The 72089-nt window shown below is 41.0% G+C and overlaps 1 pseudogene; it reads left to right on the forward strand.

Annotated features, from left to right (window-relative positions):
- Positions 1–25672: 25672 nt before the first annotated feature.
- On the forward strand, positions 25673–60195 carry LOC108178111 (ubiquitin-conjugating enzyme E2 variant 2 pseudogene; annotated as a pseudogene).
- Positions 60196–72089: the final 11894 nt, after the last annotated feature.

The following is a 72089-nucleotide window of genomic DNA, read 5'->3' on the forward strand; positions in this document are numbered from 1 at the left end:
GTTTTGGATCAGCTCAGCTCTAACCATTGCAGCCATCTGAGAAGTGAACCAGCAGATGGAAGACATCTCTCTCTCTGCCTCGACCTCTCTCTAACTCTGCCTTTCAAATAAATAAATAAATATTTTTAAAAAATCTCTTTTGGAGCAAAATTCTCCAAGTTTAGCTTGTGAAATATCTTAAAGAATATTTCCTTGCTTGCTGGTTACCTTCTGTTCCTAATAGTAGGAATCAGCACAAAACTCCTTAGAAAAGAACTTGCCAATTAACAATTCCTTGGACCACACTAACATATTTGAAACTTGGAGCAGCTTGGCCTAGTCCTCTAAGAGTTGGAAAAACAATGTTCTAAGAGATAAGAGAACTTTAAAGAGCCAGATAATAAATAGTTGAGGATTTTCTGGTTCATTTCTGCTATTGTTACTCAAAAACAGCCTTACAAACCAGAGCAAATTAACAGGTCTATGTCCCAATCTAACTTGATTCACAAAAGCAGGCAGTTGGCATAGTTTGCAGACTAATCCCTGACCTAGCATAGTAATATACCTTAATTTTTACATTTCTCAAGTCCCAGAGAGTATAATTATAAAATCAAATGCAGAGAAAAAGCAAATGTCAACAACATAACTATTTATGTTAGGTAAAGGAATTTTAAACCCTATATTTGGAGATTCTAAGTCCTCTTTTTTAAAAAAAGTATTTTTACTTGTAGAGCAGAGAAATAGAGACAGAGATCTCCCAACTGCTGGTTCGCTCCCCAATGTCAGCAAGGTCAAATGTTGGGCCAGGCTGAAGCCAGGAGCTGGGGACTCAATCTGGGTGTCCCATGTTGGTGGCAGGGACTCAATTACTTGAGCCATCATGTGTTGCTTCCCAGGGTGCTCATTAGCAGGAAGCTGGGATACGGCTGTCCCAAGCAGTGTTAACCACTGAGCCAAACACCCACCCTAGATTCTATATTTTCTATCATTCTTAAATATGTTTTGATACACAATTTTATAGAAACTTATCAACAGGGAGTTTCCATTTTTTACCACATGCATTTATTAAAATACTTCAAAATTAACCTCATTTACTGTTGAGGAGTTGGACAATCTTGGTCAAGACAAAAGTAGCATAAATAATTCAACATTCAACACACTTCTCAACTACCCCTATATGCATGTTTTAAAAGCAGAAGATAAAAACAGACACAAGATACATCACCACACAGCTATGTTTTAGTGGTTGCGCATAGAAAATATATAACTAAACAAGTAAATGATATGATAAATTTACTTACTAGTAAATACCAGTGATGATCAAAAAGTTGGTGTGACAGAAAAGATATAAGCTGGGGGAAAAGGTGATTGCTAAAGAGTGACCTCCTTGAGAGAGTGTGATCTGATATTTACAAGAAAAAAGTGAGCGGGTCCAGCCCTTTGAAAAACTAGAAATGACAATTCAAGGATCACAAGACAAAATAAAAGAGCTTGGAGAATAGAAAGAAAGAGACCAGCACTGTGCTGAGGTGAAGGATTAAGCAGCTGCTTACAACACTGACATCCCTTATCAGAGCACCAGTTTCGGTTCTAGCTGATCTGCTTCCATTCCAACTTCCTGCTAATGTGTTGGGAAGGCAGCAGATGCTGGCCCAAGTGTTTAGACCCCTGCCACCCACAAGGGAGATCCAGGCAGAGTTCCTGGTTCCTGGCTTCAGCCTGGCCCAGTCCTGATTGTTGAGGCCATTTGGGGAGTGAACCAGCATCCATTTCCCAGTCACTCTGTCTTCAAATAAATAAATAATCCTTTAAAAAAAGAAAATATAAAGAGAAATAAGGAAGCTAGTATGAATGGAGTATAGAAGATGACAAATACATGGAGAGTCAGAATTTCAGAATTATAAAGACCAGATTTTGTCCTCATCAGTAGAAGAGTGTTTGCACTAATTCCCAGTTATTTGTTGACAACTTTTGAACACATCATCTGGAAATGACCCCATGAGTCAACTACAGAAGGAAAATGAGAAATTCCTAATTACTCTGTTACAGGCCTCCTGATCCTCATATCTAAATTTCTGATGTCTAAATTCCTACTGCACAGAAGGAGGGGGAAATATTTAGACAGGCATGTGTACATCAGCATTGCCTTATATGGACTTGCTCTTTGGGGAAACAAAGCAGAAGCTATTTAATAATATTCCTCTTTGAATTTATGTGGCACTTTTCATCTAAGAATATCAGAACACTCTGTGGCAATTAAATCATTAATCCTCATGACAACTCCATCAACAAAGTATCTGCTTTATTATCAGTGAGAACACTTGGCATTTCCACACTCATCTTGAGAATGCTAGTCAATCCTGTGCAGTTAATTAATGCACACAGCACATTCAGGAGGCAGGTCAGCATTCCGGTCCCCAGTAACAGACAAAGAAACTGAGGTCCCCAAACAAAGAGGCAATTCCAGCTAATTTACCCAAATGAGAGCAGTACCAGAAAGTGCCTGCTGCCTTCATCTTGATTAAGAGTAACTTTACATGTATTGAGTTTTCAAACACTAAAAACCTGTAATTATATAACTGATTATAGTATCAAATAGGTTGACATCAACCTGAGGGCACAACACTTCCACACAGATTTCTTATTTGACTTCCATTATGACCTTATGAAATTGATGCCACCATTTCACAAGAGAGAAATGGGGTATCAAAGAGTATATAAGATTTGCCCATCATTATAATGCATTCCATCATACAGACTTTTTATAGTATAAGTTTCCTCCCATTGATAATGAAACCTGCCATAAACAAAAGGGAGGAAAGCTGCAGTACCTTTTAATACCCAGGCTGTATTTTGCTATATTCAGTAAGGAAACAAAAACCTTCCAGGTATTTCAGATAGAGGGAATTTAATTCAGGGAATTGAAAGTTTGTAAAAGGAGAACAAGAAGGGGGGTGAATTTGCAAAATGAGAGAGTGCTTAGACCCAGAGGCTGCTAGTGCTTCATTGAATCAAGCCCATGCACCTGAACTGCTACTACCCAGCATGGTCAATTTCAGATCACAGAAGAAGCATCTTCTCAGCTGAGTATGGAACCACCAAAACAGTGCTGTTCTGCCTGAAGCCGAGAATGTGCACATCCCAGCAATCACCACTGCAAGTGACCCCAAAGACCCTTTTTCCCAACAGTTGATCCCTTACCAGGGCCTCCTCACGTAGATACCAACAGGGAGCCAGCTGGCAAGATGCCAGGAAAGTTAGCTTGCAACCTCTCAGGCCTCACAGGGCATGGTATGAGAGGGTAGTCTTGAGTCTGGAAGGAGTCAGGGAAATAAATGGCATGTTCTGTATGAGGAAGACAAAGGCAGATCAAACAGTGAGCTCCAGAGCTGTCCTTGTCCCCAGTTCAGCGCTCCATACTCCAATGACATACAAAGGAGGGATTATGAAGGCTACTCCCACAACCACCCTGAAAATATTGAAACTAAAACAAGATTCCCTTCCCCCTGAAAAACAGTATATACTAAACTCAAAGACTGGTGCTCTTGGGACTGGTGCTGTCGCATAGTTAATAAAGTTGCCACCTGCAATGCCAGCATCCCAAATGGGGCACTAGTTCACATTCTGGCTGCTCCACTTCCTATCCAGCTCCCTACTAATGTGCCTGAGAAATTCGCAGATGATAGCCCAAGTGTTCAGGCCCCTGCACCCATGTAGGAGACCTGGAAGAAGCTCCTAAGTTCCTGGCTTTTGCCTGGCACAGCACCAGCCATTGAGGCCATTTGGGGAGTGAACAAGTTGGTGGGAGATGTATCATCTATTTATCCATCTATCCATCTATCTCTGTGACTTTCAAATAAATAAAATCTTTAAAAAACAAAAAAGGACTTTCAAGAAAGAAAGAAAGAGAAAAGAAAGAAAGAGAGAGAGAGGAAGGAAGGAAGGAAGGAAGGAAGGAAGGAAGAAGAGAGAAGAGAGAAGAGAGAAGAGAGAAGAGAGAAGAGAGAAGAGAGAAGAGAGAAGAGAGAAGAGAAGAGAAGAGAAGAGAAGAGAAGAGAAGATTGGTTGGAGCTTTTTGTACCAAAAGTCCATTAGGGAGAATAAGAAGAACATTCTGGCAAAATGACAGCTGCTGTCTATGCAAAAAGATGCTATGTGAGTCCCTGCAAAGAATACAGATTTCTGCTATACTGGGTCAAGTAGCGAAGGTATGAAGGGAGAAATAACAAACCAGATGTATGTAATGTTGGCCAAAGAGTTATGAGAAGGAATGTGGAAGGGTGAATATGAACCTCAAAAAACTGTAGAGTTCGAGAGAAATCAGGATGTATTTTCAGAGTGGAACAAAGGAAGCAGAGTGCAGTAAGAACCTGCTACAAGGACAAAGAAGGGAAGGCAAACAGAACATAACCACTTATCTGAAAGCTTCAAGCACAAGGTTGGCCAATGTCCGACAAGATCCGAAGGACAAAGCCCAAGGGAATGACAACTGAGTGTGGTGTGCTGCCTCAGTTTTCCAAGACATAAAGAGCCATGGGGGATAAGAGACCCCGAAGCCAGCACAATGGTTACTCGTGACCACTGTTAAACCATCACTCTCCACCCTCCATTCCCACCCCTGACATGATACATGAGAGAAATGCCTGCCCATGTTGAGTTCTCTTCACTTATTATAGAGTAGGTAGCCACTAGAGCACCCACTTTTCTAAGCATCTTCATGCAGTAGAGGTTTCCCAGAACTCTAAACTGCTTAATTTTCTAAAATCATGAGGGACAGCTGCATGGTGTTGTCTCAGTTCTTACATTTTACAGCTTTAAATATCCCTCTTGACCCAACACCTCCAATTCTCTCCTCTCTCAACCTTCCATTCATTTCCTACAGTCCAGTCACACACAATGGTTATGTTGTACGGAAAGCAAACTCTTTCACTGAATTCCAGCCACAAACCTTCCCTTAGTTTCTACAGAAAGTAATTCAGAAATGCTTTATAAGATAAGCAGAAATCCAACTAAAATTTGTGGGGACATTTTTTCCTTCCACCAGGAGGGATTTACCACTCCTCACTTGGAGAGCTTAATGAATACAAGCCAACAGGTCGTAAAATGACGGAGTAACTACAAATACTGTGCTAATTTTCCTCCAAGCTATGATTTCTGACTGCATATCCAGATTTTCCTATATAGAACTTGTGACATTTTCTTCATGCTAGTATCAGCACTGTGGTATGTCCCTTCCCAACCAAATTTTTCATTTTTTCTTAGCAAAGCATCCATGTTCATTTAGATCCTAACACAGACTTAAACTCTAGCATCTCTACATACATTCCCAATTATATGCACTTCAACTACCATCTCTGACCTAACACGTCCTGGTTTAATCCCCCTGTGGCAGATCTCACCCATTTCCCAAACCCTCATTCTCCTCCTAGAAAAAAGCCTTTTCATTCTCCAGAATCCAGCTCAGCTGAAGACTGAATTGTGTTCTCACCATTCACCAAGAAAATTCTCATCTGCCGAATCCCTAATGTGACTGTATTTGTAGATAGGGATTCTAGGAGATCATTAAGGCTAATTGAGAGTATAAGGTTGGACTTCTAGCCCCCGAGGACTTGTGGCCTTCTAACAAGAGGAAGAGAAAGACAGTAATCTCTCACTCTGAACACTAAGGAAAGGCCACACCAAGACACATGGAGAACTGATGTCTATCAAGTCTGCAAGGCAAGGAGAGAATCCTTACCAAAACCTCAGTTAGTGGGCACCCTGATCTTAGACTTCTCAGCCTCCAGAACTATGAGAAACCAATTTGTTGTTTAAACCAGCCAGTCTATAATATCTTCATTATCGAAGACCAAACAGACTAATACAGGTTCCCTACAGTCCCCTGCCTCTATAAATTCTTTCATTGTTTTCCACAAGGAAACATCAGTCATTCCTTACTCTGAGCCCTCTCTGCACCTTGCACATACAAATAGAAAAGAGAACTCTCATAGAATTTGTGCTTCTTTCTCCAAAAAGCATTTTCCTTTCTTTTGGTAGCTCTCAAATTATTATTTGAGCATCCATTTAAGTCCTGTGTAGCCTGTATTATTGAGGAAACATGGCTCAATCAACCTAACCCCACCTGCAGTCAATGGTTCAGAGATGGGCCCACCCCCAAGTAAGCCAAAAATGCAAAAGGAGAGGTGTATGTCTAGCTTTGGAGAAGGAAGCTTCCCTGCTCTCAAGAGAGCTCTTAAATAGAGAAGAATGCAGCTTCTTGAAAATATGAAAAGTGAACATTAGAATGATATAGACATCATGGAAGACAATTGTTAGATAGAAATAGGATATGGAATGACATCTTTAATCCACTAAATCAAATCAAACAATACCCCCAATCAAGCTAGATGGACAGGTTATACATGACCTTTAAAAAATTATTATTGGGGCCAGCATTGTGGCATTAACGGGTTAAGTTGAAGCCTCCGATGCCAGCATCCCATATGGTGTCACTTCAAGACCTAGTGTCCCATTTCTGATCCAGCTCCCTGGACCTGGGAAAGCAGAAGATGGCCCAAGCGCTTTGGTCTCTGCACCCAGTGGAGTACTTGAATGAAGCCCCTGACTCCTGGCTAGCCCAATCTTGGCCACAGCCATTTGGAGAGTGATTCTGTAGATGGAAGACCAATATGTATCTCCCTCTCTCTCAAACTCTGCCTTTCAAATAAATATAAATAAATATTTTAAAAAGTTTATTGTTGAAGTCAGTTGGAATATTTTTGCTGCAATGGAAAACCACTCTAAGTCACCACATCTTGTAATGATTAAGATTAAATATTTGTCCTTTTCCCTCAGAATACCCTGACCTGCACAGTCTTCTGCAAGATTCTACCATGCAAGGGAAGACCTAACATCATCTTCATACTGCTAGCCTCTTGCTGTATTCCATATTTAGTTGTCAGAAAGTGGACATTGGACATGACTGAATTGAGATAGAAGGCCATCCCACTTACCTTAAGTTTGGAAGCAATGCAATGAATGCTCAGCTTCCTCACCTCCCAGCATGATCCTGGCCTAACCTTCATTCTACCCCTGTGAACAGCATTGCATCCCCAGTTCCAAAAACTACAGACACCACCCTAGACATCACACTTCAAAGTCATGATGCCACTAAAGACCTATCTATTCTAAATCTTCAAACCAAGGTCCCTCTACATACATCTCTCTCTCCATTGCAACACTTCATTCTGATGACCCACATGACCATTTTGAATGAATGAAATTGTCTTCAAAACTGGTCATCTCACTCAAATCTGATCTCCCATCTCTTTTTTTCTCCAATCTGCAGTCAGAGTGATGACACTAAGCTACATATCTACCCATGTTGCTCCCATTATCGGAAGTTTTTATTGACTACCCACTTTTAGGCTAAATCCAAATTCTTCACTATTATAAGAAACCCTTGGAGATCTGAACCTTGGCTCATTTTCCACCCTCATTTCTCTCTACCATCTTCCTCACCATACATTTCAACACCTTTAGAACAAGTCTTTCTGATAAGATGTTCCATCAGGAACACCCTTCCTCCAATTTTTGTCTACATAAATGCTTATTCCCATTTAGAACTCAATTCAGTCATTGCTTTTTCCCAGAGTCCTTCTCTTTTACAAAAATTCTCTTCTTTAATTTTTTTAAAAGATAGATTTATTTGAAAGAATGAGAGAGAACAAGAGAGCTCTTCAATCTGCTTGTTCATTCTCCTGATGGTCACAACAGCCAGAGCTGGGCCAGGCTGAAGCCAGGAGTAAGAAACTCCATCAGGTCTCCACATGGATGGCAGGAACTCAAGTACTTGAGCCAATCATCTGCCACTTCCCCGGCTCATGAGCAGAGAGCTGGATCTAAATGTAGTAACTGAGATTCAAATGGGCACTTCAGTGTGGGATACAGGCATCCCAAGCAGAAAAGTAACTCACTGTGCCACTATGCTTACTCCCATGCCCCAGAATCCTTCTAAATCCTCGCCATGCCATCAGGCAGTTACTAGTCCCTGTTCTATTACTCCAGAACAACCTAATTTTACATCTCTTGTAGCATTCTTCATACTGTATTTTCTGCAACTACTTATACCTTTCTGCCAGGCTGTCACCCAACTTCTAGTAGCCAATTACAGGCAGGGACTTTGTCACATTCACAACTGCCTGCCCAGGATGCGCCTATTTCACAGCAGGTGCTCAGAAGACTCTTTGGAAAATGAACAGATGCATTAGCAAATGAAGAAAATACTGAACAAAAACATCCCAGCCTCCAGCTTCTCTTTCTCACTTTTAAGACCTATCAAATTATTTAAAACAGGTTAATTCTTTCAGGGTTTCACAAAATAAATTCATCAGAAATCATTATCCAACAACTCTTCTGCAGCCCAACTTTACACGTCACCCTGTACCTAAATCTTTCCTGTACGCCTGAGTATCTGCCCTAACCTACTAGAAGATATATTTTCAGTTACATTGTTTGGCTGGTGATTGCATAGAAAATACAGACCATGGGTATAATTAACAGTAAGTCTCAATACAGCTCCCTTTGTCTCAGGTCTCTGGGAAAGGAGATGATTCTTAGTTAACGAGGGGAATGAGGCATGCTAAGTTCTTATCACTCCCACAGAACATACTGCACACTACTAGAGTGCTAGGTGGTCTTGTTTCCCAGTCCAGAGGTCTCCAAAGAGCCTAAGGAGAAGTGGCTGCTTACCAGCAGACCTTCTTAGGGGTCACAGCCAAGACTCAGACTGTCCTGGAGGGATGGTCAAAGCCCCACTGGTACCAGGGTGACAAAGGGTAACCATTCCTTATGTGCAGAACAGCCTGGTGTCAGGCGTCAGGTGGCCCAGGAACAAGCAAGTACACCCTACACATTTCCTCTAAAATGTTTATCTAAGAGCCATTGCACTCTTACAACTTAAATTTAGCATATTCCTATAGTTTGCAGAGAAAATACTGACCCTCTAATTAAAATTAACTTTCAAGTGAACAATAAGTATTTTTAGTATTTTAGTGGAAAAATGAATATTTTCAGTATAAACATGACCCCTGCAGTATCTTGGACAACTCTGTAATAAAAATCATTTCACTGTTTATCTGAAATTCAAACATCACAGGGAATCATTTGTTTTCATTTCCTAAGTCTACCAACTCCATAGGATGTCAAAATCCAAACTGCTGCCTTTAATCAACCCACCTTTCACTTTTCAAGGTCTATGGGCTTCCACAAACTTAGTAGTTAAAGAAAGGTTTTGCTGTAAAGCAACAATCCCCAAAGTGGATTATCCTAGAGACGCTTACCAATACCACAACTCAAGGAGAGTAGGTAGCATGGATTTATTTTCTTTTTGTTGATTTGTTTGCCTCAACTCAAGAGCTGAATCATGGTGGGTTTTTATTCCTTTTCTTTGGTTCTGATGTGTAAGTTTCATACTTGAGCTACCAGCCATCTCCAAAGGCCAAATATTAAAGATATCAGAGGTCTATAAGACATTCACTCTTCTCTCTCTCAAAGCCATCAAAAGGTGGCCCTGTCCTGGGTGAGAGTTCATCCTCTCAATCCTCCTGATCCCCTCCAGATTCAGACAGGTGAGTAACTGCACCAGCAAGGGGGGAAAAAAGAACTAGGTTATGTAAGCACAAAGAGACACTAAGGAAATCCTCCTGGGGCTCCTCATAAGAAATCGAGTCCAACCTTCTGCATTAGTTAGCTTGACTCATTTGCTGTTCATGGCGTGGAGACTGAAATACAGCAGCCTGTGATGGTTAAATAGCTATGTTTTCTTTGGCTCATTGCTTTGCGGTGAAATCTCCCCTGCAGTAACTAATGCCATCCCCAACACCCTAAATTGCAAAAAGTGTGTCCTGTCCTCTCTGCTGGCTCATTCACACGCTATTGGGTAAGTGCCTCTATCGGGGGTCTTCAGGTAAGTACACCACCATTTGCTTTTCATTTTTAGTGTACCATCTAAAAAACCAAAGTCTGAATGCAAAACTCCTCTAAGTCAGAAAGCCAGATTCCTTCAGTCTCTTTTCTAAAGCAGAGACATCCTCTTCCCCTTTCCCACGTGTCGTCAGCAGCTTTAAAAGCAACCCCCTTGTGTCTGTCAGAGTGACTCAGAGCACCAGCCGGGATCATTGTGATTTAGTGCTCCTGTGGCACATGTGTCCTCCCTGCTTTCATTTCTATGCTTCAACATACTAAGTGGGCCACACAGAGACACCTTTTGATCACAGAGTGCTCCATGTGATGGCTCTGGAACACAGGAAGGAGACTGTGTGGGGGTGACTTTTACGTAATTGCTGTTTATTTCTGCGGCAAGTGGCTAGTTGGGAAAACATGAATTTGAGGGACATTTGTGGCTTGGCATTTCAATCCTTGACTTCAGTCCTTGGAACTGCCATTTGCGTGGTGACATTTGAAATTTGACCAGCCCAGCCTGCCTGGTTGCCAGACAGCAGCCACTTTGGCAAGAAGGAGCTCCAGAGGGAAGGGAAGAGGCTGTCTTCAAAAAGCAATGGATAAATGTCGGCCTGCCCCGGGTGCAGCCCAGACAAGCAGCTGCATTCAAAAGGTTTCTCCTCTCTTGCTGAGCCAGAGAAGGTGAGCAGCTCCAGCACCGGCCAGAGGAAAATGTACTAGAACATGTGTGGGCAAACCGCTCACTTTTAATGGAGCGGATATGAACAGTAACTCCACCACCATTCTACCCACTCTTTGGCGTGTCTAGGCACAGAGCACCTGAACTTAAAGCCTGCAGGTTGAGCCCAGACCACTTTTACTAGAGGACCGTATGCTGATAGAAGCTGGTTCAGTGGAGACCATTTTTTTTCTTCATTGACCACACCTCCAAGTCACTCACCATTGATGTTAGGAAAGGAGTTAATTGGAACTTTCTTCTTTCGTTTCTTCTTCACCTCATATCTCTGCTGTCTTTCCTATTCACATATTTCTCTTTCTTGACCGCAAAAATAGATTCAATGAGAGGAAAGAGGGCCTTAAAAAGAAGAGTAAGTGGTGAGACAGGACAGAAAAGGCCTACAGAAAGCCCCCAGAGGACCTGTACTGCAGTTTTGTTTTCTGTGTGTGGTTGTTTTTTTTTTGTTTGTTTGTTTGTTTGTTTGTTTTTGGGGGGAGGAGGTGGCGGGGGGCAGTTAACAGCACAGTTTCCCTAAGAAGAAATCGAAACATTCCTAATGAAGAACAGACCAGGGGCCGGCACTGTGGCGCTGTGGGCTAACACCCTGACCTGAAGCACCAGCATCCCATATGGGCACTGGTTCTAGTCCCGGCTGCTCCTCTTCCGATCCAGCTCTCTGCTTTGGCCTGGGAAAGCAGTAGAAGATGGCCCAAGTATTTGGGCCCCTGCACCCATGTGGGAGACCCAGAAGTTCCTGGCTCCTGGCTTCGGATCGGTGCAGCTCCAGCCATTGCGGTCAATTGGGGAGTGAACCATCGGATGGAAGACCTCTTTCTCTCTCTCTCTCTGCCTCTCCTCTCTCTGTGTAACTCTGATTTTCAAATAAATAAATAAATCTTAAAAAAAAAACAGACCCTTTTCTATCACAGTGCCCTTTTCTGTCATAATATCATTAGAATAACAGAAGGAGGAAGCCCCAAAGCAAGGCTTACATTGTTCTAAGTACTTCACAGGTTAACCTGTTTAATCGTCACATACCTTATGAGGTATATAATAGCATCTCTTTTAGTAAATCAGGAGACGAGCCCAGAAAGGGTAAGTAAATCACCCAACATCACACAGCAATCATGTTGCAAAACAAAACAAAACCCTGGGGAACCATTCAAACCCTGCAGCCTAGCATTGTTATTTGTTGGCTGCCTCCCATGAATGACAAGTATTCATGTGTGCCCACTCTGTCCTCCTACTCTTTGTTGGCAGTTCACTTTTTCATTTCCTCTTAGGGCTGAACTGTAGAGAAACATAGTTACCATTTCATAGATTTCACTGAATGTTCCCACGGTCCAGAAACAGGGACCTTAATGACGCAAGACAAGAACTGTCCAACTTCAACCTATAGATCAAGATCATTCCCCAGTGTACCTTTTACAGTGGGTAACAGTTCAACCACAGAAGCAGTTTAAGAAAAAAGGAGAAAGACTGAGTCCGACTGGCTGGTAGAAGCATGGTGAGCTGAGTGAGGGATTTGACTCACACAACGGTGGGGCTGGTTAAGTGTCATCCTTGAGAGTACTGCTGGAGGCTGACAACAGGATCCATCAGAACTCAGACATGCCCGAATTTCCTGAAGCAGCAAAGGTTGGAACCCCGCAAGGGTGGTGTGAAGCTCTTGAAAGCTCTTACTGACTCCTTGACCTTTGAGTGCCCTGCAGTAGCTGGTAGGAGTGGCAAGAGCTTGTGGGCAAGCTAAATGCTAATGCTTGGCCCAGGGGTTGGAGCAGCAAAAGGAGGACACAAGGGGAGGTAAACACAATCCAGCCACTACCTCATCCAACAAGCTGAGCTGGCCCAACAAGACATCACTGTAAGCAGCAAGGTAACTTCTGTTTCATTTCCACCCTCCAGATCTCTTTCAAGGACATTACTTACAGCCTGCCTGCCAGGATGCTCATGGCAAAGGGAGTTCTGGACAACATGGCTCAACTCAACCAAACTGAGGCACTACAAAGCCTCCATTCCACCTCACTGCAACTACTCCATGCCACGGTTTTTGTGTAACAAACTCATTATCCAACCAACTTTACAACTATGTATGAGAGGCAGAGAGTCCAGAGCCTGAGATCTTACTTCCCAGATTCTTCTTCAAACCTAGCCCCATGAGTTATTTGCCCTGTGTCTTCTGTAGACTTTAATTTCTTTATTTGTAAAATAGGGACAACAATATGCTATCTTCATTGATACAGTGAAGAGTTCAGAGAGAAAACTCTTAGAAATTACTAGATTCTGAGTCTAGTGACTGAAAAATGTTCAGGAATATAATATATGTAATATGAAGCAATATGCTATATATAATTATGTAGTAATAAAGTTAAGAGTAGCTTTTATTAATCCTTTATAATTTTATCATAAATTACACAATGACCACATTAATTGAAGATTTTCTCAGCCAAATAGAGTTCTTATTATGCATCATGAAAACCATCAGCCTATGAGGTCTCCCAATTCATTATATCCATATATCCAGAGTTTCCATGTAAGATATACTCATATTAAAATAAAAACTAAACCTTACCGAATGGTGATGAGGGAATCCCCTGAGTACCTGAGTGGGTTTAGTTGAGGACCCTTGATCTAAATACGGTTATTTTAAGCGAGGAGAAATCATTAACAGGAAGACAATGGTAAAGAAATGCAGATACCTCAGATCCACCTGACAAATTAAGCTCATGACTTGTAAGATTTCTTTGATCTCTGGGATTTATGGGATCCCTGTAACTAAGAATTGATATGAACCATCAACAAAGTTTAATCCAGCCCTGCATCAGTTTCCTCTAGATCATTCTTACAAGGCGGGGACTGAGTAATGAGAAACTTATATAATATAATAAGAAAACTGAGTAATGAGAAACTTACCACTGAAAGGTAAACCACTCCATATGAAGACAACTCCAATTCTTAAAGTATGATGTGCTCCACCTGTGGCGCCGGCACCCCGTGTTCTACTCCTGGTCGGGGCGCCAGATTCTGTCCTGGTTGCCCCTCTTCCAGTCCAGCTCTCTGCTGTGGCCAGGGAGTGCAGTGGAGGATGGCCCAAGTGCTTGGGCCCTGCACCCACATGGGAGACCAGGAGGAAGCACCTGCCTCCTGGCTTCAGATCAGTGCGGTGCACCGGCTGCAGTGCGCAGGCTGCAGCGACCATTAGGTGGTGAACCAATGGAAAAGGAAGACCTTTCTCTCTGTCTCTCTCTCTCACTGTCTACTCTGCCAGTCAAAAGGAGAAAAAAAAAAAAACTAAAAAAAAAAAAGTATGATATCAATAGTTAGATTTTACCTCCTTGCAACTCAGAGTTGTTGGTCACTGTATTACTCCATTTGGCTATACAGAAAAAGTATATAGCACTTGGAGATTAACTCTTTGAGAATCGGGCTAATTCTTTGGAACTCTTCAGCCCAAAAGTATAAATGCTCCCAAAAGTGTGAATTCTGCACTTACTCTCAGTGGCTTCTCAGCCCTCCTTCAATACCTAGTGACCCACGTGACTGCTCTTCCTTTATCCAAAGGCAGCTGTCAAGTTCCTCCTGAGCTTCCCTTTGTGCACAATTCCATCAACTGCTTTTGACATGATTTCAAGATCTCTCACTATCACGGACCTGCTTGTATGAATCAACAAATCTCCCCAATGCTCTGTTTTAATGTGCTGCACTCTGAAATGAACACAATGCTATCAAGTAGCAACCTGGAAGTCCAGAAGACAACAAAATCATCACAATCTGCACCACTCTTGTTCTGATTCAACTTAGTCCAATACTGCATGCACTTTTTTGGAAACCACACTGGGCTAGTCATTTTTGTTAAATGGAGTCTTTCTTTTTTTAGTTTTACAGAATAAAAGGCCCTTCAAGTAGAAACACTAAGTCTATTAGAGAAGATCCCCTGGAGTGGACACTTGGCCAAGCTCTTAAGATGCCAGTTAAGACACCTATGTCCAACATTACAGTGCCTGAGTTCAAGACCTGGCTGTGCATTAAAGCAGTAGTGGTAGCTCAAGTAACTGAGTCCCGTCACCCACATGGGAGATCTGGATTGAGTTGCTAGCTTTCAGCTTTGGCCAGTTCTGTGCATTTGGAGAGTGAACAAGAAGCCCCTCCCCTCCACAAAATTTTTAACAGAGTATTAAAAATGTAATACATATAAGTGAAATTGACACTGAGATTTTATTATTGTGTATAGGTCTTGTCTATACTCCTGAGGAATAGTGGTCTTTCTACCTAACTACTTGTTACCCTTTATTTAGTGGAAGGTTAAGCTTGTGATTAAAAATAAATTCAAAGTATGTCACTGTAAAAATTAAAAGAAAAATAAAGGAGGAGGGAGGGTGGAAAGTGTCATTATGCTCTTGAAACTGTATATATGAAATTTATTCCATTTATATAGGTTCTTAAATTTTTTAAAAAATTAAAAATAAAAATAAAGGACTCCCCAGAAGTCATAACCTCACCAACAAATTCCAGGGTTTTATCATTCTTTAACAAAGACAGGGAAGAAGATGATGGCCAATACATACACACTGGGTAAGATGTTACATGTTTTGTAAAGCTTTGGCCATGGATAATGAGACAGGTATAAAATGGAAAGATTTGTGATATATACTAAAATGCAAAACTAAGAGGAGAAAAGCTTTTCCTAAATTACCTTTGAAGAGCATTTTCAGGTTAATAAGGAGCTTTCATAAACATTAATTCAAACTATCTTGCTTGGAAGACTTGTACTTCCAAAGCTTTATTACACTGTCCTAATTAATGTTCAGCAAAGAAGCGAAGCACTGGCTTATCAGTCTCTCAGAAATGACGGGTTCCCAGTCATAACCAAGCTCATCACTTAGCATTTATGCATGTGTAGGAAGCATATGGATTTGTAGACTTCAGTTCAGCTGGTGTTCTTCAGATGAACTCCACTAATTTAAAGGACTTGAGACCAGATGTCTCGTAAAGTGGCGATTTATCTAGATTAGTCATCGCACATTGATAGCCACAATCCTTTTTGCAAAACACACAGCACATTCAGATCCTAAAAAGGCTCTGCATTATGAATTCCTTTCACTTGGTTGAGTGTTTCATTTGCCTGCTAATACAAAATGCATTGAGGCAGCAGGCAGCAATAGGAGCTGTTGGGAGTTCTAGTCCAATGCACCACAATCCCATTGCAGTAAGACTAATGGCGAAGAGGGCACCCCAGAATAACCCACTTACCTGTCTGGCATAACAGTAGGCATTTTGCATGTGTGAAGCACGTGTACAGGGTTTAAAATGGTTTAGGATCAATTTGCAAATCTGACCACCAGAGACAAGGACTATTTCCACTGTGGTTGTGTAACTACTTAGCAAAAATGCTTCAGAGCGCTCAGTGGGGAAAGGAAATGTGATAATTGTGAGAAGATTGGACATTATATTAGAGTGAGCTCTTTGGCACCAAAGAATAATGTCTGTGAAATGCTAGTTTCAGGTCACATAACACTGAATTTCTATCATGCTGCTTTGTAGACACAAAGTCAGAGGGCAACAGGCAACATTGCTTAAATCTGAACAACCAAGGGGGCAACCACCCAAGGGTTCTGCCCCAAGGAACAGGGACAGATACTTAGGCAGGAGCAGGCTCCAGATCACCCTAGGAACTGCAAAAGTTTAACATCTGGCTGCCAGACTTGAAGCACAGCATTTCAGCTCATCAAGGCATGAAAAAGGCCAAATTTTTTATAAAAAAGGCTTGTGTCAAATTCCTAAGTGATTAGTTTGTGTGAGAACACAAAAGTATTTTTCAAGGAAAAAATTGGTGTCATTTGAGAAAAGTGAAAAGCAACGAGAGGGTTTCTTGGTGAATATGATGTCTTGGAGCAGCAAGGACTTTAATAGGATTTCTCTCCCTGAAGCTTCCCGGAATCCATAGCCTCCCTGTTCTAGCACAGATGAGAAAATACACCAGGTTATCTCCAGGTTCCCTTCAACTAACAACTATAAGTCACACAATTAGTAACCAGTAGAAGTTCTAAATAGTCCTCATTGACTATAAAACTTGGGTTATTTACTCTTCACCATCCTAACTCTCAGCATAATTGTTTTTTAAACACTGCTATTAATGAACATCTTTTCAGTGAAGCATTAGACACATATGTGTTACAGCAACAATAGTATCTCAAATTCTACTGACTTGACACAGTGCTTCTAGGAAGCTCTTCTCTAAGTAGTGACTGCACTCCAAGTAGTGAATGCACTTTCCATTGTACAACTGCACCATCTAGAATCCTTGGTGCCCAACATCTTTGTGCCACAAAATCGAAAAATTGACATGAGGGCAGAGAAAGGCAGAGTGTGTAGCCTTGAGCTTTCTTAATGGAAGGCAGTTCTGCTTCTCAGTAAAATGCTCCCGGATACAAAAGAGGCGTGGAAGCTACGCCAATCATATTAAGAAATGCCCAGTGTTCAGCCCAGTAACACCAGAAGTCATATAGGATACAAAATAAGCAATGCATGATTACAGCTTTGAAAGAAAATGACATAAAGGTCTGAGAGATTGATCTACAAAATCAGCTACAATTCCCAAGGTAATGTGGGGGAGGAAACATGACAAGTGCTTTTTATGGAACTAGCCAGTCTCAGAATTCCAATTGATATGTCTTAAATTCCTTCTAAATGTTGAGGTCAACTGAATCGCTTCATTTGTTCAAAAATGGCAGCAATATGTAAAGAGATAAAAACTCATTCTTATAAAATGTGAAGACTTTTTCTCTTGAAGTTTTTTCAATCATCCTCTTAACAAAATCACTGAAATTTAATTATCTCATATGGAAAATTGTTAAAAATTTCTTTGGGTGATGTCTACTATACAGTAGGCACTTAAATAGGTAATAGACTGCTTTTCCTAACCTGATTCATTTTTTTACTGCATCCAATAAAACAACACCCTGGTTGTACCTGCCACAGGTTTGTCTTCCGGACTCCCCTCTCTAACTTCAGTCTCATTAACAGAACTTGCCCTGTTACAGGTCACATTTGTTTCTCTAGGGTCTAAGTGGCTAGCCAAATAATTTGATGAAATATTTTGCTATTATTTTAATGGGCGATAATTCACAGGTATATTCTGTGGGGAGCAACTGGGACTAGACTGTTACTCGAATTAAGACTTATTTTATGCATCTGCTCTCCCACGATATAGCGCTGGGGAGGAGTAAACTTCTACGCAGCTGCCTTTCACCAACTTGACAAGCTGCAGGAGCTGCTCCTGATTGGAGGAGAGCAGCGTACTCGGCGTGTGGGTAGCAGAGTTGGGATTGGTGGAAGAGGACTATAAAGGAGGAGAGAGACAACATGCACCAGGAACATCTATCTGAAGGAACACCTGAGCAGCCCCCGAGAGAGCCGGCCGGCGGTGTGCCGCTCCCCCGCGGAAGTGGGGAAAGTGGCTAGGGGGAACAGCCCTTCCACGGAGGTGGAAGGGTCGGTAGCCAACCGGGGAAGAACCAGCAGCAAACCCAGGGAGGGCGGAGCAGACAAAAGAACAGCGCAGGGTCCTGTGTCGTTCCTCCACGAAGAGGGGGAACGACAATATTCTTTCTCTGGAGTAAAATAGAACAGTAGTCCTCACTGTCTCAAACCAATGTTGTGCATAAATAGTTGTATTTTTAGATAGTGCATTAGCCCCGAGAGTGATTACATCTAGTCTCAGCATGACTGACATCTGGGACAAGATAATTCTTGGTTTCGGGGAGCTGTTCTGTGCACTGTAGAACTCATCCCTCACCCTCCCTGCCAAGGTGCAGCCACTACAGCATTTCTCATCATTGCCAAATGTCCTGTGGAAGTTTGGGGGGACAAAATTGCTCAAAGCCCACAGTTGAGAATCACCAATTTTTAATAGGAAGTCTTACATATTTTTTATGAGAAATACTGATGGTTTCCTTCCAAAGATATATGTACATAATTCCAAAAGTACATATTTTGCCAATGTAAACGGAATCCTTAGTTCATGGAACTCTATATCTTTCAGAGATGATGGTAACCCTATTCCAAAGTCAGAGGGATATCCTCAAAGTCTAATCTATTCACAATAATCCTTGTACCTTCAGCAAATGTGATTCAGAAACAATCAACTGGCTCAACTCTGGCCAGTAAGAAATGAGGAGGAGCCAGTGCTGCGGGTCAATAGGCTAAGCCTCCTCCTGCGGCGCCGGCACCCCGTGTTCTACTCCTGGTCGGGGCGCCAGATTCTGTCCCAGTCACTCCTCTTCCAGTCCAGCTCTCTGCTGTGGCCAGGGAGTGCAGTGGAGGATGGCCCAAGTGCTTGGGCCCTGCACACGCATGGGAGACCAGGAGAAGCACCTGGCTCCTGGCTTCAGATCAGTGCAGTGCTGGCTGTAGCGGCCATTTGGGGAGGGAACCAATGGAAGGAAGACCTTTCTCTCTGTCTCTCTCTCTCATTGTCTAACTCTGCCTGTCAAAAAAAAAAAAAAAAAAAAAAAAAAAAGGCAAGGAGAGAAAAATGCTCCATCCACTGATTCACTCCCCAAATGCCTTCAATATCCAGAGAAGGTCCAGGATTAGGTCAGGAACACAGAATTCTATCTGGGTCTCCCTTGTGGGTGTCAGGGACCCAGATACTTGAGCCATAACCTGCTGCCTCCTAGGACATACATTAGCAGCAAGCTGGAATCAGAGCAGGGCCATGACACAAATTCAAGCTCTAGCACAGGATGAAGCAGTCCAGGTGACATCTTAACCATAGCACCAAACACCCAGCCTGGAAGATTTCTTCTTTTTCCATTGGGTATCATTGTGCTTATGTGTGATGACTAAAATCAAGCGGTGATTTTTAGCATTAAAACCATGAAACTAGCATTAGAACAAAGCAAGCAGGCTCACAGTATAAAATCTAGGGCTTTGATGTAGTGAAGCCATGAATTTAATCTTGAAGCTAGCCCACCTCCAGAAGCTAGCCCACCTGCAGACTTTTTTTTTTTTTTTTTTGACAGGCAGAGTGGACAGTGAGAGAGAGAGACAGAGAGAAAGGTCTTCCTTTGCTGTTGGTTCACCCTCCAATGGCCGCCGCGGCCAGTGCACCGTGCTGATCCGATGGCAGGAGCCAGGTGCTTCTCCTGGTCTCCCGTGGAGTACAGGGGCCCAAGCACTTGGGCCATCCTCCACTGCACTCCCGGGCCACAGCAGAGAGCTGGCCTGGAAGAGGGGCAACCGGGACAGAATCCGGCGCCCCGACCGGGACTAGAACCCTGTGTGCCGGCGCCGCAAGGCGGAGGATTAGCCTAGTGAGCCGCGGCACCGGCCCTCTTACATAGGATTTTAATAACTTGCCCTTTTGTTTAAGCCAGTCAGGTTTCATATGCATCAGGCCATAGCAACCTAAAGCCCTTTACACAGCCCCTCAATAAAGTGGCCATCAGCCCCAGCTAGAGGGCTTCTTTGACCAAGACTGCTTCTATTTAGTTAAGATGAACAGATAATACTGAAAGCTGGGAAACTGTGATACTTCTTCCTTAATGACCCATAAAAAAACATTTTTCAATGACTGTTTCTTTCTTCCCCCATTTCACTAAACATTCACTGCTGTTCCCAAAAGGAAAAATACACAACTCAACTAGGAATAACAAATATGTCTTCTGTATTGTAGTATTCCAGGAGAAAGAACTCTAACTACTAAATCAGAAAATTAAAAGTATTCCCATGTAAAAGGGTGTGTCTATTAATTTTCAGATATTATTGAATATTTATGTTATAAAGGGCACTCTGTATATTGGGGAAGATATTTTTGGTCAGAATTTACCCTGTCCTCAATTTGCTTACGATGCAGTAAAATGAGTATGAGAAGTTATGTGCATAAGTTATGATACGCAAGTTTTGATCACTACAAATCATAAGAGAACAGGATCTATGTTGAATTACTGAATAAACATAGCCAGGGTTCAGATGAAGAATTCAGATAAGGGCAATCTGTTGCTTGCGGTCTATAGCCATCAAGGCAAATTTCACTATGAAGGAATACATTTCAAATGAACCTGAAGGGTAGGAAATATTTATTTAGACTGGGCAGTGACATAGGCTAAAAGGCAGGAAGCAACAGACAGGGATATATGAGGGGCTCCAAGCTCCTCAGTTTCACTGGAATAATCAGCAAATAGGGGATAGTAATGGCCACAAAAAAGATACACACTAGCCATATCCTGAACAGTCTTCAGCATCATGGTAAGGAAAGCAAACAAAAACTGGTAAGGACAAAGACACTAAAAGTTCTAAGTTAAGGAATATATTCATTTCCTTATGTGCAAAAGAAAAATGAGACCAAGAAAGATAATCCAAATACTTTGATTTAAATACACGAAATAATGTTAATGTCTTTAATTATCCTCTCCTTATAATAGCCTAAAATGAGAAATTCGTGAACTATGCTCGTTCACCTTTTCAGCATCACAGAGTTGAAATGTGGCACCAACAAGAACAGGGTGCTATGTTGTGGTGCACTGAGTTATACCATACCCTGCAATACCAGTATCCCACATGAGCACCAATTTTAGTCCCAGCTGCCGCACTTTCAATCCAGATCCCTACTAATGTTTCTGGGAAAGTGCTTGGGCCCCTGCCACCCATGTGCGGTATCAGAATGGAGCCCCAGGCTCCAGGCTTCTGGCTTGGTCCAGCCCTGGCCATCATAGCCATTTGAGGAGTGAACTAGCAAATCGAAGATCAATCATTTGCACACTCTAGCCCTTGCTCTTTCTCAGTCTGATTCTGCCTTTCAAATAAATAAGTTTTTAAAAATAGATTATAAGTAGTCTTGGTAACACTTATACGATCTTTACTTCCTTCCTCTCCCACTGAAAAATCATTTTCTTGAAGACTTGCACCAGTTTGCAGCCCTCAAGTAAACATAGGCAGTGTTAGCTTTTTAAATAAAGATGATTCGGTTTCTAGTCATACTCCCAAGTTGATTCAGTAATTCAACATAGATTCTGTTCTCAAATTATAGCATAAATCATTTACTATATAGTTGGTGGTTTAATGATTTCACAGAAAATGTAAAATCAATTTCGATGCAAATGTAACTTCAATAGAAATCACCACTTGCCCCACTTATCAACTGTGTGACTTTGGAGATATTATCTAACCTTTCCAAGTCTATTTCCTCATGAAAAAAAAAATCAAATATTGCATCTACTTTTGAATGCTGGTGTTGAACAAGACCCTATACCTAAGTCACCAAAACAAATCTTGTGTCATGGAAAATGCACAGCCAAAGCTGGGTGAGGGAAAGGAGGGAATCAGTGCAGCAAAGTCGCAGAAACAGGCATTCAAAGTAAAATAAAGGAAAGGAGGCACTTTTGAAAGGATATGTGAATATCATATAGAAACTAAGAGAAGAAATTTCATCAGGCCTTAAAGAGGGGCGACAAGTCAGAGATGGGCAGTGGGAAGCTTCTATTATGAACCCTGCTCTCTCACCCACATGTCTGTGTGTCTACCTGGTCCTTATTTCTCTGCAGACTAGCAACTCCTGATTTGTGGATCTCACGGCAGAAGTTCTTGACCCAAACCCACATTTCTATCACTTTATCTCCAAGTATCAAACAAGGCTTTGGTCTATGAGGAAGTAGAGTCTGGTTGGTATAGCCTGGATCTGGTATCCATCAATCATCCAACCCACTGGGTCTGACTTCCTGGCCCAGTGACGAATAATTTCTGAAAAAGAGGTTATCTATGAAGAGGAAAGAAATTGTCACATCTAGCATATTAACAAAAGGAAAATCCATACAGCCCTCCCTTATGGGCCATCATATCCCTAGAAGAGTCTATTTCAGAGTTCAGAGGAGATGGAGTTTCCAACAAAGGCCTCTGCCAAGTCCTGTTTCAGTTGCAGTGGCTCAAGAACAACCCCAGCTCCTCTCCGCGCTGTAATATATTCGAGCCTCTCTCTCCCATTACAGCTGTGTGTGTATTTCAGTTTGGCATTTCCCTCGGTACTGAGGCGGAGGTGATCATATTTCAGGAGGTGCTAGTTCCTGCATGTGGAGTTATCTCTGTGTTATAATTGCTTTCCACCATGCAGCTGCTGCACATGAGCTAATCTACATGCTGTATTGCTTCATTTACAGCAAGCTGGCCTCACACTGAGTTGAGAAAGAGGCAGGCTTCGCTGGCCAATCTTGCTTCCTGAGGCATGTCATTTCTTAGGACGATTTGCAACCTGATAATGACCATGTCATGACTATGCAGTGATAGTTTCAAATGCCCCAACACACTTGATGGATCTTAGCATAAACCGGCCATTTATCAACATCTAGAGCCTTTACAATTTCCATATTTGAGCTGTTATGCCATAATGCTGATTAATTGTTCAAGGTCCAATGTAACCTCTACATTCTGTACTACCGTGAGGTTACAGCTACCCTTGTGCCTTCATTAGATTTGCCTGGGAGGAAAACAGGGCTAAAAACTCTTCAATAATAAGCAGTGACCTCTCGATTTCCCAGAGAGCTTTCAGGTTTCTTAAAGAAAACATATAAGCGCTTCTACATATCACCTACAGTCCCCTTGGAAAGCAGAAAGTCCCTTTGAAGATATTAACAGGGTTCAGCTTGTAAACTTTCAAAGAAGGGAGAGAAAAAGAGCAAAAGTTCTCATTATATTCAGAATGTGCCTTGTTCTCAATTTAATGAATCTGAACTGAGGTGTTTTTTTTTCATAATTCTTACTTATTACTAGTACCCTTCATTATCATCATTAATGGAATGTATTCATTGAGTCAACAAATATTTATTAAGCACCTACTGTGATCTAGGCACTATTTGAGGAGCACTGGGGACACAGCAGTAAGAATGCTACTGGAATCCTTCATAGCTATCTCAATCTTCTCAAAACACTTAAATTTCCTCCTCCCCACATCTGAATGGCTATCAGTCTGTGGAGAACACTTAAACCATCTCTCTCTGCCCCTGAATTCTGCCCCTAAATTCATTCCTTTCAATAACAATGTGTTTATCTTCAGGTCTTCTGGGCATCAAGGATTTGCATAAAAAAAAAAAAACCTAACAGCAATAAGTGCACATTATGAGAAGACAGAATTTGGTTTTGCATTAGGAAAAGTCTTTAAAATTAGAGTAACTGAAGGAATCGAAGGGATATTTCTTGGAAGTGGTGAGGGCCTCCTCACTAACACACTCCTAACAGGGTCACAACGAGAAATGTTCAGGGATGCTAGGAATGAATTCTAATATTCAATACAAGGAGATCAGTCACACAATGGCCCCTTCTCATTCTACTATTAGGCTTCTTCCAAAGCAATACCTGTTATTTTTCATTCTGCCAATCAAAGAAAAAGGAGGAAGTACTTAGAACTGTTTCAAGTACTTCTGACTTAAACAACTAAAGTGTGCATATTCTTCCATGAAGACCTTTGCATCCTCCCCTTTCTTTGCTGGTTCTGGTGTTCTGTCTTCTCTCCTTACTGCTTTCTGTTCTCGCAGGCATCATCATCAGTGAGCCCCACGTGCCACACCTCATTCATTGGGTGTCATCCTCTTTGTGTGCAGGTCACTGACTTAGCAATTTTCTAGCAGTCCATAATATACTGCTTGCTCATACTTTCATCAAAATTTACAGCTGAAGGTCATATTTCCTTACTTTATAGGAGAATCTTCTAAATCAAAAAAATTGTTTCTTTTTATTTCCCTTATGATTGTGATTAAGATTTGGATATTGATGGCAATGCCCACTTTGCTTTTTTGTTATTTGGGCCTTGGTGTGGCGGTGAGGGGTGGGAGGGTGAGAGTTTAATATTTTTTAGAGCAGTTTTAGGTTCAAAGCAAAAGCGAGTAGGAATTAGAAAGTTTCCATACACTTCCTACCCTGGACACACAGCCTTCCTCACCATTGATATCCCTCCGCAGATTGGTCTGTGTGGCTCCGCTAAACAGACTCCCTAAGACTACCACCTGTAGTCTAGGGCTTCCATCAGCATCCTTCTTGGTGTTACACCTTCTAGGGGTCCCTTTGTTCTCCCAGGTTGAACAACCTATCCTTGAAGCATCACAGGTAGGGAGAGTGAAGCTCTCTGAAATAAACGAAGTCCCATGGATGTTTAATGCATCAAAGATGAGCAAAGAAATGCCCCAGCAGCAGCACTTTGAGCCCAAATTCTTCTTTCCAAGCAATAAAAATGGCATTGCGCAATCCCTGAGTCAGCCCCCCCCACCCCACCCCCACACACACACAAGAGACCACCACCATTAAGGGCACACAGCTCTCAGGCCCTCTGTGCACACTCCTGCTAAGAACTTCAGCATTTCAATTCTTGGTCTACAGGTCTCTACGATTCAAACATCTTTTCAGGTACCAGCCACCAAGGAAACTTCAAAAAGTACACTTTTCAATACTCTGCACCCAGGGCAGCATTCGCCGGAGTGATTGATGAATGGTCCGAGAACCTCTGACTGACAGCCCTCCCACAGAGTAGCAATGCTGCATTATTCCCACAACATCCTGCCTCCCCAGCCACTTGACAGTTCAACAATACCTAGTGGAACATGGTTTACAGTACAACTTGGAGCTCACAGAACAGGAGCCAGGGCCTGGTAAGAAAAGAAAGTTAAAGGTATCAATCCCAAAACGAATATTACAAAGGGAATGGAATGCAGGGGAACAATGGAAAGGAGCTGCACCCCCAGCAGAAACACAAAGGTGATGAAGCAAAAAGAGGCCAGGAACTCTTCAACACTTGGCTGAGCTGCCATGCCTTTCCGCCAAGTACCAAGGCAAAGCTTCCTGCACCTCCCGGGGTTCCTTTCCGCTTGCACATCTGGGCTTCCCACAGCCTGCAGCACTTGGATACTCTTAATACTAATGCTGGGTGCAGCCTTGTGTGCATCAGATATGGGGCTCCTCTCCAAAGCAGAGCCCGTTGCCAAGCGGTCCTGAGCACCTCGCCCCTTGCAGCCCGCTGATAATCTGCAGCTTGTCTGTAATTGTTGCGCGAACATGCACTTTCTCGCTGATGACTTTGGCACGCTCGCAGGATCTACCCAAAAAGGCACTGAACAATGGGAAGTGATTGTTTTGAAATGTGCCCAACAGGAAGCCCTCCTCCGACATGCTCTCAGGCCCCAGGCTTTGCGGATTGAACGGATTAATGGAGTTCAGCTGTAGTTTACAGTTTATCATCAGCCAAGGGTTGTTCCGGCTGCCTGTCCTCCCGTCTCTAGCTTCTCAAGAAAAATAAAGGCAGAGAAAAGAGGAAAGCAAAGCAGCCGCCCCAGCTCATTCATTGTATAACTGCCTGAACGAGGGAAAGGGGGAAAAAATTGCCCTCGGTGACCATGAAACTGACAAGGCTCCCCAAAATGGCTTCCGGCTTCCAGTTCGGCAAGCAGAGCCGCCTCCCCTTCCTTCTCCCAAGCCTCTCCCCCTTTATAATCATCGTTCAAAGTGGTGAAAGGCCTAATTGCCCCGAGCAGTGTGGTCAATCTTCCTGGAGATTTAGCCGCCTGCTTTCATCTGGCAGCCTGGGAGGGAGCTCAGCATTCCCCTCCAGGCAATCTATATGGTCTAGCAGTTCACTGTGGAAAGTGGTGCCTTATCGATTTCTGCCATAGCTTCCATGGATGACTCAAGGATCAGAGGCTCTGACAATGACTAACAAGTTTAAACCATTAGTCCCATTTGTAACTACTCAGCAAAAGGCTTGTCAGTCACAGTGCACCATAGACTGCAGCTTTTAGCAGATTTCTAATCCCATTCATTTTGCCACAATGACCCCTGTAGTTAATGGGGGTTATCGGAAAACTATTTTTTCCCTGCAAAAGCGGTGCCTTTTCTTCTCCTACTTTTAAGAACATAAAAGCCATTTCAGTTGTGATGTTTCAAAACAGTGATGCAGGCGACGATCGGCGCCCCTCCCAGGAGAAAACCTGTATCCTGAGGTACCCGTGTCTTGTGTCTGGCTCCTGAAGAGTGGAACAAAGTCAGGTGGCAGAGAATGATTCATCATCACAAACAGACCGGCGGTCCAGTCTACAAGGCTCGCCTCTGCATCTTTTCTCTCCTCTCTCTCTCTCTCTCTCTCTCTGACCTGACACCTCTCTCTCTGGATAGCTGATCATTCCATAGCTAAAGCCCATACTCAAAGTAGCGGCCCCAGCATCAGCATCACCCAAAAGCCTGTTACAAATGCTGAAGTTCAAGTGTCACGTGGAACCTACTGAATCCAAATCTGTATTTTAACCAAATCTGGTGATCCTGTGCATATAAAGATCACTGGTCTAAAGGAGACCTAATTTCTCTCACTCTACTGCTTTTACACTAAGTAAAGCAAAATTTAATATTTCTACAATATTAGGATATTTTAAAGGAAAATATGTAATAGTTCCAGTAATTTTCCCATGTAGATCTGACAGTTGAACAGCACAAGATGAATGGCTGTTGAACCAGTGAATTTTTAAAAAATGAAAAAATGAATGAGAATGAAAAAAGAAATCGATGCGTGTTTCTGTGATATAAGGAGCCAGGACTAATAAAAAAGTGGAGAAGCTGGCTCAGATGATTCAGCCAAGATTAAGCCTCTCCTTTCAGTTTTAGTGTCTCAACTAAATGCTCAAGTTGATCCAGTCTGAGAAAGGATTGCAGGCAAAACAATGCAGCAGGCAGCACTCTTTAAAGAGCAGGTCTACATTCTCATTTCTAAAACATTCTCTCCCTGCCCCACTCCTGTTGCTTCTCTTCTCTACCCTCACCATCATCCAGAGTCTCATCTGTCTGTTTCCACTCATCATTAATCTCTACCTCCTAAAACCCTGTGCTTAGCCAGTTAAGCCCGAAGTACCTCAAAACGAGCTCCAACTAAAGTGAGTGACTGCTAAGGACTTAACACGTTGAAGGTTATTTCTTGACATCCCAGAGGTCATAACAACTAGGTATTCTATTTTATCTAGGGGCCAAGTAATATTCCTACAAGACATTTGTGAATGATATTTCCTCACATAGCTGCTTCTTGTCTAAGGGTAGCTCTCCCTCATCCCAGACAATACATTTCTGTAACATGGCCACCCTGTCTTGTTGTCATGTCTTTATTTGTATACACACTGTTTTTTTTTTTTTAAGTATTTGTGGAGAAGACGTGCCTCCCTCTTATCAAAAAAAATTTTTTAAGTATAAAATGTAGGGCAGATTTGATGAGGAAGCTAAAGAATGCCACCATTTGTATCAAAAAGAATCTTCACACCATGAATTTTTTCCCCCTCAGCTTAAAACAAGGACTTGGGAAATTATTTTCTTCCAGTGATTACCTCTGCAAATGATTATTACTAGAGCTTTCGTCTACAGACTGCCATGTTATGACTACTTAATTGCTGCCTGAAACACAGAAAGCTGATTATGTGTTTTCATTTTAAGGTAATCCTTTGACATTTTGAATAGTTACATAAATAGGTTGTTTTGTGTGTTGCTAGCGGGGGCCAGCAGGAAATTATTGCATTTGGGGACAGACGGTGCCAGGGACTACCCACAAAAGGTTGGGTGGCTCGCAGTGCATGGTGGGAGTAGATGTGTGCACACACTAGCACCCTAAAGATGCAAGAATTTCTTTTTAGTGTCTGACTCATCAGCCCGAATTTGTTTAACTTAAGAGAAATTACTTACCGCTTTCTTACATTCAAGTTAGAAATGCCTTCAGAGTTAGGGTCTACCCTCCCTCAACCCACCCACTATGAGTATTAATGTGTAATAGGAGAGCATGTAAAATAAATGGAAATATCATTGGGCTTGTAACAAAAGACCTAAAACATAATGGATTCTTGAGCGGCATCTTGTGGTCAAAGTGGAGTATGACGCTTACAGAACCCAGCTGGGCTTGCCTCATGTGACATTCCCGCTTTCCTGTTGCCTAACCTCTGGCTTTTGATAGCGTCAATAACGAGCCATACAAGATTATCTGTGCAACCTTATCATTAAACCACCTTAAAATATATTTGTGAATGAACACATTCAATTATAATTAATCATAATGCATCCAAGTAAATGTATCCATGCAAGCAAATCTAATCAGCACTTTTTCTTTCACATTTTAATAACAAAGCATCAATGCGGACTTATAAGATAAAAAGCTATCTTAGCAGTGTTTATAAGCCAAACCAGCTCAATAGAATTTGAAAATAAGTGCTTCCCCATGAAATAGGGAGCCATTCAGTATTACTTAAATGAAATTTTTATATTATACAAATCTATAAAAAAAGGAAAAACTCCTTGTGTAGCATCTGCCTCCATGCATGTCCCAAAGAATCATGTGGATTTCCATCAATATATGAAATGATAAGCTAATGGACCTTCATCAACAGACAGCTCAAACCCAGCAGCTATATACCCAACAGGCTATTTTTATAAGACTGAAAAACAGCTAGCTGTCAGTTAAATTTTCAAAAAACAATCAATTAAACATTTACAATCATTCACATTCTACCCTGTTCCCCACTGGAGATGTCATTTACCCACCACGGAACCATGAACAAAAATAAATAAATAAATAAATAAAAATAAGAACCTAATGAAAGATACCATATAGGCAAAGAAATCAAAAATCATATCTCAAAAATGTAATGGAAGGAGTCAGCAATTCTAATGAATTTTATATCAAATATAGTTCAAAATCTTCATGAGTGTTTCCTACATGTCAATATATGCTGGAAAAACACACATTGTTTTTCCACCAACTTACTATACTTAGCTTCCCTAGGTCAACTTTTTTTCTGAATAAGAAGAGGGACTTCCATCTCTAATATGAAGGATCTTCAAAATGCTCATGGAAAAAAATTATTACATAAAATGATATAAGGGTTTCCAATTTTTGCACCCAAACTAATTTGTAATAAGTTGTTATCACATTCTGCACATGATCTTGTTTGAGGCACTAAAAGAGAGTAAGACATCAGTTGGAAAAAGAGCCCCTATGAGAGCAACATGAATTCAGCTAACAAGGAAGGAAAAGAAATTTAAGTGAAGCTTGGGCAGAAGACTTGTGAAATCACTGACACTTTATGAAGAGTTTGCAGGGACAATGCTCCCAAAGAAATCAGCAGTTTACAAATGGAAAATGTCTTAAGAAGGCACAACATGCTATCAAAAATAAGCCTGAAGCAGCAGATATTTCACGATAATTCATGAGGAAAAAATTAACTTTGCCCATGCCCTAAATGAAGAGGAACAACAACAGAAACCAAAGCCAATACATGGATATCCCAATTGGCTTAGCTTATATAATTCTAAGAAAATAAAGTGAAACAAACTTCCTGCTCAGTGGCAAACAACAGGAGAGCTTTCAATGAAAATTTTAAACATATGGGATTAAGATTCTGAAGAATTGCAACAGGAAATGAAACATGGCTTTACCAGTGCAATCCTGAAGACAAAGCACAACCAAAGAAGCGGCTACCAAGAAGGCAGAAATGGTTCAGTCCAAGCCCAAGTGGACTGGTCAAGAGCAAAGGTCATGGCAATAGTTTTGGGGGTGCAAAAGGGGTCTGGCTTGTTGCCTTTCTGCAGAACAAAATAATGATCCTATCTGCTATTAGGAGAGTGTTTTGAGGAACTGAGGCAAAGATTTAGCAGAAAAAAAAATGACTGGAAAAGCTTCCCCAGAGAGTCTTTTTCCAACACAACTATCTCCTGTTCATTGTGTTCATTAAACAAGGACAGTTTTGTGAAATTCAATGAGAAATAATTAGGAATCAACCTTAGAGACCTGGTTGACTTCTTTGTTTTCTAATCTTAAAAAAAATTAAAGGGCATTTGTTTCTATTATTAATGTAAAACAAAAGACTGCAAAGATATCATTAAATTCCCAGGTCCTTCAGTTCTTTAGGACTGGATTAAGCAGCCAGTATCATTGCTTACAAAAAGAAGTCCTCAATTTGGTAGGGCTTATGTTACGAAATAAAATTTACAATTTTTAATGTTTTAATTGCATCTTTCCCTGAACAAGTTCCTTCATACAGCCTATTATTTACATTTTTACAACTAAGGCATAAAAAAAAACTACCAAAAACAAAAGACACCAATTTAAGTCAATTTTCTATAAGAGTGTTCTTTAAAAAGTTCATGGAAAAAAATCAGAATTATAAGATGTTTATTGATACAAAGAAATTTTGACATCCACACATAGTTTTTTCATAACATGCATTTCCATGAACTTCTTTAAGACCTGTCATATGCATGAACTCTAAAAAGTTTCTGCACCAAAATAATCTTTTTATTTCAATTTCTACAAACTTTTTGAAGAACCATCACATGTATCAGACAAGGTTTAAGCAGGAAAGAGGACACCATTCGAGACTTTAAAGAATTTAACACTGTTTACACTGATGCTTGAAGAGCTGATAAACTCAATAACAAATAGCAGACAGTATAAAGCAGCAGTTAGTAACAAAACAACACTGATACAGAAACAACTGGAAGAAGCAAGAAAATGAGAAGTACCCCCAGCTCTACAAAGAGGGGCAAAACAAACATTAACTTTCTCCTAGCCATCCTCTAAACCTCCTTTGGTGACTCCTAATGGCCCTGACTCTCAAGAAAAAAGGGGCTTGATTGTGGTATCTGCCACTTTTCAGGGTAATTACTCTCAGTCAATGTCCGGCTTTCATTTGTGCAGCCACTTAATGCAGAGTTCGGAAGAGATAAACAGCAGCACACTATCAGGTAGTGTATAATACCATAAGTAATCCCAACAGCGTAATAATCAAAAAAGCATGGTAAAACATTGAGGAAATTATGAGCTAGAGACATTTAATACCTGTGCTTTTTACTGTAATTTTACTTAATTATAAGGTTTGATACTTAATTTTTAAGGATGATGTTAATTAGTGTTAACAACCAGCCCACAGGTTTTCTGAACATTTAACAATTAGTTTCACACACTAATATAAGCCAGGTCCAGAAAACCCCATCCAGCTAACAAGGATACCTGAAAATGTCAGCCTAAACATGACCCATTTGCTATGACACAAAGCAGAGAAATCAAGGAACAAAGCTAAGGGCAAACAGATCCAGAGGGCTCTGTTAAAAATCAACACAAAATGAACAGATCAAGGATTATTTAAATCTAACAGGAAGGAATTTATCATCTCTAACTTTTTGTTAAAGCCAGGTTACATGGATGATAACTAGATTAAGGAGCAGGCATATTAATTTGGCATATTAAGTCATTAAGTAATTGCTTAGGATATTAGCAACCTATTTCACTGTTTCTGATTCAAGTCCCAACTCCTCCACTTCCAATCCAACTTCCTGCTAATCATGGCTCAAATACCTTTTTTCCATTACCCTGCTTTAATTCTTTAATTTTAATTTTTAATTTTTTAACAGACTCAATGTGATTTGTAGATAAAATTCAAAAGACATAATTATATTCCCTCCTCCCTTTCTCCCATTTTTAGTTTTTGAAATAGCATATTTAAAATTACATTGCTGAAAAAAGGCTTAATATGTCACCAGATAAGAAGTTGAAAAAGTAAAAACCACAAAGACCTTAGTTTAGTGGGAATATAAATAATGGCTATAAACAATTAGATGGAAATATGACTACACTACATTTTAAAGTAATCACACAAATTAAGACTAGACTAGTACAATATTTTTAACTGCTGGTTTGACAAAGGTATAAAAGTTTTACAAAACTATATTTGTAGCAATCCTGATACATGGACACTCTTTTTCTTTTTTTTCTTTTTTTTTTTTTTAATGTTAGCCCCCACATATAAGGGAGAACATGCAGTATTTGTCTTTCCAGGTCTGGGTTATTGCACTCAACATCATGTCCTCCAGTTGCATACCTTTTACTGCAAATAGTAGCATTCCATTCTTTTTTATAGCAAAATAATATTGCATTGTGTATTTATACATTTTCTTTATCCAGTCATCTGATGATGGACACCTTGGTTGGTTTCAAATTTTTGGCAATTGTGAACAGTGCTGCTATAAACATGGTGGTACAAGTATCTCTTTGATACATTGTACTCAAATCTTTTGGGTATATACCCAGTAATGGGATTGCTGGAGCATGTGGCAAGTCTATTTCTAGTTTTTATTTTTCGGAAAAAGATTATCACGCTGCCTTCCACAATGGCTGCACTAATTTACATTCCCACCAACAGGGTGTAAATGTTCTACTTCGTTCTCACCAGCATCTGTCACTCTCTGTGTTTTGGATTTTAGCCAATCTGACAGAGGGGAAGTGGTATTTCATTCTGATTTTGATTTGCATTTCCTTGATGACTATTGATATTGAGCATTTTTAAAATATTTGTTGGCTATTTGTATGTAAGGTCTTCACTCCGTTGGTTCACTCCCCAAATTGCCACCAAGGTCAGCACTGCACCGATCAGAAGCCAGGAGCCAGGTGCCTCCTCCTGGTCTCCCATGCAGGTTCAGGGGCCTAAGCACTTGGACCATCCTCCACTGCCCTCCCGGGCCACAGCAGAGAGCTGGACTGGAGGAGGAGCAACCGGGACTAGAAGCCGGTGCCTATATGGGATGCCGGCGCCACAGGCAGAGGATTAACCAAGTGAGCCACAGTGCCAACCCCCTATATGTCTTTCTCTTAAGAACTTGTCTATTGAAGTCCTTTGCCCATTTCCCAACTGGATTGGTAATTGTTTTGTTGTTGACTTTTAAGTTGCTAATATATTCAGGATATTATTCCTGCCAGATAGGTGGCTTCCAAATATTTTTCCCATTTATTTGGGTGTCTCTTCACTCCATTGATTGTTCCTTTATTGTACAAAGTTTCTGAGTTTGACATGGTCCCATTTGTTTAGTTTTGCTTTTGTTGCCTGTGCTTTGGGGTCTTGTCCCCTACACCAGTGTCTTGGAGTGATTCTCCTGCTTTTTCTTCCAGCAGCTTCAGTCTCAGGTTGTAAATTTAGGTCTTTGATGAATCTTGAGTTGATTTTTGCATATGATGAGAGGTATGGATCTAATTTCATTCTTCTACATATATAAATGCAGTTTTGCAAGCACAATTTGTTGAGAAGACTAACCTTACTCCACTCTATGGTCTGAGACCACTGTCAGTAATCAGTCGTCTGTACATATGTGGATTAATTTCTGGGCTCTCTATTCCATTTCATTGATCTATGTTTCAGTTTTTATGCCAGTACCATGTTTTCATTACTGTAGCATTACAATATGCTTTGAAGTCAGGATGTGATTTCTCTTCAGCATAATTTTTCTTGCTTAGGATGGCTTTGCCTACTCTGGGTCTTTTGCGATTCCTTATAAATCTTAGGATTGCTTTTTCTAGTTCTGTAAAGAATGTCACTGATAATTTGATAGAGATTGCATTGAATCTATAGATTGCTTTAGGTAGTATACACATTTTAATGATATTTATTCTGATTCATGAGCAAGGAATATCTATGTTTTTGTGTGTCTTTGATGATTTCTTTCATTAAGGTTTCATAACTTTCATTGTAGAGATCTTACACATATTTGATTAAGTTTATTTCTAGTATTTGATCTTTTTTGTAGCTATTGTGAATTGATTTCTCTGAGAATTTATCCTTAGCGTACAAAAAAGCTAGTATTTTTGTATGTTTATTTTGTAATTTACAACTTTATTGAATTGGTTTATCAATTCAAACAGCTTTTTGGTGGAGTTTAGGTTTTTCCATGTACAATATCATGTCATCTGAAAACAAGGATAAACTGTCTTCCTTTTCTCCAATTTAATGTCCTTTATTTCTTTCTCCTCCCTAATCGCACTTGCTAAAACTTCCAGTACTATATTGAATATGAGTGGCAAAGTAGATATCCTTGTCTTGTTCCAGATCTGAGAGGAAATGCTTTCAGCTTTTCCCCATTCAGTATAATATTGGCTACTGGTTTGTCATATATAGGCCTAATAATTTTGAGAGATGTTCCTCTTGTACCTAATTTTTAGAAGGTTTTTATCATGAAGGGGTATTGAATCTTATCAAATGTTTTCTCTACACCTGTTGAGATGATCATATATTTTTTGTTCTTCATTCTATTGATGATTTAAGACAGTTACTGATTTGTGAATGTTGAACCACTCTTGCATCTCTGGGATAAATCCCACTTGACTATGATGTATGATCATTTTGATGTGATTTTGGATTTGATTTGCTAGTATTCTGTTGAGAATTTTTCCATCTGTATTCGTTAAGTATGTAGGTATGTCATTTCTTTTCACATCCTGTCTTTGGTTTTGACATCAAAATAATGCTGGCCTCATAAAAAGGGTTTGGTAGAATCCCATCCTGTTCAATTATTTGGAATAGTCTGAAGAGTACTGGAGCTACTTCATCTTTGAATGTTTTGTAGAATTCAGTAGTAAAGCCATCAGGTCCCAGAGTTTTCTTGATGGAACATTTTAGATTACTGCTTCAATCTCATTGCTTGCTTTGGGTCTATTTAGATTGTCTGTATCTTCTTGATTTAATATTGGTAGGTTACATGAATCCAAGAATCTATAATATTCTTTAAGGTTTTCCAGTTTATTAGCATAAATTCTTCACAGTAGTTTATGATCTTTTCTATTTCAGTGGTGTTGGCTATAATGTCTTTTTCATCTATAATTGTATTTTTTATTAGTGTAGCAAAAGGCTTATCTATTTTGTATACCTTCTCAAAAAAAAAAAAAATTTATCCATCCATCTGAAAGAACTACAGGGAGAGAGAGGTAGAGACAGAGAGAGGTCCTTCATCTGCTGGTTCACCCACCAGATGGCCACAATAGTCAGAGCAAGACCAAGTCGAAGTCAGTACTGCCTCCAGGTCTCCCACAGTGGGCAGGGGCCCAAGAACCTGGGAATCCCCCACTCCCTTTCCCAAAAAACCAGAAGAGAGCCAGATGGGAACTGGAGCAGCTGGGACATGAACTGGTGCCCACATGGGATGTCAACATCTCAGGTGGTAGCTTGACTCACTACACCAAAACACTGGCCCCTTGCTCATCTTTTGAATTTTTTTAGTTTCAATTTCATTCATTTCTGCTCTGATCCTTATTATTTCTTGCCTCATATTGATTTGCAGTTTGATCTGAGACCTAAAGGAAGAGATAGACTCCAATATAGTAATAGTGTGTGACTTCAACTCCCCATGCTCATCAATGGATAGATAATCCAGACCAAAAAAATCAATGAGACATCAGATTTGACACACATCACTGAGCAAATGGACCTAAAAGACATAGAATACACATTCTTCTCGTCAGAACTTGAAACATTTTCTAGCATAGACAACATATTAGACCACAAATCAAATCTCAGCATATCTACAAAGATTGAAATCATACCATATATCTTCTCAGATCATAAAGGAATGAAACTAAAAATCAACAACAAGAACAAATACTTGGAAATTAAACATGCTTCTGAGTGATCAGTGGGTCACTGAATACATTAAAAAGGCAATCAGAAATATTTGTGAAACAAATGAAAATAAACGCAACATATCAAAACCTGTGGGATACAGCAAAAGTAGTATTAACAAGGAAGTTTTTAGCATTAAGTACTTATATTAAAAAAAAGAAATGTCTCAAATTAAAGATCTAATGATGCAACTTGAAGACTTAGAAAATCAAGTACTGATATCTCTGCTACCACATAGGAGACCCAGATGAAGTTCCTGACTCTTAAATTCAGCCTGGTCCCATCCCAGCTTTTGCAAGCATTTCAGGAGTGAACCAACAGATAGATGACCTTTCTCTGTCTCCCTACCTTTGAAACAAAATGAAGACAATTTTTAAAAAGTTAAAAATTAGGTTCAAGGGACTATTTACCAGGAGGAAATGCCTATTGGTTGAATCAATGATGTCATTTGGGATAGGGTGTATTTTTTGGCCTATTTTTATTTTTCTTTATCTACTATTGTCTTAAAAATTATGATCTCCAGAGCATCACAGATCAAGATGTAGAAAGTGTACCAGCTGGCACCGCGGCTCACTAGGCTAATCCTCCACCTTGTGACGCCGGCACACCAGGTTCTAGTCCCAGTCGGGGCGCCGGATTCTGTCCTGGTTGCCCCTCTTCCAGGCCAGCTCTCTGCTGTGGCCCGGGAGTGCAGTGGAGGATGGCCCAAGTACTTGGGCCCTGCACCCCATGGGAGACCAGGATAAGCACCTGGCTCCTGCCATCGGATCAGCGCGGTGCGCCGGCCGCAGCGCGCCGGCCGCAGCGTGCCAGCCACAGCGTGCCAGCCACAGCGGCCATTGGAGGGTGAACCAATGGCAAAAAGGAAGACCTTTCTCTCTGTCTCTCTCTCTCACTGTCCACTCTGCCTGTCAAAAAAAAAAAAAAAAGTGTACCAGTGGTTCTTGGACAAACAAAATTGTGGTTGATTTCTCTCATCATCACATTTTCTCACAAACTGGCATCAAGATGAGCCTAAGCTAGGAGGTTCCATAATAGGAAGGATTCCAAAATGTTCAGAGAAACACCAAGCAGAATTTGGCCTTTTTTCCCTTTTACAGACCTTGGGAAAGTCACTTAGTCTTCCTGGGTCTCAGTTTTCTCATATATCAACCGAGAAATGACAGGGTTTAATTAGGTAATCTCTAAAGTCGTTCCTGACAATTATGTCCTGTGACTTTATTACGGTGCATGTGAATTCAGGTTACATGTTTTATTCCTTTACTCATCTCCCCCCCCCCCCACCTTCACCTATCCACTGATTCTGGCATAGATCCCTTCCTTCGATGAAAAGCACAAGCCAAGAAGACTTAAAACTAGAAGAAGTGAAGAAAGATGAGTGAGAGGTTCCAATGACACTCAGGAATATTTCCTAAAGAGCAGCGTCTTGGAAAAGCCTGATCCAGCTTATTTTCTTGGAACTAATGATCTGCTGAGATGAGTTGCTGATAGGCCACGGAGGCAAGGGCCATTAACACTTGATTGTCACTAATTCTGAGTCAATGTCCCATTTCAAAGTCATTAGGGGTATTAAAAACTGCAATAGTGCATACGCACAAAGGAAAAAAAATGAAAAAGAAATCAAGCATTAGGCTATTCCTAAGATTAACATATTGCTACAAGAATACAAAGGAAATTTCCACGAAATTCCTCAATTCAATAAATGCTTTCAGAGACCTCTTTGTGTAAATTCTATACTAAGTATTGTATGATATAAAGCATAAAAAATAAAAAGCCATCCTCTACCCTCAAAAAGTTTAAATCTACACAATATTGTGTTTATATGGATTTGTACTTCCTTGGCATTGACAATCTTGTAAAAACTTCCAATTTTTTTTAATTATGTAACATAAACCAGCCAGCCTCAAAAGCCTCTCAGAGCATGTTTCATACATCTACTTAAGTCTGTTTATTCTTTATGTCTACACTGAATAAATGTTTATGAATTATCTGCCAGGTGCCAGTCATGGTGCTAAGTTAACCATCTATAGGGCTATAAATAACTGAGACTCCATTGAGTGTTATAAAAGGAAAACCCAGGTGATGATTATGAGAATGCATGGTAAGCCCACCTAATCCACACTTGAAGGGTCTGGAAGTGATGCTATGTGGGTTATCTGCTAGTTTTGCCTGCCTTGCATCCTTTTCCCTTTTTGAGCACTAGCACCCAAATTCCCTCTGAAGAACTCCCTTACTTCAGGGCAATTGAAGAACTCTTCCATTCACTGCTGAAGGCAACCCTCTCTTCAAGGAATAGATCTCAGTGAGGCCAATTATAAGGTCTTTTCAACCAAAAATACCAGTCCTGAGTAGAGTAATACCAGATCATAAATGGCTGGAGTCCTTGCAATATCAGAACCCTGAAGACACAATACATTGTTCCCACCTCTTACTTTCAACCCTCCCTCCTCAAGAGGACAAAGCCCTCATTTTTGCCCTCCTCTGCTGCAATAAGTGCAGCTACTTTTCCAGGGTGAAGAAGGGGTGGCATGCAATGAATAAAAACATAGAAGAGATTATGGAAAAGTGGGGGCCAGAGGGAGCCTCTGTGCAAGTGGAGAAGGAACCTCTCTTTGCCTCCCTGGGGGCTTCCATTTCCTCCAGATAACATTCAGTCTTGCTGTATCAGCAAGTGTATATTTGTTCCCATCAGTACAATTTCACATATGTGGCAATATGCATCAGGCTATTTCTCTCAAGGAGGAAGAGGAGGAGGAACACCCTGTGTGACACAAAGACCCTTGTCCGTTTCTTGCAACTTAACATCGAAGGCCCCATTGGTGTGCGCCTTCCCACAACCTGAGGCCCAAAAGGACTGCTCCCAGAATCCATGGCCTTCTAAGGGACACAGAAACAAAATGCCCAAGGAGCCTTCCCATGACCTAAAGCATGCGAGGACTGTTCTCTGTATCCTTGACCTTCCAAGCAATGCAGGCACAATGTTCCTGTCTTTCTCCTGAAGATATAGCTGAGATGGTACCCATGTGGTCCCCAGCATTCCACAAGCCCTGAGTTTTTAGCTTTTTGCTGCTTTACTTTGCATTACTGTGTTCTTCCAACAAACTCTTCTCAGTCTAATGAGCCAGAGTCTGTGTTTCTGGCTTACAACCTACCACTCTCCCAGAACAAACTTTAGGACTGAGAGAGGTTGCTGTCCTATTAGTGGGGTGAGTGGGAAGAAAAGAAGGAAGATGGTAGTGCAGAGACATTCAAGAAGCTGAGCGAAACTCTGGTTGCACGCAACATAACGAACAAGATGAAATTTCTTGAGAGAAAACAATGAAGAGTAAGCAGGAAATAGAGAACACAAAACTTTATTAATGCATGGAGACCAAAGAGAAAGCATTAAAGTCTTTCCTAAATGAAAATGTTTAGGAATATCACTCTTGTTCAACATGAATTGGGGCTTCAGACTAGTAATCCATCCTAAACATAACAATTGCTTGATTTAACATAGTTGGAATAGAAATAGAGATAGTGGATGGATTCCTGGAAAGTTGGGAAGACAGACTCAACAGGACATAGAGATTAAGTAGATAGTAGGGTTAGACTAGTGATAAGTGAAAGATAACTTTCAGACTTGAGTTTGACTTAGTAGGTAGTGGTTCCATTTACCAAAATAGGAAAAATCAAAAGACATTCTGGTTTGCTGAGGAAGATAACCAGTTGTTTTACATGCTGAGTTTCTTAAGCAATATTCAAACAAAAACATCAAGTACATAGATACATAAATTTTATACTCAAGAGAGATCTGAGTAGAAGATACAGATTTGGGTGTTGAAATAATCAATATAAGGGCTGGTGCTGTGGCGCAGTGGGTTAAAGCCCTGGCCTGAAAGCACCGGTATCCCATATGGGTGCCAGTTCTAGTCCCAGCTGCTCCTCTTCAGATCCAGCTCTCTGCTATGGCCTGGCAAAGCAGTAGAAGATGGGCCAAGTCCTTGGGCCCCTGCACCCACGTAGAGACCAGGAAGAAGTTCCTGGCTCCTGGCTTCAGATCGGTGCAGCTCTGGCCGTTGCGGCCATCTGGGGAGTGAACCAGCAGATAGAAGACCTTTCTCTGTTTCTACTTCTCTCTGTAACTCTGTCTTTCAAATAAATAAAAATAAAATCTTAAAAAAATAAGAAAAAATAAATATAAAATTCAAAGTGAAGCTACAGGCATGAATGACATCACCTGGGGAAGAGTATGATGGAGCAAGCAATGATCATGACCCAGAACAAAATTCCTAAAATACCAATATTTTAGACAAAGGAGCAGAAAGAACCCATGCCAGCCACAGCCGTTGAAAGAGACAGCAATGTTCTGCAGGCTAGTAGAAAAAAAATTACAGACAGAAGATATGGAGGATACTGTCAAAAGATGGAGAAGCATGATTGGACTTACCAAGGAGGCTGTTAGGGGCCTTAGCCATGGCAGTGGGACAGAAATTGAATACTGTAGAGAAGTGAGTAGATCAACAACGCATAGAAGCATAGACAATGCTTTCAGAGAGCAAAGCTTTCAACTTCGGGTATTTGGCATAATAGTTAAGAGCCCTCTTGGTATACTCACATCGCATGTCGGAACTTGACTCCTGGCTCTATTCCTGTTACAGCTTCTTGCTAATGAGCACCCTCAGAGATAGCAGGTGATGGCTTGCAGTTCAGTCTATGTCACTTATATAGGAGACCTGGATTGAGTTCCTGGCTCTTGGCTTCTGCCTGATCCAACCCTGGATGCTACAGGCATTTAGGGAGTGAAATAGCAGACAGATACACACGTTGTCCTCTCCTCCCCGATCTCTCTGGGTTCCAAAATCAATTTACATAAAGATTGATTACAAACTGGATGTAAAAAAAAAAAAGCTGTGCAAGAAGCAAGGAGGGAAGGGAAATAGGGAGAGTGAAATAAGTGTTTTAAGAGATCAGTGTTCCTTGAATATGTTAAAATTCTGGTGGAAAAGAACAGAATACAAAGAAAAGAATAGAGAGGAAGTCAAAGTGACAGAAGGAATAATAATCAATGGACTGAGTTGGCTGAAAAAAAGTTATATAGGGTGAAATGCTGAACCCAGATGAAAGGTGACCCTCAATATTTTTAGCAGGGAAGAAGAAACAAACTTTATGGAGGTTAATTTGTGTCTTACAGATGGACTGAAAGTACTCTCTAATGTCTTACAGTTTCTCTCAAAAGGGTCAAGATGGCCATCTTTTGAGAACCAAGGTAGATCTATTCAATTTTTTGATGCCGTAACAGATTTCCCGAGACTGAGTAATCTATAAGAATAGAAGCAGGCCGGCGCCGTGGCTCACTAGGCTAATCCTCCGCCTTGTGGCGCCGGCACACTGGGTTCTAGTCCCGGTCGGGGCACCAGATTCTGTCTCGGTTGCCCCTCTTCCAGGCCAGCTCTCTGCTGTTGGCCAGGGAGTGCAGTGGAGGATGGCCCAAGTGCTTGGGCCCTGCACCCCATGGGAGACCAGGAGAAGCACCTGGCTCCTGTCTTCGGATCAGCGCAATGCGCCGGCCGCAGCGCGCTGGCCGCAGTGGCCATTGGAGGTTGAACCATCGGCAAAAAGGAAGACCTTTATCTCTGTCTCTCTCTCTCACTGTCCACTCTGCCTGTCAAAAAAAAAAAAAAAAAAAAAAAAAAAAAAGAATAGAAGGGGCCAGCTCTATGGCATAGTGGGTAAAGCTGCTGCCTGCAGTGCCAGCATCCCGTTGGGTGCCAGTTCAAGTCCCACGTGTTCCACTTCCAATCCAGCTCTCTGCTAGGGCCTGGGAAAGCAGTGGAAGATGACCAAAGTCCTTGGGCCCTTGCACCCACATGGGAAGACTGGGAGGAAGCTCCTGGTTCCAGATCAGTGCAGCTTCAGCCATTGCGGCCAATTGGGGAGTGAACTAGTAGATAGAAGACCTCTCTCTCTCCCTCTCCTTCTCTAACTCTGACTTTCAAATAATAAATAAATAAAAACAGAAATTTCTATAGTGCTGGAGGCTAAGTCCAAAGATCAAAATGCCAGCATCTATGAGTGATTTCTTGCTACACCTTCACATAGAAGGCACAAGGGTAAGAGAAAGTGAAGCCAGTCCCACAAACCCATTTATAGCAGCAATAACTAAAATATCCCATAGAAAAGACCCACATCCCGATACTGTTCCATTAGGGATGAAGCTTCCAACATGAATTTTAGGAGACAAATTCGAAGTACAGCACAGAGTTTCCCTTTTTTTTTTTTTTTATTTATTTGACAGGTAGAGTTATAGACAGTGAGAGAGAGAGACAGAGAGAAAGGTCTTCCTTCCATTGGTTCACCCCACAATGGCCGCCACAGCCAGCGTGCTGTGTTGATCCGAAGCCAGGAGCCAGGTGCTTCCTCCTGGTCTCCCATGCAGGTGCAGGGGCCCAAGCACTTGGGCCATCCTCCACTGCCCTCCCTGGCCACAGCAGAGATCTGGACTGGAAGAGGAGCAACCAGGACAGAATCTGGCACCCCAACCGAGACTTGAACCTGGGGTGCTGGCGCCACAGGTGGAGGATTAGCCAAGTGAGCCCCGGTGCTGGGCCCAGCACAGAGTTTCTATAAAGCTATTCTATCCATATTCAAAGATTGTTTTCTTCTCGCTCAATTCTGAACTCTCAGCTTTACCTCACAACTTCCACTTAGGGGGATCAGAGAGCAAAAAAAAATGAAGTATCACCAAATGACCTATCAAGGCCAGCCCCTCAATGTCAGTCTCCTCTTGTCCTTGAGTTGCTCTACCTGTATTCTTTAGGAATTGAGGAAGATTTCTATCAGAACAAGGATACTACTAACGATCTATTTTGCTGATTATTGATTATTATTCATCATAGGCTTCTGATAATAAAGGAGCAAGGAAAACAGCAAGGAGTAGACACCAATTGCACAGCACACTAATAATTAGATTATGCATTTGTTGACCACATATTTGGTGCATGACTACTCTGTGCTTTGTTCTAGGCATAAGAACTAACAAATAGGATAAAGTCCTTGCCCTCACAGAGTTGGTGTTCTATTACTGGCAGCCAGACTATATTCATATAAGTAAATAAGATTGTTTAGCCTAGTGAGAAGAGCCATGCTGAAAATAAGTTTGTAGGATATAGCGCAAGTGAGGACAAAAGAGGGATTATGATAATTAAGTGGTCGGGGAAGGCTTCTCTGACAAGGGGACTCCTGAGTTGACACCTGATACATGAGAAGGAAAGGATCTCTCAAAGCTCCAGACCTCAGGGTCTGCAGGGAGATCTTCCCCAAGAACTGGCGTGAAGTCTTCAAGCATGACAGAGAAATAGAAAACAAACAGTTGTTGGTTGACTCAGAGGGGAGAAAAATGAAGGTGAAGAGAAAGGAAGGATGGATCTTTTCAGCTCGGTCAAGTCAAGGAGTACATATTTCCTGCTTATTCAAGTGAGCAGTCAGTGGAGGATGCAAGTAGGAAAGCAACATGATAGACTCACTTATTATTCATCTATGAGTTACTTCAAAAAGTTCCTGGGAAAGGAGAGGGGGTTTGGCTTAGCTGTTTAGATGCCAGTTAAGGTATCTGTGTGCCACCCTGGAATGCCTGGGTTTGATTCCCAGCGTTAGCTCCTGACCGCACTTCCTGTTAATGTAGACTCTTGGAGGAAATGATGATGGGTCAAGTAACTGGGTCCCTGCCACACACATGGGAGACCTGGACTGAGTTCCTGGCTCCCTGCTTCAGCACCCTCTACCTTTAGGAATTGCAGGCATATCATGTGGAATAAACCAAGGGTTTGGAGTGCTTGCTCTCTATCAAAATTTTTTTAATTAAGAAATTCACAGAAAAATGTAATTCTCGAAGATAAGCTTGTTCTGAAATCCATTTGTATGATAACTTATCCTCTATCCTAAAACTCAAGCAGATACTGTATTTTCAGAGTGAACCAAAATATACTGATTATGCCCCATATGCTAAGAATTTTCATTCTATTTTGTTGAAAAATTAAAAGCAATGAACAATTTGTGTTATATGTTTTTCAACATCCATTCAATTCAGACTATGTATCACAATTGTTATTAGGTCTTGCACCAAAGCTTTCTCCATCTAAATTATTTGATAAGCTCAAGGTATTAGGAATTAACCTATCATGAGAGCTATGAGAGTTATCAAAACTGTTTGCAAATTCAAATTTTAACAGAAAATATTGACAACCTGGTAAGATACTGTAAATTTCATCTTATATTTCTTTTTGAAATTTTATTAAAATTTGAATTCAACACTATTATGCCTACTGAAAACCTTGATAATTAATATTGGACCTGCTCATTTTCATTTATTCTTTAGAAGTTCGATAGTTAAATTATAGCATCTAATGGTCTATCAGCATTTTGAGGTATCACATTGAACAGTTATTTAGGGTTCAAAATATGTAAATAACTAAAAGTATGAATATAGTTACAATATAGTCTTACATTAAAAAGCCATAAAAACCACTGACAGCAAAAAACCCATTTTTTGTCCGTATTGTTATACATTAAATTAATTGAAGAGCAAAAAACAACACCTTTACAGCTTTTCAGGTTCAACATTTTGATTCATTACTAATAGGGAGGCATTAAGTTCAGACTGATCTAATCTGTAGATAAAAGTGAAGAAATGATACTGATTTGGGTTTAAAAGTCAAATTCTCAAAGCAGAGCAATGAACAGTGATATTGGGTCAAAACTTATCAGGGCCCGGCACTGCGGCTCACTAGGCTAATCCTCTGCCTACGGCGCCAGCACCCAGGGTTCTAGTCCCTACTGGGGCACCGGATTCTGTCCTGGTTGCTCCTCTTCCAGTCCAGCTCTCTACTGTAGCCCGGGAAGTGCAGTGGAGGAGGGCCCAGGTCCTTGGGCCCTTTACCCGCATGGGAGACCTGGAGGAAGCACCTGGTTCCTGGTTTCAGATCTGTGCAGCACATAGGCCACAACGTGTCGGCCATAGCGGCCACTTGGGGGGTGAACCAACAGAAAAAGGAAGACCTTTCTCTCTCTCTCTCTCTCTCACTGTCTAACTCTGCTTGTCAAAAAAAAAAAAAAAAAGAATTAAAAAAAAACCTTATCAGACAAAAGTTATTAAGACCATACAAGGATAGAACACAGAAGATGTGTCTCAGTCAGCAGCAACTCTACAAAGCTAAAAAGTGGATATTTTAACCATAAGCTCAGTAGTTCAATATAATCTTCCTTAAAGGTAAGTCGAAGTATTTCAGTATCTCAAACAAGGAAGCCAAACATCTCTTTCCTTGGTGCACCATATTTATGTTCTTTACTTGAGTTATGCGTCAGTTGATGTTTTTGTTATAAAGAACTGGCTAAATTAAACATCTACACAATATAGATTATGCAAAAAGTTATTCCTCAGCAATCTTTGCATTACCTAAATTTAGAAATACCATGACATGGCTGGATATGTAAAGAACACATCTGAAAATTATCATTTTAGAGGTTTTTCACTGAACAAAAGTAAAAGTCACTTAAATAACAGCAGTTACTTAAACTGATAATGAAAGGGAGCTATTGAACATTCCCTTTGAAATAAGGCCCAAAAAAGGGGCATAAGCTTCTTGCTTAGATTCTGGTGTTCTGTAATTGGTTCATTTGAAGATTAGACGCACCCTGCTGACAATTCCTCTCTTTTTAAAATATTTTTTTAATTTTTACCCAGCACATAATAATATACATATTTATGGGGACCATGTGATGTTTTAATACCAGAATACATCATATAACATCCAATCAGGGTAAATATATCTACTTCTTCAAATGTTTAACATTTCTTTCTAATGAAACATTGAAAATCCTATCTTCTAGAGGTTTTTAATTCATTATGTTAGTCATTCTATTGAGCAATAGAGCACAATAAATTTTTATACCTTTTTAACTATACCTTAGTACCCATTATTTAATCTTCCCCCCTCCTTTCTCTCCCCTCTATCCTCCTCAACATCAGGTAAATACCATTATTCTCAACTTCTGTGAGATCAATTTTTTAAGATCCTACATAGGAGTAAGATCACACAATACTTGTCTTTCTGCCTGGTCTTATTTCTCTTAACATAATGACCTCCAGCTCCATCCAGGTTATGACATTCCTAATTTAGATTATGCTGGTAGGAAAAATCTATACAAATGAGAAAACCATTAAGAAAAACCAGATGCCAGACAATCATCTCTCATCGCTACAGATGGACAAGGCGTGCTAAGACTGCTAAGGGTTGAAAATAAGATTGCAAGGTGGGAAACATAGAATCCATATGAATTTCAACTCAAAACTAGTTTCAACCCCATGAACTGACCAACATCACTAGACCTCACAGAGTTTTCCTGTGATTTATTTTAACATACATTGAATTTGTAGCTATTTAGTAAAATGTAAGCAATGCCTCTTAGCCTAATCTATAAATGAATAGCTAGATAACTAAGTAAATAACTGCCTTATCTTAAGTACTAAAAAAGATTCAGCATCCTTCCATATTTTTTTGGCATTTGAATAGCATCAAATATCAGAGGCTGCTACAGTTCTCCCACCTATTTTTCCAGCAGGCTCTCCTGTTATTCATTTAGAGTAGTCTATTATGCAAACCCCTTTTCTCTTATTTGTGTTACAAATATCTTCTCCTTATGTTTTTCATTCTTTAATTAGGGAATATCCAAAGCAAAGAATTCCTTTTTACTGTTATAAACATATTTAGCCACCATTACCTTTAGAGTAAGTGGGTTTTCCTGTTTGCCTACAACCAGGTCATGAAGTTGTCCTCCTAAATTACCTTCTAGAAGCTCCATTGCTTTATAGTTAAATCTCCTATTCACTGGATTTTTGCATTGGCGTGAGGTAGAAGTTGGGTTTCCTATTTTTTCATATGAATCTATTTTGGCCAACACCATTTATTGAAAACAAAATTGTCCTTTCCCCCACAGACCTTTTTTTTAATATTGCTGCACCTTTTTTTATTATTATTTTTATTTGACAGATAGAGTTATAGACAGTGAGAGAGAGACAGAGAGAAAGGTCTTCCTTCCATTGGTTCCCAAATGGCAGCCACAGCCGGCACTGCGCCAATCCGAAGCCAGGAGCCAGGTGCCTCCTCCTGGTCTCCCATGCGGGTGCAGAGGCCCAAACACCTTGGCCATCCTCCACTGCCCTCCTGGGCCACAGCAGAGAGCTGGACTGGAAGAGGAGCAACTGGGACTAAAACCCGACGCCCATATGGGATGCCTGTGCCACTGGCGGAGGATTAACCAAGTGAGGCATGGCGCTGCCCACCCCCCACCCCCACAGACCTTAACTACAAACATGACGATGAATTTTGTTTACATTTTTTCACAAATCTGGTTCTGAACCCAATTATAATCCACTGGGGCTTCAGGAGTCTTCACAAAGTTCATGGAAAATATGTATTATGAAAGAAGTATGGATAATTACAGAATATCTTGTACCAAAATAATCTTTTAATTCCTATTTTCCACACTTATTGAAGTATATTCTATATTCATGTGCCAATATCACACTTCAGTGATGATTATAGTTTAATTGATTACCATCACTTTTTCATAAGTCTTTGGATGATAAAATCACCCCAATCTGTTCAAAATTGTCTCTGATATTCTTGATCTTTTGTATTGCCACAAAAATTTTAAATCAGTCTCTTAATTTCCACATGAGCACATATTTAAAGAAAAACACACAGGGTTTTGATAGATACAGACTCTGATCTGTAGATTAAGTTGGATGTTGGTGTTCATAACACTAAGTTTCCCAATCTGTGAACATAAAATACAACATGTATTTATATTTTTCATATTTTTAGTTTTATAAATAAAGGACTGTATTGAGCTTTCTATTTTCTCTAGTGTCAGTTTTGCAGGTTCCATTTCTTAACAGATTTTTCCATTGTACCATAATTTTCAGGTTTAGTGCATCATATTGCAGGATGACAAACCACTCTTTATTCCTGATATTATCCTTCTGTTCTTGTAGAAAATTTGTGATGGACCTAGAAATATTATTAGTCTCCTAAAAAAATTCTTAGCTTTGCAGTCTACTCTATTATTTTTTAAAGATTTATTTATTTTTGTTTACTATTTAAAAGGAAGAGTTACAGAGAGGCAGAGAGACAAAGAGAGAGGTCTTCCATCCACTGGCCCACTCCCAAATGCCTGCAATGGCCAGAGCTGAGCCAACCCAAAGCCAGGAGCCAGGAGCTTCTTCTAGGTCTCCTATGCAGGTACAGGGGCCCAAGCACTTGGGCCACCTTCTACTGCTTTCTCAGACCATGGCAGAAAGCTAGATGGGAAGTGGAGCAGCTGGGATGCGAATCAGAGCCCACATGGAATGCTGGTACTGCAGATTTAGGCTTTGCCTGCTATGCCACAGTACCAGCTCCCTCTGTATTATTTTTGTTTCCTTTATTTTTTATTGTGGTTAGAGGAGGAATATTGTTATTCTTAATTTATCTATTTGAGAGGCAGAAACAGATTGACATAGCTGGTTAATTCCCCAAACGCCCAAATCAGTCAGAATGGTGCCAGGGTAAATGCCAGGAGCCAGAAACTCAATTCAAGGCTCCCATATGGGTGACAGGGACCCGATTCCTTGAGCCATCACTACTGCCTCCCAGAATCTGCATTAGCAAGACGTTAAAGTCAAAAGCCAGAGCTGGATATTAAATCCAGTTATTTTAATTAAAGATACAGAGTCTTACATAGCATACATAGCATCTTTTTTTTTTTTTTGTGAGTCAGTGCCTACATATTCCATTCTATTTTAACAGTGAAGTATAAGGTGTTTCAGCCCACCAATGTCCTTTTCCAAACAGATCTAAAATCAAATCTTCATGTAGAAAAAGAGGGGAATCACTAGACTGCATCTCAAAATGGCAGCCAAAAGTCCCGAGACAGCTGCATGGAAAGGATCCAGGGCTGTGCACCCGGACTGATGCAGGCTTTGCAAGTGTGCCAGCAAGGCTCACAGGGAAAGAAACCAGACCTCTTCAGAACTCGGTTCCTGTGCACACTGACACAGTGAAAGCGACAAGGGCTGCCCTACTGCATTTGTAAATGTGAATTTAACCGTGAGCATGAAAACAGTCCTGGGATGGCCATGTCACACACCAGCTCAGCAGGCCTGTCCTGGAGGAAAAGCAGTTTTATGACCACCCAACATCAGACGGCAGGCACATAAAGAAGCAGGCAACACAGACACCAAATCCACTGGTGTGTTACTGGAGGCAGTGTCAGTGCCACAGTGGGAAAGGCAGGGATTTTTTTCTACCAACCATGCACAAAGCACAAAGGCATCAGCTGTAGGCTCTCGGGTTCCAGATAAATTACCCATTTCTCAAGACAGATGTGAGTCTTTTGATCAGAGAAATATTTACAGCTGGGTAGCAAGTCATGCTCACGGAGTAAAAAAGTTCTTAAAATAAAAGTGTACGTTCTTTTAGTCTTGCCTTTTGAGAGTCCTCAAATACTCCATTACTGTTTTTTATTCCTCTTTCCCTCTCACATGAGTCCACTATCCCTTTGCAAATTTAGGAGCAATAGAATTTCTGTTCATCCAGTAGCTGCTAAAGAAAATCCACCCTGTAAGTGGAAGAAGCCAATCCCCAGAGGACGCTTCTTGGATGACACCTGTATGTTAAATCTGTATGTTACACCTTTATAGTTGTCCCAATAGATATTTTGTTCTATTGTGGGTAGTTCTTTTTTTCCAGTCTTTTTTCTCTGCTCTTTTTTCGTGGAAGTTCCTGTTGAGGTAGGCTTAAGTTCAACAATTCCTTCCTCAGTCAGATCCTAGGAGACCTTCTAAAGCATTCTTAATTTCTGTTCCAGTGTTTTTCACCTCTAGCTTTCTATTTGATTCTTTCTTAGACTCTCCATCTCTCAGCTTAAATTCATCCTCCTGTTTTTTGGTTTTTTTTTTTAAAGATGTTGTCGCTCTCCGTCTTCGTGGAGGAACGACACAGGACCCTGCGCTGTTCTTTCGTCTGCTCGGCCCTCCCCGGGTTTGCTGCTGGTTCTTCCCGGGTTGGCTACCATCCCTTCCACCTCCGTGGAAGGGCGGTTCCCCCTGCCACATTCCCCACTTCCGCGGGGGAGCGGCACACCGCCGGCCAGCTCTCTCGGGGGCTGCTCAGGTGTTCCTTCAGATGTTCCCGGTGCATGTTGTCTCTCTCCTCCTTTATAGTCCTCTTCCGCCAATCCCAACTCGGCTGCCCACACGCCGAGTACGCTGCTCTCCTCCAATCAGGAGCAGGATCAGCTCCTGGAGGTCATCACTCAAGTTGGCAAGAGGCAGCTGCGTAGAAGTGTTACGCCCTTCTCAGCGCCATATTGTGGGAGAGCAGATGCATAGAATAAGTCTTAATTCCAGTAACTTAGTCTAGTCCAGGTTGCTCCCCACAGATGTATTTATCTGAAAAAGTTAGAGAGAAAGAGGGAGAGACAGGGAAGAGAGAGAGAAATCTTCCATCCACTGGTTCACTCTTCAATTGGCACAGTGGCCAGAGCTGGGTCAGGCTAAAGCCAGGAGACAGAAGCTTCTTCCAGGTCTCCCACGTGGGTGCAGGGGCCCAAGCACTTGGGCCATCTTCCACTGCTTTCCCAGGAGCATAATCAGGGAACTGGATCAGAAGTGGATCAGCCAAGAATTAAACTGGCACCCATATGGGATGCCTGTATCGCAGGTGGCAGCTGAACCCACTATACCACGTCACCAGCTCCCTACCTGTTTTTTCGTGCCGTCTGCTTTATCCATTAGATCCCTCAGTATCTTAATCACAGTTGTTTGAAATTCCTGCTCTGGTAATTCCAACACTCCTGCCATTTGTGATGCTTACCAGATGATGTTCTTTGACTTTTAGTATTCCCCATAACGCTTTTAAACTCAGTTTTCTTGGTAGCTGGGAATGATGTATTGGGCAAAATCAGTCACTATAAATATGTCTTCAGTAAGTAGTGGGAGTGTAGTGGGAAGGGAAGCATTCCAAGGTCCTATGATTATGTCTTAACTCTTTTAAAAAACGTATTTATTTATTTGTCGTTGTTTTACTTTCAAGGCAGAGAGACACTCTGATTGAGCCCTTCTTCCTTATTGGAAACTTCCACACAAGCTTTTCAGCCCCCATGCCTCCTTGAGTGGGACAAGGTGGCAAGATGGGCTGAAGCTGGGTATCTTCCCTCCCTCAGGCCAGGAAGCTGATAAAACCACAATAGCTTGCACAGCTTATGCTCTAGTGAAATAGTTTCTCCAGAGGGCACACTTCGTTAAGCAGAACAGAATGTTCTGGCTATTATAAAATGATTCCATTTTCCCTCCTCTTCCTGCAAGTAGGAGATTTTTCTCAGATGTTCACTGAGAACCTATTTGAGCCCCTGGAGTTAAAAAGTGCAAAAGCAAAAGGCTCCTCCTATCCCTGGGTCCCCTTGGAGATTTTCACTCTCCAGACTTTTCCACACCGAGACTCCTGTAATTCATTGGTTGTAGTTAGGATTCCCCTACCTCAGCACTGTTTGCCGTGGAGATTTCTCCTAGGTCTCTGCCCCTACAAACTGTGGTTCTTCACATCCACCCATCTGACTCTCCAGTTGTGAGGACAGTAGTTTTCCCTGTTGTCTCACTTTTCTGATCAGGCTAAAGTGAGTTGGTGGTTTTTCAGTTTGCTCAGGTTTTCCTTGTTGTTGGAATGGAGCGATGACTTCCAAATTCTTGCATGCGCCTGATCAGAAAGCCAAAGTCCTGCTCCCTCCTCTATGAATTGTCCACGGGGTGGCCGGCGATCCCAGCTTTCTGCCTGTCTTCCAGGTTAGTGGTGATTCTGGATTCTCCTTACATAGCATCTTAACAACTATGCTAAATGTTCACCTCTATTTCATTTTTGTGTTTACCATTTTCTCCCCTCAGTAATTTTTTAATGTGTATTGATTTTCATCTACTTGAAAGGCAGAGAGAAAAACTGAGATTGATTTTCCATCCACTGGTTCACTCCCCAGATGCCTGCAATAAGGGCTGGGCCAGGTCAAAGCCAACAGTCCAGAATTTCATTCCATCTCCCATGTGGATGGCAGGGACCTAAGTCCTTGAGATCTGCTGCCTCCCAGGATGCATTTGTAGGAAGCTGGATTGAAAGCAGAGCATCTGGGACTCCAACCAGTCCTCAGTACGGAATGCAAACAACACAAGCACTGGCCTAACCTGGTGTGCACCTGCCCCATCTCTTCAGTAATTGCTAATTTATTTTGCTATTGTTTTGCTGACTTCGTGAGTGAATACTTTTAGATAATTTATCTTTATTCCTCATTTTTTTCTTTTTTTTAATTTATTTATTTGACAGAGTTAGACAGTGAGAGAGACAGAGAGAAAGGTCTGCCTTCTGTTGGTTCATCCCCCAAATGGCCACAATGGCCAGAGCTATGCCGATCCGAAGCCAGAAGCCAGGTACTTCCTCCCGGTCTCCAACGGGGGTGCAGGCGCCCAAGCACCTGGGCCATCCTCCACTGCCTCCCTGGGGCCACAGCTGAGAGCTGGACTGGAAGACGTGCAACCAGGACTAGAACCTGGCACCCATATGGGATGCTAGCACTGCAGACAGAGGATTAACCAAGAGAGCCACAGCGCTGGACCCTATTCCTCATTTTTAATATAGGCATTTAAGACTATATAACATGTCCACACATGGTTTTATCTGCATTCCAAAGTTCTAATATGTCATGTTCCTCTTTTCAAAATATTTTCACAATTATATTGTAATTCCTCTTTAGTCAATGAATAATTTAGAAGTAGTTGTTTAACATATGGAGATGCCGTTAGTTATCCTTTTATTATTAATTTCTAGTTTAATTCTACTGAGGAATTTAAGCGTTTAAATCTTAGAATTTGTTTAGACTTGATTTGTAGCCCTGTAACTCACATACACATGAAAAAAATGTATATTCTGTCATTTGTAGGTAGAGGATTCTTAGTATTAAGTCATATTTCTTATACATGTTATTCAAAGCTTCTATAATTTTATTGACCTTTTTACTTTTCCAGCTACTGAGAAAGACATTTTAAAATTTCCTAATATGCTTGAGGATTTATCTTTGGTAGGGAGAGGGTAAGAAGAGAAAGTATATATATATATATATATATATATCTGGAAATTATCATACTGAGTGCAATAAACCAGTCCCAGAGGGACAAATATCATATGTTCTCTGATCGGTGACAACTAACCAAGCACAAAAAAGGAAATCTGGTGAAGTGAAATGGACACTATGAGAAACAGTGACTTGATCAGCCCTTGTCCCGACTGTTGATGTACAATTTAATACTTTATCCCTTTTAGTACTTTTTTTGTTCTACTTAATACTATTGGTTGAACTCTGTAATTAACACACAATTATTCTTAGGTGTTTAGATTCTAACTGAAAAGCGATCTCTGTTAAATATAAGAGTGGGAATAAGAGAGGGAGGAGATGTACAATTTGGGACATGCTCAAGCTGACTTGCCCCAAACAGCACTCCTGCCTCAGAATCAACCCTTGGGACATTCAGATCTGACTAAAAGGTCTATGAGAGTCTCACAGGCATGGAAAGCCATGACACAGTGGCAAAAAACAATCTAAAGGAAAGATCCTGGTGAACAAGACCCCAGCAGAAGGATCAGGCCATCAAGGAGAGAGGCACCTTTCTCTGAAGGGAGGAAGGAACCTCCACTGTGATACGGCCTTGACTAAACAAATTCAGAGTTGGTGAACTCAAGGGGCTTCCATAGCCTAGACAGCTCATAGCAAGAGTCTCGGGTGATTGTTGACATCATAAATAAGAGTGCCAATTGTTAAATCAACAACGGGAGTCACTGGGTACATGTTCCCCATGTAGGATCTCTGTCCTTAATGTGTTCTACTATGAAACTCAAAAACAACACTACTAGTCGAACAATACCCTATACCTGGTTCAGTTCTGTGAGTGCAGCCTGTTGAAATCCCTGCTTAGTATATACTAAGTTGATCTTCAGTATATGAAGGTAATTGAAAATGAAACGTAATGAAGGGCGGGATGGGAGAGGGAGTGGGAGAGGGGAGGGCCACAGGAGGGAGGGAGGTTGGGGGGACGAAGCTACAACAATACAAAAGTTGCATTTTATATTCTACTTAAAACTATTGGTTGAACTTTGTAATTAATACACAATTACTCTTAGGTGTTTAATTAACGCTATAACTAGTACTCAAATAGTATTTTACACTTTGTATTTTTGTGTGGGAGCAAAATGTGGAAATCTTTACTTAATATACGCTAAATTGATCTTCTGTATATAAAGATAATTGAAAATTAATCTTGATGTGAAGGGAAGGGGAGAGGGAGTGGGAGAGGGGAGCGTTGTGGGTGGGAGGGAAGTTATGGGGGGGAGGAAGCTATTGTAATCCATAAGCTGTACTTTGGAAATTTATGCTCATTAAATAAAAAAAAAAGAAATGTGCCAGGGGATTCCAATACAATCCCATCAAGGTTGCATGCACCAATGCCATCTCACTAGTCCAAGTGATGAATTTCAGATCACAATAGATCATAATGATAGGTCTAAGAGTCAAAGGGATCACACAAACAAGACTAGCGTCTGCTAATACTAACTGATAGAATAAAAAAGGGGGAGAAAGATCCAACATGGGAAGCGGGATATACAGCACTCATAGAATGGCAGATGTCCTAAACAGCACTTTGGCCTCAGAATCAGCCCTTAAGGCATTTGGATCTGGCTGAAGAGTCCATGAGAGTATTTTAGGCATGGAAAGCCAAGACACTCTGGAAAAAAAAATTTAAAAAAAAAAAAAAGAAGACCTAAAGGAAAGATCTCTGTGAGTGAGATCCCAGTAGAAAGAACGGGCCATCAAAGAAGGAGGTACCTTTCTCTGAAGGGAGGAGAGAACTTCCACTTTGACTATGACCTTGTCTAAGTATGATCAGAGTCAGCATGCTCAGGGGGCTTTCATAGCCTTGCAACTCATGACTAGAGCCTAGGGAGATTGCTGACACTTTAAACAAGAGTGTCAATTTGTTAAGTCAACAACAGGAGTCACTGTGCACTTACTCCTCATGTAAGATCTCTGTCCTTAATGTGTAGTTCAATGTGAATTAATGCTATGACTAGTGCTCAAAAAGTATTTTGCACTTTATGTTCTGTGTGGGGGCAAACTGATGAAATCTTTACTTAATATATACTAAATTCATCTTCTGTATATAAAGACAATTGAAAATGAATCTTGATGTGAATGGAATGGGAGAGGGAGCGGGAGATGAGAGGACTGATGGTGGGAGGGAAGTTATGGGGGGGGGAAGCCATTGTAATCTATAAACTTTACTTTGGAAATTTATATTTACTAAATAAAAGTTAAAAAAAGAAGAGAAAGTATATATATATATATATATATATATATATATGTTAATAGACACAGAAAGAGACTAAAGACAGAAAAAATAGACAATATTTTGTATCCAAAAATTGAATGCAAGTTGGTGCATATTTAGAATTTTTCATGTTCATTCTTTATCATATTTTCAGTCCTTTATTACAGTGTAGGATTTTTATATTTTGCTTGTTTTTTGCTTTTTAAAAATATTTTATTTATTTGAAAGGCAGCGGTACAGAGTAAGAGGGAGAGACTGAGAGAGAGAAGTCTTCCATCCACTGGTTCACTCCCCAAATGTCCACAGCAGTTGAAGCTGGGCCAGTCCAAAGCCAGGAGCTTCTTCTGGGTCTCCCAGATAGGTGCAGAGGCCCAAGCCGGGACTCTAACTGGCACTCATATGGGATGCTAGTCCTGCAAGTGGTAGTTTAACCTGCCATGGTACAACACCTACCTCTATATTTTGCTTTTATCCAGCCGGTTAAAATGGGAATAGTTTATCTGTATATATTTGATAAAAATCAATGATATATTTGAGTTTAAATATACTTCTTATTTTGTATTTCTCTTGCTTTATGACTGACCCTCTTTCCTTATTTCAAATTAATTGTATATTTTATACTATTCTCTATTTTTCCTTCAACTAGCTTAGGTATCTATTTTTATTCTAAAATTTCAAGTATTTTCCCAGAAGTTACAACATATATCTTTAATTCATTGAAACCTATTATAAATCAGTGCTGTAATATTAATGGTCTAATATTTTATTGTAGTGATATAAAGCTACATTTAACTCACTAAATATACCAATTGTTAATGGAAATCATGTGATTAAAAATGCTTTATTACCTATGAAAATCCATATTTAGCAATTTGAGGGATAGAATATGAGCTTAAACTCAAATTTATTTCACTATGTGTTTGTTCCACATTAAAAATTTTATGTCAAGTGTTGGACATTTAATCCAATAATTAAGACACTGTTTAAAATGCTCACATCCCATGTTGGAGTGTCTAGGTTCAAGTCCCAGCTTCACTTCCAATTTCCAGTTGTCTGCTGATGCAGACCCTGGGGGTAGGAAATTATGGTTCATCTAACTGGGTCTTTACCACCCAGCTTGCCATGGCTGAGACTAAGTTCCTGGCTCCTGGCTTCAGCCTGGTCCAGTCCAGTCCTAACCCAGGCACTTGGGAAGTGAACCAGGAAATGAGAGTTCTCTGTATCTCAGTTTCTCTGCCTCTCCAATAAGTAACTTTAAAAACACCTACTTCAGAAAGGTGTGTCTCCAAATGGAAAAGCTCCTCATATGACTCATCTCTCAATCTCATCCTCCACCGAGGCCAAGGTTTGTGCGGATGCTTAACTAGTTACATTTTATCCTCCCAGAATTCAGCTATTTGTTCCTACAAATACTGATTGGAAAAGTTTATTTTTAAAAATTGTTTTGCCTATGTGTAATAGGATTTAACAAGTGAGAATATTTTCTTTCTGATGTTAAAATATGTCAATAGAATGCTTAAACCATTTCCAGCAACAAAATCACATAACAATTATAACCTTTCCAAATGTCATTTTTCAAAATGCTCTTTGCACAACACGAGTATCTTTTGAAGAGTAGCTACTTTCTCATTCACAATTAAATATCACCTGTATGATGAAGCAACTGATTAAGAGGGTATATTTTTTAAAAAAATATCTCCTAAGTAACACATTGAAGAGAGCCACTTGTTATTATTTAAAAGGTCAGAAAATTTGGAGTATTTGTACATTTGAAAAAGAATAAGTCTAACTTATCTTTTGGATTTCCATCTCTTTTAGGTAATTTGTCACAGGATCAAGAGCAAACTTCTATGTGGTTAAACATATTTTCATGGCCTCTTTCCAACTCACTGTAACCACTGGGAGAGTGCAATACTTAGAAGTCTGACAAGAAAAACTTAGCCAGCTCACGTAGCAGCTGGGTCCTATCTCACTTCAGCTTCCTCACGGCAGTGTTTCTTCTCAGGAAAGCTGCGGGGAATTGATTTCATTTGTGGTTCTTCGCCACCGCCTCCTCTCTCCCTCAGCCGAATGCTTACTTTTTTTAAATTTATTTCTTTGAAAGGCAGAGAAAGAGAGATATTCCATATGCTGGTTCACTCTCCAGAAGGCCTCAATGGGCAGGGTTGAGCCAAGTGGAAGCCAGGAGCCTGGAACTCCATCGGGGTCTCCCAGGGAGCTGAATCAAACCCACAAGTCCACTTCACAGTCAGTGGCTTAACTCGCTGCCCCACCACACAGGCCCCCAGAATTCCACTTACCAAACTTCCAGGGATGAATTGTTTCAAAGAATCCAATTCATTTATGCAAAAAATCTCAATACATTCTGTTTTATAGGTCATAAAGCAGCCTTTACGTTCTTTAATTGCAGCAGAACCTAATAAATAGCATATGCTATGACTGTGCTACCTGTACATGGAAACAGCTGTATAGCAATTGTTCTAAATGCATTCTAACTCTTGTTTATTTAATCAGCAGTGTTTTCCATGGGCTTTCCAATGGTATTGGCCACCAAAGGAACACATTTTTCCTGTATTGCCATATTGTGTGCGCCAGTCATTTTACCATTACTAACTGTAAGAATAAGGTATTTCCCAATGCTTTGTGGAATTTTTGCTTTTTCACTATTATTGATTCATTTAGTAAATACAGATTGTTGCATGCCACATACCACTGTCAATCATTAGGGTAAAACCTCAAAATTCCCTTTAAGATATTTAGAGTGAAATTTAGTAAACTTCGGTAAAAGAATGAATATTTCATGATTTTAAATACCATTGAGAAGTCTACATGTTTTCTTCATATTTTGGTTGCTGTTCTAAATTATCTTAATTGTTATCAATCATTAATCCTATCTCAAGGTAATGTAAATTAGAAGTCAGATGCATGCTTAACAGTAGTGGATTAAACATTGCTCTTCAAACTTTGTTTTCTTATTACTCATCTGCTAAGATCATTGTGGATTATACTTCATACTATCAGCACCACCTTTTTCTTCTTAATTGATGAAAACTGATGCTTGTGTTACTAACACACACTTTAATTCAGGGGGCTCTATAACTTAGGGTCTGAGCAACCAACAAATTTTTCTAGCTATTTCTACAAGAAATTTAATAAAGGAAATTGGTCCAGCAAGTATTGGAGAACTGGAAAGTAGATCACTGTGGTCGCAAGGTCAGCCACTTGAGAAAGCAGCTTCTAGTCCTGGAAACAGATTAAAGAGAAGATGCTGGCTGATGGGCCTGGAGTACAGAGGTATAGAGGAGCCTGCGGAACCCCGACATGACCAGGGCTTGTTCCTCCAGTGCTCAAGGAGGGCCCTGGAGTAGCTCTCAGAGCTCTCTGGTGGGAGGGTGTTGCATGCCCGGTTGGTGCTGCCACATTTGAACTTCTGAGTTTAAAAAGAAGTGAGAACTAGAAGCCATAGAGATGCCAAGAGCCAAAGCAGCAAATAAAAAGCAATAAGTTCTTGGTCCCACCTTCTACCTTTCAGGTTGGCAAAATCTACCAGAGCAGTTACTGCCAAAGCAGAAATGTGGTTTGCAGAGTCCCAGCTCCTGTGTCACACGGCAGAGTGGAGTGAAGTGAGAGACAAATGCATCATACCCAGTAGTGTTTCTTTGCAGAAATACTCTAAATCATTTGTTCAATTTGTGAGATTTAGTTTACTCAAAACTAAATAATATAATCCTGAAAATTAGATAATTAGACAATGTAGATTTTGTTAGATCACAATGTGTTAGAAGAAAAAAATCCCTGTGATCACCACAGTATAAACCCCTAGGTAATGGCCCCCTACAAACATCACCTGTAACCATCCAACAAATGCACCAAGACAGAAGAGGCCACTGCCAATTGGAATAATGGATACAAGTACAGATGAATGAATTAGATTGTTAATATAAATTAAAATTCTAAAGGTTTCTTACTACACTAATTGGATGGTCCTGTAATAATGGCTATCATCCCTTCGGGGACCATAGGTCTAGATCAAGGGTTTCAAACAAACGGCCTGCAGCTGTGTCAGGCTGCAGGCAAGGATGGCAGTCTCCACAGACTCCATAGGCCCAGTGAACCTAAAATGTCAGTTGTAGCCAGGGCTATATTAGGCTGAAGCTGGGAACCAGAAACTCCAATGTCAGGGGCAGGGACTCAACTATTCAAACTATCACCTGCTGCCACCTAGGGTGCATGTTAGCAGGAAGCTAAAATCAAGCTTAGAGCTGGAACTCAGGAGTTAGAGTCCCTCCTAATCTTTGCTTGTTGGAAGAACTTGAGGACCAAAATGATCAAGCGATGGTATGGTTAGCTGGGGTGTTGAAGATGATGGAAATATGACACAAGGTGGACATGCACAAATAGTATGCCACCAAGGACAAATTCTGAGAATGAAATATGTTGCCTGAAAGTAGAATGTAGACCCAAACACGCAGAAGCTGAACCATCAATTAGATTTGCAACAAAAATTAATATGAATGGAATAAATAATTGCAGTGGAATGATGACTGCATGGAGCATACAGGATTAGCAAAATGGCAAAATTCATACAGCAGTAAGTTGTACTTCAAGAGCTAAGAAGTCTAATGATGTCCACAGGAAATATGAAGTTTCCACAGTCACCAGAATGACAAACATACAACAATTAATTTTAGCGGATCTCAAACTTGTCTTAAATCAACAACTTTCTACTTATATTAATGTCCTGATTAAATATCACAATGCAAAATACCCACACATTCAGTAAAGATTCCAGCTGGGATATGTAACTCAGATGTTTTTAAGAATATATTCAATATATGTACCCTCATGTTTTCAGGTAACAGGAAGAAAAAGGCAGCACAATTTTTCTCTTTTGTTGAGGCACTGTCATTTAAACATAAACCTGGAGTGCTCCAAGTGGGATTTGGGTTTACAAGACACAAGCATGGCAAGAAGTGTCAGATGGCAATGGAAAGGTTGTTTCCAAAAAGTTAAAATCCTAAGAAGGACAAACAGAAATAGCACTTTATCCATTTTGTGTAGTGAAAGAGCTGCAGCTGAAATTGTTTAAAGTAACGGGTACACTGAATATTATCACAAATTATGTTAAAATTTGAAGTGGTGCAGGTACTGACCCCTAGTAGTATAAAAATATGTTCAGGATTGTATCAGTACCTGTATTTATGATTAAAAAAAGTTGGGGGATCGATCAATTTCTGTTAAAAGCTATTCCTGTGTATTACATGTAACAGACGTGGTAAATATTGGTTTACAGTTTTTAACAAACCATGCTTTTAAGTTTAAGTGAAGTCAACAAAAAGGAAATAGGTATATGGGTATGTGAGTTTGAGACTAAAGTTAGTCTTTAAATAAAATCTAGTATGTGTTAAAAAGAAAAAAAAAATGGCCATGGGCCAAATCCCATCTGCTTTTTTTTTTTTTTTTTTCAAAATAAATTTTTTCTAAGATTTACTTTTTTTTTTTTTTTTGAAAGTGCAGAGTGACAGAGGTCTTCCATTCCCTGGTTCACTCCCCAAATAGGTACAACAGCCTGGGCTGGGCCAGGCCACAGCCAAGAGTAAAGAACTCCACCCAGGTCTCACACACAGGTGGCAGGGACCCACCATCATCTGATGACTCAGGTTACTCATTAGCAGGAAGCTGGATCAGACTCAGATGGGGAACTCAATTCCAATACGGGTTGCGGGGGTCCCATCCAGCAGCTTAACCAGCTGTTTGCACAACACCTACCATCAATGTTTGGTTGTCCATCCCAGCATAATCTAGTAATTCCTGACAAGCTCTCCGAATATAGCATTCGGATGGCCTCAGAAAGTCTCATCTTTGCTCCTTACCTCCCCTACACCAAATAAGGTTAGGGCTGTATTACTTGAGCCAGGAGAATAAGGCTACAGAATGGAAAATCCAAAGTTCCTTTAGAAATAGCAAATTCCTAGAGTTCCACGTTATGGAATGCTTGTTAGGTGGTCCGTTTGCCACCTAACAAAATAAATGACATTTAAAGTTCTATTTTTTCCCTTTCCAAGTATCTTCTTTCTGTTGCACTGGTATATAAAGAGAAGTTTCATTTTGGAATCAAGCTTGTGAATATTTTGAGTCCTGACTCTGCCATTTAGTTCCTCCATGATGTTGGGTGAATTGGTTTCTTGCACTCTCAATTTCCTCTTCTGTGACATTTGTGTATTGTAGCCACTTTCCCTAATTGTTATAAGCACCAGCAATGATATGCCACAACCCCACTATCATGCTCGTTCCTTCTCTTGACAATGCAGTGCTGTGAGCGTCTCATCCTCCTAGCCTCACCCCAATTCCCAGACTGCTCTATAATTAAAATTTCTGGGATATAGTAGGCCTCCAGTCATTATAAAGGTCAAGGAAAGCAAGGAGGAAAAAATTTAAAAAGAGGGAGAGGAAAGGAAAAACGGAAGGAAGGAAAAATGGAAAAGGAAAAAATGAGGCAGCACTGATGTCTATCAAACAGAAAAATCTGGAATTATAGTTTCCCCTTCCAAGAAAAGTGTGACTTTCTTTTAGAGAATTAGTTCAAAATCTTTCTCGGTGAGTCATGCAGAACTTTTTAAATGATTTTTTGAGTTGACAGGCAATCTATAAAAAGAAAGAGTTCATTGCAGATTGATGAAATGGAGGCAAACTCTTTGCTCTTCTTGGTTCCCATGCCCACATTTTCATAATTATTTTTATTTCATTATTCACTTAGCTATAAAAGGCAATTTGAGAGGTGACAGAGGGTAGATTTGGTTACTCACACTACAAATGCCACAAGGAAGGAATTGGCAGAGACCTCACAGCAAGGCTCTGCACTCACGGAGAGGAGCTTTCATCCTTTATTAAAGTCACAGTTTCTCTTTGGGAGAGCAATGGCCACAGCAACATATTGCAATAAAGCATTAAAATTTTTTAAAATAGAAAAAAATCAAACCCTGTGACATGCCGCATAAAAAGGGGAGAATACTCTTATAAGCATTTTGGCAGCCGCCTAAGGTTGTAGCCAGTGAGGTTATCATCAATTTCTCTTTGCTGCTGCCCCAAATACGCTATGGGACCAAGTCCATGGCAAGTGTAAAAGGAAGGTTATTCCTCCCAGTAAAGGACATGGGAGCAACAACGAGAAAGAGAAAGAAACTAATATTGGTTATGAAACTCAAGGAAAATCAGCGTTGAATTATTTATATCTTAAGTTTGAATGTTCCCTTGCTGTTTTTAGCTGTCAGAAAGTCTAAAAAGAAAGTCATAGAATTTCCTTCTCCCAGCCAAGAGGACAGGTTCTTTGAAAAAGTGGCCCTTGGAGATGAAGCCCTAGAAGTCCCCAAGGTGCAGCACAGAACTCAGGGTTAGTTAGATGAGAAGTATTTCCAGGTGTGCAAAAAAAGTCAGCACTATCCAATTGCTCAGGGACAGAGTAGCCAACAGAAAATTATCTATCATCCTGAGCAGTGCTTCCATGGTTTTTCAGAGGCCATATGTCTCTCAATTTGAGAGTCGGTCAGCAATTGTGTGCAGTCAACCAGACTGCCTCCATCCAAAGTAATGAAAGAGCCCAAAGTTCAAGACAGACAGGTCAAACTGAACCCATTCAGCATCTAGGAAAGATTTCTACTTCTTTATTAAGTGAATTGCACAGACTGGGTCTCGGCCTAAACAATGGATGCTGTCCTGAGCTAAGGGAGGTCACATGTGCTGAGGGTTTGGATTCAGCATTCACAGTGAGAGGAGAGAGAAGCCAAATCTTAGAGACCCTAATGCGTGGCTCTCAAGGGCCTCTGAGAGAGGTTTCCTGACCTCATTCATAAGTGAACAACTAGATGGATGGTTGAACAGAAAAGGGGCACTCAGGCTTTCACCTGGACAGAAATTGGTTACTATAATTTTTGGAAGGCAAAGAACAGTATTCCAGAGGTTCTAAGTGCATGCCCCTCACCAATGCAGTGTGACCCCCCTGGATACCATCAGGTTTGTAAGACAGTCCTGTAGAAAGTCACTCTGATATTCAATATTGTCCATGAGAAAGACAATCAAGTGTATAGACACTATAGGACAAAGGATAAAAGATTTTTATTACGTGGTCCAGCAGGTTAAGCCACCACCTGCAATGCTAGCATCCTCTATGAGTGCCAGTTTGAGTTTCAGATGCTCCACTTCCAATCTAGCTCCCTGCTAATACAACTGGAAAAGCACTGGAAGATGACTCAAGTGCTCCGGCTCCTGAACCTACAATGGAATACACAGAACGAGTTCAGGACTCCTGGATTCATCCTGGCCTGGCCTCGGCTGTTGTGGCCATTTGGGGAATGAACCAATAGAGGAAAGATCTCTTTGTAACTTTGCCTTTGAAGTAAACAAATCTTAAAAAAAAATAAACAAGGGAAATTTCATAGCGAAAAGAAATATAGCATCAGCTGTTCATATAAAGTGGCTAAGTGGAGTGCAATGGGCTCTATTATAAATGAAGTCTTACCTCCAAAAACAGTTTTTAAATTAAAGCTCATTAACATTTTAGTTACATTCCAAAGTCTGGTGCAAACCCGGTTTCTGAATTTTGGCCTTATACTTCAGGGAAGTACACACCCTGACCTTCCTGGGGCAGTTTTGGTTTCTATCATCCCAACATAATGTTGCTTCTTAAATGGTACCTAATTTGGACTGTTCTATGGTCACACTACTTACAAAGGATTTCTGTTGAATACACATGCTTTATAATTTCTCCTTGGAAGTTAAAATCTCTATGCAAATAGACAAAGCCTCAATCCAATACCATATGTTACCCAAGTTAAACAGGGTTAGCCTCAAAGTGGACATACGTGTCACAATGTGTCACGAAATGCTGAGGCTGAGTTAGTCACATTACTGCCAATCCTTTACTAGTGGAATTTCTCCCGCTAGTTCTGTCAGGTCATGTGGCCCTTTCTAATTGGATGTAATTGACATGATTTTGTAATCCCAACATCAAATTTAAGAGAGAAATGCAGCTGACAATGCTCACATCTGCAGTGTACATGTTAATAGCCCGTGTTGTTTTTTCTTTCACTTACATCTTCTTTTGAACATCTCCCATGTATCAAGTTATGCCTTCAAAATTGCTCCAGACAGCTGGGCCTGTTGCCTGTTTCTTGTTAATTGATTCTTGTATTTAGGCATCTACTGTTGTAACCATTTGTTCACTGGCTGTTGTCATTATCATAATATTTGTTTATCTTCCTAAATAAGCTAAATGCAAAGATTCTGAAGTGAATACACGCAGTAATATAAAGCTTCAGAAGAAATTAAGAAGAGAATATTGGGCAATTGTAGGAGGGAATTCTGTTTCTGACAAACTGCTTACAGGAACAGATTCCCATGACAGAGTTGAAGGAAAAGAGGACATACTTGATAGACACAGATTCTTGCCTGGAAATTGGTGGGCCAATGTTAGGCAGGCCACTGAGGGTGGGTGGGTGGAATGCAGAGCGTAGTTCTCTTCCCATCCTATCCCCACGAAGTCCACACAGGTACCTCCCACCTTTGGAGCTCACAAGAGAAATCAGGAAATGGGTCTGCCTTAGGTATTTCCAACAAAATCCCTCAGGCAAGGATCAATGATGTTCCACACTTCCTCTCTCGAGTTCTCCAGAATCACTCCCTGGAGAAAGCCCAACACTCACCTCAGAGCCTTGGTCTTAAGGGTCTGAAGAGAGACAGGTGCCAGAATCAATCTTCTAAATCCCTTTCCCCAGCAACCTTTTCCACCAAGCTATTAACAGAGCAGCTTGTTCAAACTTATCCCCGTGGAGCTCTCTCCCAAAGGATTTGTCTTTCAAATTTCTACGGTGGGAGGCTGGCGCCGCAGCTAACTAGGCTAATCCTCCGCCTGCGGCACTGGCACCCTGGGTTCTAGTCCCAGTTGGGGCGCAGGATTCTGTCCCGGTTGCCCCTCTTCCAGGCCAGCTCTCTGCTGTGGCCTGGGAAGGCAGTGGAGGATGACCCAAGTGCTTGGGCCCTGCACCCACATGGGAGACAAGGAGGAAGCAGCTGGCTCCTGGCTTTGGATCGGCGCAGTGCACCAGCTATAGCGGCCATCTGGGGGGTGAAGCAACAGAAAAGGAAGACCTTTCTCTCTGTCTCTCACTGTCTAACTCTGCCTGTCAACAAAAAAATTTCTAGTGTGGGGGCCAGCACTGTGGTGCAGCAGATTAAAGCCCCAGCCTGCAGTGCCTGCATCCCATATGGGCACCGGTTTGAGTCTCGGCTGCTCTTTTTCTGATCCAGCTCTCTGCTATGGCCTGGAAAAGCAGTAGAAGATGGCCCAACTCCTTGGGCCCATGCACACACGTGGGAGACCTGGAAGGAGCTCCTGGCTCCTAGATTCAGATCAGCTCAGCTCTGGCCATTGCAGTCATTTGGGGAGTGAACCAGCAGAATGGAAGACTCTCTCTCTCTCTCTCTCTCTCTCTCTCTCCCCTTCTAACTCTTTCAAATAAATAATTCTTTAAAAAAATTTCTATTGTGAGACAGGAAGCAACGATGAGCCTATATAATCATCTACTCAATAAGTAATGGAGTATGTTAGCCATAAAGAGCTTGGTTTCCATGCTTTTTATGCCAAAGAAATATGATCCTGATTCAAGATCTAGTCTTTTCCTCAGATAAGATGTTCTTTAATTAGAAAAAGGGTAAACAAGACACTCCACTAAAATAAAGTGAGCCAACCCAGAAGTCAATACAAGAAATAGGGAAAAATGAACTGTCAGGAGGTGCTCCAAAAATGAACCAGTCATGCAGACCTCACAATGATTAATGTTATTCCCATTCATTCACTAGCAGACGGTCACCTTCTTCCATGTGTATTGTTGAGGGGGACACATAATGCATGGCTGACGTGCTGGATCCCACAGAAGGACTATTTGGACACACTCTGAATACTGAGCACTAGCTGCATTTTCGTATTGTTTTAGTACATGCTCTGAGCTTACTGTTGTTAGAAAAGAAGATGTAAAGGACAGACAAAAGGGTTGTCACTCAGGCCAAGTTTTTCATTTTTCTCATTTCAATGGTGACTATTCCTTTTTAAGGAATTTACAGATTTTCATTAACAGTACCAAAAGTATCCATTCACACATGCCATTTCTCCCAGAATAACTGCTTTTGTTCTCTCTAAAGATCTGTGTAAGTATGAACTTGGTTTATCTTCATAACAATCCCATGTGGTAGCCACTATTACAACTCCACTTTAAAGGCTGAGAAAAGGGAACCCAAAGGGTATTAACTGCCCAAAGGTTGCTCTGAATTTGATTCCAGAGTCGAGCTCTTAACCATTACACTGAGTTTAGTAGTCAGGACCAAGGTGGACTCAAGGTCTTTAAAAAAAATGTATCTATCTGAAAGAGCTATAGAGAGAGGCGAGAAAGAACAGAAAGAGGAGAGAGAGAATGAGAATCTATCTTCCAACTCCCCAAATAGATACAATGGAAGGTGAAAGCCAGGTGCCCAGAACCCCAAAGCTCCATCTGGGTATCCTATAAGGGTTCCAAGGGACCAAGTACTTGGACCATCTTCCACTGCCTTCCCAGGTGCATTAGCAGGGAGTTTGATCAGAAGCACATGAGATGCCAGTGTTATGGCTGGCAACTTAGTTCACTATGTACAGCACCAGCCCCAGATTCAAGATTTTAACCATTAGGCCAAGCTTAGTAGCCAAAGACAAGTATACCCATGAGAAAAGGGGTTTTGGAGCCAACCCCGCAGTACAATAGGTTAATCCTCCACCTGCTACACCAGTATCCCATATGGGTGCCGTTTTAGTCCCAGCTGCTCCTCTTCCAATCCAGCTCTCTTCTGTGGCCTGGCAAAGCAGTAGAAGATGGCCCAAGTGCTTGGGTCCCTGCACCCACATGGGAAACCCAGAAGAAGTACCTGGCTTCTGGCTTCGGATCGGCGCAGCTCCAGCTGTTGCGGCCATTTGGAGAGTAAACCAACAGAAGGAAGATTTTTCTGTCTCTCTCTCTCACTGTCTGTAACTCTACCTGTCAAATAAATAAATAAAATCTTTTAAAAAAAGGGTTTCATCAATGTACTCTAAAACATGGAAGACAGCCATTTCAAAAAAGTAGTTTCAAGTACATTGTCACTCATTTATTGAGAGCCTACTAAATGGCAGACATTGTACTCTGTGGCCAGATAAGCCAGATAAGCCAGATTAATGAGATAAAGGGCACTTTGGAGGAGAGAGAGTAAGTGCACTTGAGAAAGGGAAAGATGGTGAGGCCCCAGTGAGAACCAGACCAACAACACAGCTAAAGATATCACACTACTATGTTACAATCTGCTTTTCCAGGATTAATGCCTTTGCTTTTCCCAACCATATACTTATCATCTCAAGTTTATCAGAACTGATGTATAGGAGACAGAGTTCAGAATTTCCCTCTCACAATTAATTAAATTCATTGTTAAAATAAAGCATGTTCTTTGTGTACTAGTGGGATTCCCTCCACCTCTCCATTCCCGCACCCAAACCTTCTCTTTGTTTCTAGTGGCTCTAGAAAGAGAAATTTTTCCCTCTCAGCCTTTTCAGTCAAGTTCATGGACATTTATCAACTCTGTAGTTTCCAAGTCAGGATGTCTGTCATTTAACCTTCATCCTCCTTGAATTTTCATCCTGATAGGTTTGATTAAACCACAGACTGATAAACGAGCATGGCTTTGGCGCCGCAGAAGAGCAGTCATTAAGGAAACCTCTGTGAAGGTATGAATCAAAGCCAGGAATCTTTTGTTCACTGCCTCCCCACACACACACACACACCACAGCCACCACCACCACCAGTTCACAGAGCACCTGCAGGAATACATTTTTATTATTTTTTTCTTCTCCTTTAGTTTCCAAATGGTTTTCATCATTACTTCCTGCTTGTTTTTCTTAAAAAACAAAGAAAAGTGTGCCCTGATGGCACACAGTTCTGTTTCCTGCACCAATATGGTTAGTCCCAGCATTTTATCAACTTGAAATTTAATCCAGGAGTAGAGGGTGCAGAAATAAAGAGGAATGAAGGTTAAGTAATAGGCCTCCTGCTGTGAACAGTGTGTTTCACTCATAAAGACTTGGGATAATTAAGGAAGTGATCCATTTTTCCCCTAAGGCAACTGTTTTCTACCCAGAGCATGTAACAGGGACATTTCTTCCATTTATTTTGCTTCTAGTTTTTCAACTCTTTAAATCATAATTTGTTAACACACAATGTTTGGTTTCTTTTTAGTCCTAGTTGCATGCTATCTGAGCTCTTCTCCAAATTTTTTCTACTCTATCAAACCAAAAGAAACCAACTAGCACAACAAAATAAAAACTAGGGTTTCTTAAAGACAACAGTTCTATCAGACATCTAAAGACAGCACTGGGAGAGGTTTTCATCAGCCGTATACTAGTGCAGTTTGTGTCAGTCATACCTGTGCACAGTGGACAGCTCAGTTTCTCTGGTCCATCCTGAAAGAAAACATCTTCAGAGCCAAAGTAATGCTTTGTTTTCTGATCAACATCACTTGTAACCCAAATGTCACTGACCTGAATTTGCTTAAGCTTTCTTGGAGTCACTTTGTTGAGATTTTTGCTACTAGCACATCATGAGAGGGCCACAACCTGCCTGCTACTGCCCTATAGGCAGAGAGTCAGGAGGATGGATACCCCAAACCAAACCCTACACTTGCTCTGCTCCTTCCCTCCATGTGTGCACTGCTGCCACCAAGAGCAAGGAAGCCTATTGGTGTCTTTTACCTTTCAGATTTTTTAAAGTTTTTTTTTTTATTATTTATTTATTTGAGATGGGGAAAGAGAGAGAGATCTTCCATCAGCTGGTTCACGCCCCAGATGGCCGCAACAGCCAGAGCTCAGCCGATCTGAAACTAGAAGCTTCTTCTAGGTCTCCCACATGGGTGCAGGGGCCCAGTGAATTAGGCCATCATCTACTGCTTTCCCATAGGAGAGAGTTGGATTGGAAGTAGAGCAGCCAGGACATGAACTGACGCCCATACGGGATTCCGGTGCTGGAGGCCGAAGCTTAGCCCACTACGTCACAGCGCAAGCCCCTGTCTTTCCCTATCTTTCAGATTCTCAGTACAGAAAGTAGGGCTCATAAGGGGGGTCTAGAAATGCAGTGTTCTCATGTCCTTGTTCCCCTCGCAGCTGTAGAGTGAAAGGGAACATTCGACATAGTTCAACTTTATGAGATGTCAATGGGTAACTGCTTTGCAATTTACAGAGGGAGGGTCCAAGAATATCACAGCAGTATCAGCTCTTAAGCCACTTAAGTGTTAAGCCCACCCCAGCAGCTGCCTACTTTCAGACTTCTTGTTACAGGCAAAATATAAATCCCTATTTAATCCACATTTAAAAGCATTTTCTATTACATTCCTTCATGACATAATGTTTTAGATAAAGGTGGACTGTGTAGAATTCTATGGGACCACAATAATGTATCATTTAGTGACATCACAGCCATCTTTGTTTGTGTAAGGATTCTCCATGGTACTCGCACAATTAGGAATTCACCTACCAATGCAGTTCTCAGAATATAGCCCAATCGTTAACACACGACTCTGTTGTGAAAGAAAGCATTTCTAACTGACTTCCTTGTGTTTTCTTCCATATAGCAAGTCCTGTTGAAGCATCTGAGTAGGTGTCTGTCTTGTCCTTAGAACATGAGTTCCACAGGGTCAAGGCTGACACAAGGCTGGCACCTAATTGCTACTTGTAGAGTGAGTAGCTGAACCACTGTGCCAAGCACTGCAGCCACATAAACAGGACGCAATACATCCTGATGTTTCTTCCCAGTTCTGTTTCTTTTCTTACTCTTTGTCTTATTTTACCCTAAGGTCTCCTTCTTAAAAGCCCTGCCCCCTGTGTTTTTCCATGTTCCTTTTTCTCTCATATGTCCATCATTTTTCAAGCCAACTTGCATTGCACAAACTGTTTGCATTCTGTTTAATAGCCACTTTTAAAAATGATTCTCTCTAAAAGAGATGGGCTGATTAATGTACTCCAAATATCTTGCACTACACAGCCAGTTCCTTTATCCTTGTTCTATTCATAATGTATAGCCTTTCTCTCTCCAAACGTGCATAAAGGACCCGTTTCCCACCAGCATTATTTGTAACTGCAGAGCTTGAGGTGGTAGTAGATGTCAAAAATGAAAAATTGCTAAATTCAAAATTGCTTCTCCTTTTGTTTTAAAGGTGACCTGCAAGTAGTTTTTATTTTTTTAATGAACTAATTGTAGGATTATATGCTGAATGCCCCAAATGCAGGGAGTGAGAGAAGAAAACTCAGCACATACCTGCTACAAAATACCTGGCATTGTTTCTAAGCCTCTGCAAACCAGACTGCTGACACCCACATTCTAAGCCCAGGCAAGGGGACTGACTCAAAGGTAGCTCTGCATGAAAATCAGGATACAAGACTTTCAGGACAATGGCAAGCTGGGCTAGGAATTGGGAGGTCTGGTTGGCTCCCTGCTGAGTAACCTTGGGCAAGTTGCTTTATCAGCCAGGAGCTCTGCTTCTCCACCTCTTGCCCAAAGGGAACCAGCTTCATACTGCTCCCACTGAAGGGGAACTGATGGTTACGACTCCATGTTCAACACCTGCCTTCCATAAAAAGAGGCTGTCAGACCTGAAAATTATTTTCAAGACTCGTTAGACCCACTCACATTTTGTTTGGTTGGAAAAAATCTGAAAAATATACTCTGAACCTGTCTGTGCTGCCCCCCATCCCCAGCACACCCTCCTCCAAACACAGCCAGAAATCAGGTTGGGATTTGGAAGATTTGGGCTCTTGTCCTATACAGAGACCCCTCAGAGTACCTCGGGCACTTCAAGGATTGAAAAGCTTTTCTAGATCATCTATGATTCTATCCAGTCATAAAAGGTGCCCCAAATGGAGAGGAAGTTATCTAGGGGATGTGATTTAACAGAAATCACTGAAATGCCCCCACCTGGTACAACACAGTGCCCTGGCAATTGACTCAAAGTTATGCCTTTTACATGAATTTATTCTCATTATTTACTCTGTCTTCAGTTGCCTGTCACCTGCTAAAATGTGTATACCCTTCGAGAGGAACACATTAAGTTATTCATTATCTACTATTATACCCCAGAGAGATGAGTTGTGCATATTACATTCCAGTGAGCTGGCTACTTCAGCAGCAAGGGAAGAACAGAAGGAAAAATCTACTACAGAGGTCAAAGAAAGGAGAAAACCAGGGCAAGTCCCATTGCAAAAAGAGAACACCAAAAGACAAAGGTTCTCAGAATGGGTGTTTGGCACAGTGGTGAAGACACTTCTTGGTTCACCTGTATCTCATATCCGAGTGCCTGGGTCTGAGTTCCAGCTCTGCCTACTATTCCAGCTTCCTTCTAATGCACCCTGAAAGACCGCAGATGATGGCTCAAGTACTTGTGTCCCTGCCGCCTAAATGAGAGGCTTGGAAAGAGTCCTAAGCTCCTGGCTTTGCCCTGGCCTAGCTCCAGCTTTTGTAGGCATTTGAGAGTGAACCAGTGGATG

Source organism: Oryctolagus cuniculus, chromosome 1 (assembly GCF_964237555.1).
Source record: "Oryctolagus cuniculus chromosome 1, mOryCun1.1, whole genome shotgun sequence".
NCBI lineage: Eukaryota > Metazoa > Chordata > Mammalia > Lagomorpha > Leporidae > Oryctolagus > Oryctolagus cuniculus.